This window comes from Pholis gunnellus, assembly GCF_910591455.1.
Source record: "Pholis gunnellus genome assembly, chromosome: 1".
NCBI classification, from domain to species: Eukaryota; Metazoa; Chordata; class Actinopteri; order Perciformes; family Pholidae; genus Pholis; species Pholis gunnellus.
Genome location: NC_136528.1, coordinates 22,795,190 through 22,860,062, shown reverse-complemented (window position 1 = coordinate 22,860,062; position 64,873 = coordinate 22,795,190). Strand labels below are relative to the sequence as shown.

General features: G+C 40.6%; 1 protein-coding gene across 1 annotated transcript; it reads left to right on the top strand.

Moving 5' to 3' along the window:
- Nucleotides 1-8,414: 8,414 nt before the first annotated feature.
- Nucleotides 8,415-61,096, top strand: igdcc3 (immunoglobulin superfamily, DCC subclass, member 3; the record flags this gene model as incomplete). Its single annotated transcript, XM_079165073.1, has 14 exons — nucleotides 8,415-8,484; nucleotides 13,171-13,476; nucleotides 40,557-40,701; nucleotides 40,822-40,952; nucleotides 41,163-41,300; nucleotides 43,855-44,013; nucleotides 47,780-47,945; nucleotides 56,305-56,552; nucleotides 57,642-57,806; nucleotides 58,032-58,220; nucleotides 58,454-58,558; nucleotides 59,252-59,387; nucleotides 59,542-59,749; nucleotides 60,971-61,096. The coding sequence occupies exons 1-14, from the start codon at nucleotides 8,418-8,420 to the stop codon at nucleotides 61,094-61,096; spliced, it is 2,289 nt and encodes a 762-aa protein (XP_079021199.1). The 5' UTR covers nucleotides 8,415-8,417.
- Nucleotides 61,097-64,873: the final 3,777 nt, after the last annotated feature.

Genomic DNA, 64,873 nt, shown 5'->3' with positions numbered 1-64,873 from the left:
CATATCCCTGACTCCCTGATAATAGACTAGTAGTGAAGACTATTGTACAAATGTCAACATGAAGATTCACTCTATTTTCTAATGCGTCACTGTCAGGCGTGGAAGAATTACTCAAATCCTTAACTAAACGAAACAGTACAAATATGTAAACAAATGGAATTACAAGTTAAGGTACTGATGTATTATGAGCAAAATATCATAAGTAGGCTAAATGTTCTCATCATATAGAAATTGGCTCCTCAGTGTTCAATTATTACATGACCCTATAGACACTTTTAGATTGAAGAAACTCCTGTGTAACCAGACTTTCACTGTTGTAGATGGTAAAGATGGAGCTTATTTGTACTTATTCATTTAAGTAGTGTAGTCCAGTAGGCAGCCAAACAAGGAACTTTCTTGTGTTTATTTTTGTAAAATATAGGTTCATTTTCTCAACTGCAAAGAGACAACTAGACACTACTTTTTTGGGAACAACTGGTTTTACACAGTGCATAGAAGCTCATACTATATGTTTTATGTAAACGCTGTAAAAGCTGTTGTAGAAAAGTAAATAAGTAGGCGTACAGTTTTAATCTGAAATGTAGTGGAGTAGGCCTCAGGTATGAAGTAGCATGGAAACACTGAAGTAAAGTGCCTTGGGCAGTACTTAAGTAGCCTAAATGCAGGGTACTTAAATACCATACACTTCGTCAGATAGCACTGATCTTTAGAAACAGTTAAGTGTGGTAAAACCTTTTAAAACTGCCCCTTTGCTCCACCCATCGCTGTGTGGGTCTGGTCCATTACTCTGACACAGAGAGAGACATCTCAACATGTCTCAGAGGATAAATCATGGTGATCCTCTGACTTCAGCAGCGCCACTAACAGTTTAAAACTACACTTTAACCGCTTTTATTAAAGGCAGGTTGTAGCAATGAAATTAAAATGTCGAAACACTGCAGTGTGAATGTGCTTCATTTTTAATATGGGAACCAGTTACGATACTTCTCAAAGTAATGGGGGTCCCGCTAGCTGTACAAACTAACACGTAGTTAACGGGTTTAGCGGTTAATGTTATACGACTTATACAATCTAGCTTCTTAGCCGATTTGTACATTTAAAATGACTGCGTTATCCGTAACTTATTTTAAAGAGGGAATGTTGTATTTTTCTTCATTCAAACAACATGACTCAACTCTAACTAAGCTAATGCTAGTGCACTGAAGATACTGCACATGTAACTAATAAGTAACTTGTCTTAAAAAGTAGAATGTGTGTTAAATTAACGAAATGTTACTTTGTTTACATTCTGGAGTCTCGCGAGTGATAAGATATCACGCAAAGTCCCATAACTCACTTTAATCTCTCTCTCTCTCTCTCTCTCTCTCTCTCTCTCTTAGTTATCTTTATCAATAGATGTAAATACAGATACGGATACTCCTACTGGTCCTTTGGTGCACATTATTTCATGATTCAGTGGTTATTTTGGTCGTCCAGTCAGTTGAAGTGTTTGTTTTCAATGTAACAGCAGTTTTCCATATTGCATGATATCATACATGTAATGTTAACGTTACGTATGGAACATGAAACGAGAGTCCCGTATTATGATAAGGTACCCATAGATAAACGCTAGTAAATTATCTTACATATTAGCAGAGATGGGCAGTATTTCTATTACTCGTAATTGAAATACGTATTTCAATTACTTTTGAGTATTTTGTAATTTGTATTTGATAGGGCCGATTAAAAATCTAACGTAATTTGTAACAAAATACTTTAGAGTGGAGTAATTTTGTATTCAAAATACTCAAAATACTTTCTCCACGAATCAAAAAACAGTTCACGAGTTCAGTCTTCAGATCTTCAAGTTCAACGGATTGTCTGTCAAGTAAAATATTGTATCTGAGTGTGACAGATGTCAACAAGCTTGATGTATAATTTATGTCTGGGTCTGGCTACATAGCCTATTGTATATACATGGTGATGGTTATAATATCAAGCTAGCGATCGATGCTAACATGCTAGCGATCGATGCTAATATGCTAATGACGCTAGCATGCTGTCTAGGCTAGTGCATAGCCAGTGTTTAGCAAGTTAACTTATCAGTCGAGTAGCTAGCTATTTAAGTAAAGCAACTTCACGTGGAGAATCTCCAGAAACTGAGCAGAGTGGATCTGCTTCTGTGTTGAAGGCATAATGATATGAAATGTTCTTATTGTAGAACATATGATGTGTCTTTTTCCTGCTCGCTCGCGAGTAGTTTTTCTTTTTGACAGTAAGTGGGCGGACCCAGTCTCCCTTGTATCTCTACATATAATTGGTTACAAACCTCGTCTTTGGATAAACCGGATATCACTCTGACTTTTCAGATTTTCAGATTGCACTACAGGTCAGGGGCAAATAATGTACATTTTACTGCACGGGTACTTTTACTTTCTGCACATAAAGTACATTTTGCTGATAATAACATACTTGACTAAGGTTTCGATTGCAGGTATTTTAATCATAGTGGATTATTGTTTCATCAGTATGTTATTAGTACGTTTACTGCAGTGAGGATCTGAATACTTTTTCATCCACTAATTACTTGTTAGTGATTTAAGTTGGGTAAACAGTTAATATACAAATAGTGGTCCCTAATCTCAGCTCCAGATCCTTGAGCGGGTCCAAATTGTTGCTCATATTATATCTCTTAACTTCTGTAAACACAACAGTATGATTAAATATGATCATCATGTTTTAATCAATTAAGATCAAAAAGTGTCTTTGAGCTGTTTGTCACAAGAGGTTTGACTATCAAACACACATTGTCTGTAATAGAATGATGGAGTGAATTTAAACCAATCTGAGCAACTTGACTTTAACACATTTTGTATTTAATAACGCTATTAAATTGAATTGAAAACCAGCTCTATCAGACCTAGCATCTGCGTCAGAGTGATATCCGGTTTATCCAAAGACGAGGATTTTAACCAATTATATGTAGATACAAGTGAGACTGGGTCCGCCCACTTACTGTCAAAAAGAAAAACTACTCGCGAGCGAGCAGGAAAAAGACTCACGAGCAAGCAGATTAAAGTTTCGCGAGCGAGCAGGTTTAAACTTCGCGAGCAGGTTTAAACTTCGCGAGCGGCTTTTGCTCGCGCGAGACGGACTTTTGCTCGCGGAGTGATATAAAAGTGCTCGTCAAAGTAAAATACGCTCGCGGCTGTTTGATTTTCGCGCGCGCATGGATCTCATTCGCACTCTCGGATTTTGACAGTGATTTGCCTTCATATGCGGCGTGTGGTGTTCAATGTATGGCTCGAGAAGGTCTTGTAAATAAATGATTCCGTGTCGGCAGAATCGATTGCACTCGTACAGGAAGTCATCATGATGTGATAACGGATCTTGGCGATCTCGAAGAACTCTCTCCCAAGTCAAAATGAAATAAATAAGTGAACAACAATGTGACTACATCCTGTATGGGTCACATTCTTCCCCATATATACATTTCCCCAGATATTAGTTTACATCAACGCAAATATGAATACAAAGCACATCACATGTATTTTACAGCATCCAAAATATGCTTTGCAGGTCAGATCAGAGTTGAATCACTGAATCTATGGAAATATTATAATGCATGTTTGATTCCTATATTTAAAAATGTTTGAAAATTATCATCCCACAAATATGAGTTGCTCTCAAGTGCACCTTTAACATTTTAAAGTGATATTCAGAGATTAATTTAGGGTTGTAATTGTTTTAGCCTGAACACATTGGTCAATTGTTATTGGGGTGGATATGTATAGATATGTTAATTTATTATAATCTTCTAATAAATGAAGTATATGTACGTATGTATATGTACGTATATGTATATGTACGTATGTATATGTATGTAATATATGGGTGAAGGGGTCAGTTTGTGTTTTCTTCAGGATTTAGTTTGGTTCATTTAAAATGATCAAGATTAAATAACATTTACAATGCACCACCAGTAAACAACATTTTCCTTTATAATGTATCAAATCTGGAGTCGGTTGTTTTAAAACAGTTATGCGAATAGCTCTGAAATGTAATAGTGTAGTTAGTTATGTTAGCAGGTTGTAATTAAGTTATTTTTAAACCTTTGTTCTAATTCTAACTGATGTAAAAAGAATGACTGAAAATACAGGTGGATGGACCATAATAAAACCAACAATAACAACTTAAAGTTAAAAGGAATTGTATTCACAATGTAATACAGTTCAACATAACATGTAACAATATGTTAGAAAATGAACAAGTATTCAGCATTGTACATTCAGCATTATAGATGAGCATTCTACACTTTACATGTGTTTTAAAATAGTTTACACGTGTATAGTAAAGTATGCTCATCTATTTTAATGTTGAAATGTTTACATTATTGTAAATTATGCTGTGAAATGCCGAGCCGACAAGCTCCGCTCCGCCGAGTCTCCAAGTTCAGATGCAAAGTGACAATCTGAGGTCCGCTGACCTTTTATAGCGTCGTGGTGTCGTTTCCATGACATTTACTGAGGCACTCATGTGTTAATTTAAGCACAGCAAATGTGTAAACCATTCGCCGTCAAGTCAAGGCTCCGCTCCGCCGTCAACTGCCGACAGGCTCGGCTCCGCTCGGCTCCGCTCCGCCCCGCCGTCAACTGCCGACAGGCTCCGCCCCGCTCCGCGCCGCGCCGCCCCGCTCCGCTCCGCCGTCAACTGCCGACAGGCTCCGCTCCGCCCCGCTCCGCCGTCAACTGCCGACAGGCTCCGCTCCGCCCCGCTCCGCCGTCAACTGCCGACAAGCTCCGCCCCGCCCCGTCCCGCTCCGCCCCGCCCTGCCCCGCTTCGGCCCGCCTTCAAGTGCAGACAGACTCGACGGGCTCCGCTCCGCCGTCTAGGGCCGACAGGCACGCGAAAAGCCGCCAAGCTCCGCCGAGCCACAAGCTCCGCCAGCACAGGCTGCACCGAGCAGACAACCTCCGCCAATGCCAACAAACTCCGCCGAATCCGACAAACTCCGCCGATGCCGACAGTCTCCTCCGATGCCGACAGGCTCCGCCAATGCCGACAAGCTCCACCGAGCCGACAGTTTCAGGAGACTGTGGGATCGGCGGTGCTGCTCCGCCGAGGCTAACGCTCGGCGGAACCTGTCGGATCGGCAGAGCCGCTCCGCCGAGCCTGTCGCTCGGCAGAGCCGCTCCGCCGAGCCTGTCGCTCGGCGGAGCCTGTCGGACGTTCGGCGGATACTGTCGGATCGGCGGTGCCGCTCCGCCGAGCCTGACTCGGCGGAACCTGTCGGAGTGGTGGAGCTGCTCCGCCGAGCGACAGGCTCGGCGGAGCCATGAAGGCAAGGCTCCGGCGTCGGGGCTCAAGGCTCCGCCGTCAAGGATCTGGCTTCGCCGTCTACACGCCATGAAGGCAAGGCTCCAGCGTCAAGGCACAAGGCTTCGCCGTCAAGGCTCAGGGCTCCGCTCCGCCGTCGAGTCAAGGCTCCGCTCCGCCGTCGAGTCAAGGCTCAAGGCTCCGCTCCGCTCGCTATACCGCCGTGGTGTTGACGTTTCCATGACATTTACTGACGTATGCGCGTCCGTTGTCATGCACCCGATAGCAACAGAGACTCTGTTTTTATTTAAAAATCTAGAATCATAGAAATGCTCATCAAAGCACTGAACTTCAAGCACTCTAATAAGAAAGAGTAAATTCTAGAATCATAGAAATGCTCATCAAAGCACTGAACTTCAAGCACTCTAATAAGAAAGAGTAACTTCTCCTCCTGGGGTAGAACATGATTTATCTGACCAAATAAGTGCTTCCCATGATACTGTGTTTTTAGTGGCAGCAGATGCAGTCCTGTATGTCTGTCCATTTACAGTCAGTGAATGTGTAACATAAATGATGCTAATTGTGAAATCTTTGTGCATGGATGACTTAAGTCCCTCGAGTATAAGATCAGCTTTCTTTAAAGAACCAATGTTCACAGGGTAGGCATTGCCGACATTGTATTTTGTATTACAGTATATATCTGTATAGGAAGAGGGAGATTGGGAGCTTGTATGTCATATGTGATGAATATTTTCTTGTTGATACAACGCCAAAGTTTATGGGCTGTTAAGTCCCATTAATAAAAATATATATATACATAATCAATCAAGTTGTTGTCTTGTAATAGCTTTGCTTAGTTACACTGACATTCCGTGACTGTTCTTCCTTTTTGTGGGGTTCACCAGAGCTTTGTGTACATTATAGCCCAAACCTGAATGCTCTGCTATACCAAATTGTGAGAAAACAGAAAATCCAGAAAAAATGTCCTATATTTTAAATTCAAAATACATGTATTTTGTTACATTTTCTGGCACCAGGATTTTGTATTTTGTATTTTGTTGTAATACATTTATTTGGGGGTATTTTGTATTTTGTATCAAAATACATTTTGATGTATTTTTGCCCATCTCTGCATATTAGACTGGATATAGTGTAAAATGGTGATAGACCTGAAGTACATGTTTAGTCCACTGGGGGGGTCTCGAGTGCAACTAAACAGGCACAGCTGAGTATAATCTTATTTATTTATTGTATCCTGATCATAACACATTATGCTCAACCATTGGCTTTACATTAAAGCACCACCATTATAATCCCGTATTGATGTTGTTATTGTTCTCCAAATAAAACAGTTACAGCAAATATTTAGGGTTTGGAGTGGACAAAACAAGACATTTGAGGACATCAGGAACTGGGATGGCCAGTCTTTCAGTATTTTCTGATGTTTTAGAAACTTAAACGGTGAATCAATAATTATCGAAATAATCATCGGATTATTCGATGATGAAAATAATCGTTAGTAGCAGACCTAATTGCAAGAGTTTATAAATAAGTGCGAATACAGAGAAGAAGTTAAACATTTAGTAGGTTATGGCAGTATATTGTATGTGGGATATCCAATACCACACAGGTGCACTAGAAAATCCGTTCGGATGTTGGATTAGTTTATCATACATTACATTATATATGTGACACTGGACAGCAATTGCCGAATATATATGCCAGATGCTTTCAGCACCCATGTGTAAGAAGCCAGCAATACTATTTGATTACCCAATGCGTCTATTTATAACCGGATGTATATGGCAGGGCAGAGACAAGCACCCAGGTGTCCCTAGTCAACAATGCTATGCACTGTAGGCTCTATATTTTTCTTAAACCTAACCAAGATTGTTGCTGAAACCTAACCTATTCTCACCCGGGTGCAAATAACACTCCAAATATGAATATAAAGCTTCTCGCCGAAGAGTAAAACCTCCTATCTGAAAAATGCACTTTTTTGAGGAAAAAAAAAATTGTTGTTTTATTGCAGAATGCTATTTGTTAAGGATACCCAATACATAATACACAGTTTTTGAACTATATTACTATATTATGTGTTAACAATACCGACTAGGTATTCGTGCCTCTCAAAGTGCAGATAGGAGGTTTTCTTCTTAGCAAATAGGCAGATAGGAAGTTTTGCGATTTGGCCATTATATATATTTTTTTATTTAGATACAAAGTGCACGTTTCGTCCACAAGGGGGAGATCGAGTACACCTAAACTACCGCTGCTTTGTTGCAACTGAGTGCTCGAGGTCCCCCTTGTTTATTTATCATATCAGATTCACGTGTCGAACCATACAAATAAAACACATCCAATTCACAGAATTAAATTACATTGTTTTAATTGTCATTATAAAAACTAAGCATGCTTCTCAAAAACAGCTGCCATGTGGTCAGGGTGGTCAAAATGGTTTAGTCATTTGTTTCATCATATATTTTGTGTACATAAGTGCAACCAATAACAGAAGAAAGATTGTTGCGCCCATAGTCCCATCATTTATCCGGTTTATTGTTAGAAACATTATCAGTACCCTAATATTACAGAACATTTCTGTTTTTATGGTCATCATGAATATCACATACTTATTTATTCGTATGATGTATTATTACTATTGTTAGTATACTGTAATTTCTACCTTTGTGTGTAGAAATAGTGGGCTACTAGTTGTACCTGTTTCATTGACGTGCAGAAATCATGCAGTTTGTGCAGGTTTCTCATGCGTTTTGGAGCGAAGCAGTCAGCAGTTGGCTCTTTTGTTCCGAGAGCAGATTCAGCGTGCGCGTGTGTGTGTGTGAGAGAGAGAGAGAGGGGGGGAGAGAGAGAGAGGCTGTCTTTAGGATACAGCAGAGTGGGTGAGGAGGAGAGAGAGAGCGGGATGCTGACATATTCCTGATAGATGGCTAAAATGGCGAAAGCGTGTTCGACCCCAGCGAGCCACCAAACTGTAGGACTGTAGGTCGGAACATGTAGTAGCTGAAGCTGGATATCTGTGTGTGTGTTTTTTTGTACCCTCCCGTCTTTTCACCTGCACGTTGTCTTCTGCAAGTGCTGGAATATTTTCTAGAAGTGTTCAAATGGCATCCACAAGGCGCCGCCGCCTTGTTCCGTGCTTTTGGGGAATACTCCTAAATGCTTTAATCGGTAAGTGGCATTATCTCATTACCAAAGTGGAGAGTTTCGCGCTGCAGGGTGTGATAGCGTTGTGCAGGATAACCGCAGTTAGGGTGCTGCTCTCCGGAGCCTGCTGTATATTACAAGAAGCGATACTCGCTGCTGACCAGTAACCCTGAACTTGGCCCCTCTCTGTAAATGCCAATGTGGACTGAAGACTGGTACCGGAGTCGTGTGCACTGCGGAATTTGTACCCGCAGGTTACTGAGTTACACGCGGACACTTGGTAGTGTATTCAAAGTTAAATTTGGTGTGCATCCTGCAGAACTTTAAATGTTGTAGCATAGGAGATGGTGTAGCATGTAGTTGGTGTTGTTTCGCCATCACTTCATATGCGCAATAAATCAAGTCTAGGTGGCTTATGCGCACCATAATAATGCATGGTAGCCACGTGCAACGCAGTCAGTAGAGTTTTTATCTTGTTAGCAATGTTGATGGGAGCACGTTTAGAAGAATGCAAAGAATCGTGTGCTGAAAGGTGTCCAGTTGGTGCATTGAGAAAGTCACATTTTTGCGATACAAGAGCTGCGAACTCTGCAGAAAGTGCTTCTTTTTCTGCTAGTTGTCCCCATGGCTGTCTTTTAATCAGGTGTCCCAGGTTGTAACGAGATGGCTGCAGAGTTAGAGCCACTTTCACTGTTATTGTTTATCACATGGTCTCAATATTACAAATGCAGCACTATTACATTAAGCACTTTTAAGCTCTATTACAAATGCTTTAATGAAACTTAAATAAACCAGATATTAAGACATTGTAGTTTTATGCTTATTGGCTTTTGAGTGGCAATTTACTATTTCCCCTTAAATTAAAAATAATTAACTCTTCAAAATAACTTTTAAAAGCGACATACTTTAAGAAGTATGGAGTTTTTTTTTCATATCAGGGGACTTTTAAAGTGATGACTCTGTTGATTGGTGCATCCTTACAGCACACCACCCTGTGGCTGGTTGAAATGACAGCTGTTATTTCTCAGAGGATAGATTCAAAGATTGGTTATTGCCTGCTGGGAGAATATTTGTACAGATTAAATGTCAAGACTGTCCCTCTCCTCCTTTTCAAATTTTCTTTTTTGGCCCCTTTGTTCACTATGATAGACAGTTTCTCTCTCTCTTTGTGAGGCCCCTTAATTCAAAGGCAGGATAGACTATTGAGTATTTGCAAAGCATACCACACAGCGATCCACAATGGCCTCAACTAAAATCATAAAGGCCAGTATACAGTGGTTCATAATATGTTCAGTCAGGGGACAGAAAACAAAAACTTCAGAAAACACAGATCTGTGATGGATGTGGTTCCAATCTAACCATCCCATTAAAGAAATGAAGCGCCTTTTGAGTCTGCCTCAGAGATTAGATTCAGTTAAGATGAAGGCACTTTTTATGACATTTTAAGCAGAGTTGATAATAAGTAATAAGAGGAATATTTGCATTAGATCTCTCATGGCACGAAGAGCTGAAACTCCTATGCAAAATGCAATCATTCAGAAGATCTCAGATATTACAATTTGAGTGTATCAAAAGGAAAGTGTCTTTGCTTCAAACGGACTGACTGAGATAGCTTGTGTCTTTCAAGCGTCAGGAAAAAAGACCATATCAATGTTAAATCAAGACATGTAAGAGATAAACACTCAGAACTTTCATAATCTGTTTACGTTCCTGCTCATTGAAGTATTTAGCCAACACCTGGACTATATCTCAATATGTTTACTACCTATATGACTGTGCAATCATCGCTGAGCTGCTGTTATTATAACAAGTGAATACCAGCCTTCTTGAAACTACATGCTCATGAGAATTAAGGAAGCTAGAAATCTAAGGAAGCTAGAAATGAAGGGTATCGATTAATAATGTATCAAGCAGAAGCCTATAGATGAGCATACAATCAATGCTGCATGCATGATCTATTCTCTGCTGTTTCATCCGTGCACATATACTTGATCTAAATGCAAATATATGACTTTTGCTGTGCATGGTTGAAGGCACCTTTTATAGTGATATTTAATAATTGGTATGTCTATTTCTGTGTAATACTCACCATTTGTGAAATATAGTTGACATGCATCATTTTTGTGGAAATGCAGCCTTAGCTCTCCATCTCCAGTTCAGTGAGATTAATGGAGGATAGATTGACAATTCTTTTACATTTTTCCACATTTCAAACAAACCTAACATGATGCAATCTACAGCAGTCTGTCATAGCAAATTAAATTGGTTATTTAGAAATATGTTGCATTTATTTTTATGGTGAATATTTAAGAGTGAGCTGCAACAGATGGATGCCGAGAGAGCGAGGGGAGAAAGCAAGTCACTTAGCAATACAAACTACCTACATTTATAACAAAGTGCTATTCCGATATGTTGTGTAGCATTTATAAGATACTTATACTAAATCTAATCAATTAAAAAAAGAAATTCCATAGGGGCATCATATGATATGGTGCCGCCAAGCCAAGAAGCCTGTGGTGTGTCCTAAGCTCTCTTAGCTTTATCAGTGGTACTTGTGTGTGCTAACTCCATCTATCTGTCAGTAGCTGGTGTGTGATCCTCACTTTACTGTTGCAGCAGTAAACCTTTGTGCCAGCCAGCCACACTTATCTGTCAATAGTAAGCCAGAGCATGAGCCACACTTAGCCAACACTTGTCTCTGGTCTCACCCAGTAATCCGACTTGCTAGTGTCTCTTTCCTCTGCATTACGATGTGCGCGCGTGTGTGTGTGTGTGTGTGTGTGTCTGTAAGTCTCCTTATCTAACCATGAAAATCCATGCCTGAAAAGACTCATGTCTGTGAACATGTGTTTCTGTGGATAGGCCGTGTTCTTGCCACCAGTTTCCACAGCTGTGCTCTCCTCTCGGCTCACCCTCTGGATGCTCAGCATTCACAGGTGGCTTTAACCTACACCACACAAAGCGCAAAATCCATCTATCCCTTGTTTCTTTTGGCCTCGTTTACCTCCTTTGTCTCATTGGGTCTGTCAGATGATTCAGCACTGTATCAAACTGATTTTCTGATTTTCTGATTTCCTTTTTCACAATGTTGTGTGTAACCTTCTACCCACCCGGAGCTCAGCATTACATTAGCCAGTCACTCTAGCAACATACTTTATTCATTAGGAAAGCCAGAGCCCAAGAACATTGTTCAAGCTAATGGAAAAAAATGATTAGTCTAATTGAAGTAACAAGGAAGTATATACAACATCAATAAAGTTGTTTAATCAACTCCAGATCAATTCCGTTGTAACACATTGAACGCTCAACTGTTATCATCCTGTTTGCTGCATGGCCGGATAACATTGACTAATGCCATTTGACAGCTTTGAAAGCTGTAAATACAAAGCTTGCAATATATCTGTCAATCTGATCTGATTTAAAACACTCATGTGTGTAACATCCTCACATTTGTCCAGAAGCATTTTGCTCAGTGTATAATACTTTATTTGTGAATTATCCATATTTTGATCATAACATGAAGTGTGACTGACTTGATGTGTGGCTGCAGGCTCTTTGAATGCTATTCTCTTCTCTGCTGGCGGCCTCTCATGTGGAAACATGTGATCTTTGTTGCACTAAAAGAGATGGAGCGCATGTGGCCAGCATCAGGTTTTGGAGAGCAGCAGCCCCGGCAGTGGGATCACTGCCTGCCAGCTAAGGGTTAAATATTTCTCCACCACTACCCCCTTGTTTTTCACAAGTGGTAGCACTGATGTCTCTCTGGTCCCATGGCCATTTACTTTCCGTGCGTGTTGAGTGAAAAAAAAAGGTCGAGGGGGGGAGGGGGGGGGGTCACATAAAGAGAGGAGAGGAAGAAGAGAGGAAGAGGAAAAGTTTCTTTGCATTATACTCTATATGTGATCTTCATGGAGGAGTGTGTGAATGAATTCCTTGTCTGCACCTAAGGGGAAGTATTTTTTTGGATGGAATTTGAGGGATGAAGCCAGAGGTTCTCTGTTTTGACCCTTGTGCCCCCCCCCCCCCCCCCCCCTCCTCTACTGCCCTCCCCTAGCCCCCCTCCCACCAGATTCCAGGGCCTGGGGCAGAGACTGGTAGTGCTTAGTCCATCAGCAGCTGAAACATGATACCAAGAGAGCCCGCTAAGCTTCTCTTTTATAGTACCAAGTTAGGTCAGGCTGTTTACATCCTTTATTTATTGTTCTCCCGCTCCCCCCTTTTTTACCCTCAAAAACTGCAAATACTGAAAGAAATCCGGTCCCCTCACATCACTATGAAGTGGGATGCATCACTACAAATAAGTTTGGTGACATATTTTGTGTTGAGTAGTAAAAAAAGAACACAGCTATCACGATGATAAAGTTGTTGCCATTCTTCTTGTTTGTTTGAGTGTGCGGGTTGATGTAAAAACAAATGTTGAAGCCACAACTCTTGCAGTCCCTCGTGACCCTGGCTAGTGAGTAGGAATGCTATGCAAGTTAGGGATGGAAAAGGATTGAATGGATGAGTAAATACAGCTTCAGTGTTGTGGTTCACGGTCTGCATCGCTAAATATTTACTCAGTGTCCACTAACTACCTTTTTCTCAAGAATTAATGGAGTTTTACCATGACAACTGAGAAAACCTATTAAATTAAATTGTTTACAAGGTCAAGAATGAACCTTCACGCTCAACTACATAGTTATCATATATGTGTGTGTCTCTCTTCAGGTGTGATGTGCGAAGCGGAGCTCTCCTTCACACTGGAGCCCAGTGACATCATTGCTGTACAGGAGCAGCCGCTCATGCTCCACTGCCAGGTGGACGGCATCCCCCCAATCACGACACAGTGGAGGCACAACGGTCTGCGTTTAACTCAGGATCAGCATCACGCCACCTTCATCAATGGCTCACTCCTGATCGCTCACTTCCAGAAGACCAAATCCCATGGCTCATCTGACGAGGGCGACTACGAGTGTATGGCCCAGAATTCTTTTGGGCTGGTGGTGAGCCGCAAGGCTCGTATTCAGGCAGCCAGTAAGTCTCTTCCTTTGTCTTTTAGTGATGTAAGATGTATGACAGTTGTAAGGACTGTATGTGCTTGGGGGGGGATTTCAAGTTCTTGACGTTTAGTTTGATTGCCTACATTCACACATGACAGTGGTATCCATCTTTCATCCAACTCTCCTTATAGGACATATCACAAATGGGTTTTCATTTTAATCCGTTTTTGAACCTGTTTGTGTTTGTTGTTATCTTTAAATTCCGATTTAACTTCATCTTAAATTATATTATTATCTTAAGATACCAACTCAATGGTTTGTCTGGGCTTAATTATGTTGTCGGTATGTAAAGTCCCAAGTGTCAGAAAAATAAACCATAATTGAGCAATGCAGACATGACACAAGCAAACTCTGCAACCACTTACATACGTTTGATGAAGTTGTGATCTGTGTTCCCTACAAATGTAAACAATGTAACTCAAACATTACATGATCACATTTCCGTCTTGTGCCAGTCATCAAGGTATTGCTGTGTTGTAAATTTACTTAATTTTCACAGGTGTGGAGTCGTTTGAATATTTGTATATCATTCCTTGAGTTTAATGAACTTTCCGATGCTCATCTACAGTGCTGCTTAGAAATTCAAGCTTTTGAGTTTAGCATTAACAAGGACTCATGCTGAGAGTCTCCAAGCTGCTTTGTAAGAGTGCAATAAGCTTGAAGCAACCCAGCAGCCCACTCACTGGTGCAGGCATCCAGATAAATCTTCTCTGGCTTGACCACTAAATCTCTTATTTGAAGTCACTCTAGTTCAACATTAAGTTCTCAGCATTGTTGCCATGGTTAATTTACATTTGCATCATATCATAGTCAATCTGACTGTCTGTACGCCTCTCTTCTCTTTGCTTTCACACATATACAGTGCATGTCTCAACTTACTTTAAATCAAAGGCATCAAGGATGTGCACATTCCTCTGTGGACACGCTGAGATGTTGCAGCAGCAGCTTTAGTGATACTGTAATGTTAGACACTGTGTTGAGTTAAGACTTTTTGAAGGCTCTGTTATATATACTCTGTAAAACAGAGATGGACAAAGGCTCGCAGAAGCCTGTTGATTCCCGGGCTGTGTGTAGACAGCACACTGCTGTGCTCTTGTGGCCAATACAGCTTTTCCACTCAGCAGGATAGGGAGGTTAGCATGCACGTCTCACTGGCCAAAGAGAAAAGTCACTTCAGCTCAGTGGCTGGCGCTGTCAAACACATGCAACCTTTTAAGGCCTCCCCTTCCTTTTCAAAGGTCAGATTTTAGCAGCTATTTAATTGCATTTTTTTTTATTGTGCTTCAGGAAAGCCTTCAGTATTGTCCCCCTAATGTTAATTTCACAGAATTGCTTTGAAATATTGGTAAGAAAGCATGAGGAAGATGAAAATCCATAGATTTATGAACACACAGGTGATGACCTGAACAGGGTGCAGAGAAAACAATCAACTTATCTTTTTGATTTGTACTGCAGCAATGTGCAGTTTATTATTTATGTCTTCAATATCTGATAGCATCACATGTTATTCATTTGTATTGGTATTTCCTTAAAATGTTCAATGAAAATGTTTTAATCAGAGGGAGAATCGCTTTGATTGACTCAAGTTCTTGTAAACAGTTTAAGTAGTATACACTAGCCTCGAAGTTATCTTATTAAAGCGTCTCTTCAATACTTACTTAAGGAAACAGGGGGGCATATTTCCGGGAGAATAGTGTGATTCGAGTATGTCATGCTCTGAATTTTGAAAACGTATTTGTTGATTGCATTGCTTAAAGTGTAAATTTGTAAAGTACAGAGTTGGGATGCCGTGGAGTCATCCAGCACTCCAGTGCTCTCTTCACTTAGCCAAGAATTATGCAAGCCTAGAGCAATCCTGCATCACTCATCTGTTTCTGAAAGGCTGTGATGTGAATACAGATTTAATCTTGGTGAATGAACCTGACCTGGAGCACACCTTGGACTTGGTGGTTCAAGTTTAAAATCATTCATGGTGGAAATATTCTGTTTTGCTCTTCTGCAGATCCTTGTCTGCTTTTCCTGTTGTCTTGTATTGATTGGGAAGGCACTGAAGCATTACTGAAAGTCACATTCTGACCACTGACCTTTTGGGTTGAGTTGAGCAGTCTTTGAGAGGGAGGCTCTGCTGTAATGATAGTCTTTCCCTCCTTAATGGAGTCACACTTCTATCAAGGAAGCAAGAAGCCGTCACTGTGAAAATAATCCTCCAGGGACCCTTCAAAGGGACTCGCAAGATACAAACTTCTGTTACCCGTCATTACTCACTAATACCTTTTGTACTTTGGAAGATTTGCCAGAAAACAATAATGTTGTTTTTTCTCTGAGAATTTCTCTTTTTGTTTTCATTGCCTTGCATTGTATGAAAAATGTCCCACTTCTTTTTTAAGTCATATTGATGAGGCTTTCTTTGCACCATTAGTTGTGGTCGTTGACTGCCAGTCTAACCTAGTGATCTTGTATTTTCCCTGTTGTGTCACAGTAAAGTAACATATTTCCACCATTCATTATTATGCATAACAGATGTGCTACCTGCAGTCTTTATAGATGATTTTTGTACTGTACATTCAGCAAAAAAATGGTAATCGTTCTTCATTACCCAGCTTCTTTCACACCTCAGCCTCTAGGTTCCTGCAGGCGATGGTTCAGTACAGAAGTGTTCCCCTGTTGATCAAGCCTCAATTTGTTGACTATTATGTTTTTGGTCTTCAATATAAGGTCTGAAAGGAGCTTAATCTTTGTTGCAAAGTATATTCTACAGGGATTTTGGCAATCGCCGGTCTGTGTCATTTTGTTTCTGAAGAGAAATGGCCCAAAACTAGTTAATGCTCTCCTTACAAAGATCACTGACTAGTGTTTGTTTCTTTTTCTGTTCCAAGTGTTTGTTAATGGTGATGCTGTCTTTGTGTTTGTGAGGTAATTTGCTGTGTTATAGTCCCTCTTACAACAGCTCTGACTTGTACCACTGTGATGCAATGGGTGGTGTGATTACTGAAGACTCTTTATAGCCCTCCCAGTGGATACAGCTTCCATCTTACCCTCCACACTACCTCCCTCCATAAATTTCACTTTTTATTTGCTTGACAACCATTTGTGCGAGCTCACTGTCGGGGGCTGGTATAGGACGGACTCCCCGTTGCCCCTCTAAATCGTCGGTCGGTCCAGGAAACCCTTTTTTCCTCCTAAATGTTATCTCTTTGATGGTCGGTTTCTCTCTCGCTCTCTCTCTCTTTCCTGAGTTTCTCTAGGACCTCCTCATTAGCTTACGTTCAGGAAGCTTTTCATCATTTGGATGAATGACAAGCCTGGTACAGTGGGCCTGGACGGGGCTACTGCCCCTCCCCCACATCAAACCCGCGTCACCAGGCAACACATCACAAAAGCCCCCCTGTTACAAAATAGCTTTTAGGATCAATTGAAATGACTTTCTTTTGTCTGTTTGTCTGGAATTAATTGGAAAGAGTTGAAGCTTTGTTTGGAATTTTTTTCTTCCCAGTCCTATCCATATGTGGAGACTGCAATTGACCTCAGGGACCAATCGAAAATATGTGAAGTGGGCCTAGAAAAGGCAAATTCAAGGCAAACATGAAGAGAGTGTAAACAGAAATAGTAAAAAAAAAAGAAGATGAATTCCAGTTCCATAACTTTGCATTTTCCGTATTATTTATTTTATTGATTACTTTGGTAATATATATAAAGCCCTTGGCTGCTGGATGATCATTGTTTAATGTTGTTTACCTTGTTTAATTCTGAAATGGTCATGGTGAATTCAACTGCCTTTATAATGGTAGGCTCTTGAATGAGACTTTAATAAAAAAAGAAGGACCCAGATGGCTGTAAAGAATGAAATAGGAGAAGACACAGGATGCCTGTAAAAGTGTCTCAGTTTATACCCATGCCTCGCACTTACGTAAATTTAACTCCTTTCAGCGGCATAAATGTAAATTTATACTTATATATAAAGTGTGATGTCGACCGGGCAGAGTGCGATAGAAACTACACGTGTAGCTGTGGCAGAAGATGAGAAGTTGCAATATGCTACATTTAAAATCTACGTGGATGTATTGCCAATAGCAGCTGCTCTGATTCAGACACCATTTATTGAGAGTGATTTATGGGGAGCTCCTGTTAGTGTATGTCAGAGTGTTTGTTCGTGTGCATGTGTTTGGAGGGTCGACGGTGGCTCTCCATCACCCTCCGACCTTCCTGTCCCTACCCCTTTCATGGCCTCCTGCCTGGGTGAATGCTGAAGCGCTATCCCCAGATCTCCTTGTAGCTCCCTTTGTCTGCCAAACCCCGCCCTCGATCTGCCCCCCCCCAACCTTGCTCTTCTCTGCTCGCTTGCCACGAAGCGAGTCATCTCTCTGTCATACAGATTAGCCAACTAAATGCCATATACGCTTTGACATTTAAACATGAAGCCTCGTAGTGTTTTCTTTTCATCCTTGCAAAATCAAGATTAGTTCATGCAGCAGACCTACTGCATTATTGACATTGCAGCATTAGTAACTTCAATTATCGCGGTATTGGAGGAAAAGGCATATGGCATTGCCACAAAGCAGATATAGAATAGTCATCGTTGTATTCCTCTCGCTGATATCATTCCTCTCAATGATTATCCTGGCTTGAAAACATCACATGTTATAGTAGTAGTGCATACAGACATGGCCTATGACTGCCCTGTTCCTTCCTTTAGGCAGGTATGTGGCTGATGTTAAACCAGAATGTTCCCTCCTGCTGTGTGGTCAGCGCCCCTCCATCTGTACGCCAATGTGTCAGAAGGATTGAGGAAGAAAGGGATCTTCTCTTCTTTTTTTACTGCACCGATTAGGTGGGCAGAAGAGATGAGAGCTCTGACCTCTGCTGTGTAGTTACACCCAAAATCGGTTAATTAAGGTACACCTGCAGACTAAATACACAGATCTCATTGCCTGCTTTATTTGAGTTGATTGAGAATTGGCTACAGTGTGTAAGAGATTGTATTACTTGTTATAGAGTAGCAACCCGCCTTTTAGAAGTGGTTCTTCTAAGCAGGTCCTTTTCCTATACTCTGGTAGGGTAAACAACTCCCGGTGTCATTGTCTCCCTCTGTCCTTCTCTCTCCCTGTCTTTCTCTCCCATGCCTATGAAGATGCTGTTTGTCCTCTATGGGTTGCCTTTTTTCTCAGGGAGCTGCATAAACACAACAATACTGAACATCCCTGATGCTAACTCTGAATATTTACATTGACAAATGCTTAAGCTGTACAACCCTCCTGTGGAGAAGGGGCAGGACGAATCCCTATTATATCTGAAGATGACACATCATTGACCTTGAAGCAGTGGAAAATCTCCAAGGGATCCCATCCTGCTCATAGCATTATTGTCTTAGTTTACTCGTCTTGTTACGGTGGGGAACAGTGAGATGCAATATGAAATTCTTATTAGGTTTCCAAACCATTCCAGACTGTTGTAGTAACTTTTCTAATTTATTACCAAACAATGTGTTATACAATGCATTAACTACTATTTCAATTTTATAACAGTGTTGATCATTTTTTAATCCTCCTCCATCTCTAAAAGTCAGGAATGAACAACTAATACAACAAAATCAAGAGTAAAATGGTTGCTCGTGTGCTTACATTTTGAGCTACGCTGACAGGACTCCAGCAATGCACAGAGCACAGACATGCATGGAGAGCTATAACCATCTTCTGTTAGAGGGAGCTGCCTCATGATATGAGGGATGAGCTGTGGGAAGAGGGCACCCTTTAAGCACTAAAAATATCTACCTTTGAAAACAACATCACTTGGCAAATAAAGACATTAAAGAGTGGAAGGAACACTGAAGAGTGGTGAAACAACTGGGTGATGAAAATATTGAACCGCTCAAAATAGCATTATGCTTATTCCTCTAGGCACACTGTCTTCATGTTTGACATGGCTTTAATCCTGCTCATGTCTTTCTCAGAGTGATATAATAGCAACTGTAATCATGTTATATGTTTGTTTATATAGCGCTTTAAAAAAAAACAACAGATTGTTAGCAACATGCTTTTTACACAGTCAAAGTGAAAACACACATCTGTGTACCAGATGCCTGCACATGCTCAAAAACACATACAAGTTAGGGCATGCAAAATAAGTTGATTAGCTACATTTAGGTGCAAACCAACTACAATTTAATTTTAGATGCATTAAACCCACAGAATCATAAAGATTAGACCAGGACAACCAATTGAAACACTTCTTACATGTTATGTGAGAAAAAGAGGGACATTGAGTTAGGAAACGTGAGTATTGTCCTTCAGTCATCCAACATCGGGAATTGCAGTAATTTTTTAATTGGTTTAATTCATTTAAAAAATGTTCCAACATTTGCTTCGTAGATATTTAGAAGACACATTTATCTCTTATCCAAAACAACTTAAAATGCATTTGATGTCGTTAGGCTGCTCCCTCCAGCAGCTGCTCTCATCAGCTGTGTACACTGTAGCTGATCATCCAGATAATGCCTTTTTATGTATTCCATTGTCATACTAAGCAGTGTTAACTTTGAGAACGATTCTTTCAATGCTAACAAGTCATCGTATTGATGTTGAGTGGCAAGTGTTTTTTGTCAGTGTGATAAAATCTTTACCGTTTCACTACACAAGGATCAGCTTCAACTAAGATCAGGTCTCAGTTGAAATTCAAGTTCAGTTTTGGGATTTCACCCTCGTTTAAAGTTTGTGTAGCATGTGTGTGTTTGTCTTTGTGTCTGTCAATGGATGTGGGGATCTGACTGAGTCTGTGCTTGTGTGTTGGGCAAAGTAATGCGGTCTGTGTTGGTCTCCGGATGTCTCTGGACCACCCTAGTTATACTCAAACAAACAAATCAAAAGGGGGCCTAAAGTTCCTTCTGCCTGCTTTTAAGGATCATGGGAGGAATTCCTTAGTAATAGAGGGGAAAGGTGAAAGAGAGAGCTGAGGCTGGGTCAAAGGTTGGAGGGTCGGGCCAGTCTCTGGATGCTGGAGTCTGGCTTTACAATCTGTACACAGCGATCTTACATTGACTTGTTTTGAGTTGGATAAATCCAGTATGATGTTTTGTCTTTACCAAGTATGTGTTAGTGATGTTTTCTGTGTTTTCATGCCAGCATGTGTGAGTTTCGTTGTCTTTAGGTCACCTGGAACCTTGGAAGAGTGTGTCTGAATATCTGTCCTCCAGAGTGAAGGCAACAGTGGTGTTTTGTTTGGTCCCAACTTATTTAAGGTCCTATTTGATTGTAATATAGTGTTGATAAAAAATGAGGATGTGGTTTAGGTGAGGTACATTTTGTCAACAGAGGGTTCTCCTAAGGAGGGAAGCACAAGGATATGTTGATGTGTACTGAGTGTGTCTGTTGCTGTTCCTATGATTCCAGGCTTCACCAGGGGCCTGGCTAGCTCTCGCCACTGCCCCATCACCGCGCTCCACTACACTTAACAGCGCCTTTATGGCCAGATTAGGCAGTTAAAAGCCTTTACAGGGTCTGCACAATCCACCAATAAAAACACCAAAACTCCCTCTTCCTGTCTTCTCCTTTGGCAGACATTTTCTCTGGCATGTGTGATGTGTAATAAGGACAAAGACACACAGGAGGTGGAGGTATTAGTCGTAGAGATAATAGTAAACAAAATAGTGTTATATTATAGCATTATTTCCTCCTCAGTTGTTCACACACACACACACACACACACACACACACACACATAGGGCCCCTCAGTCCAGTTTTCCACTTTGTCAAAGCAGGGATCAGGAAATCTTTCTGTGGTGGCAAATAAGCAGAAGAGCTGGAGACAAAGGCCAGTCAGTGATGGGCAGGCAGCGGCTCTCTGCCACCTCTCCCCTCTCTAGCCTGTGTGTTTGTGTGTGTTGGGGTACCTCTCTGAGCGTATTGTTAGTTGTGAACTGCAGGGCAGTGGAGTGGCTGGGAACAGGCAGAGGCTGTGGAGATGTTCAGCCTCTGGTGGCTCTGCTTTGTGTTGGTGGCCTGGGCGTTTGTTCTCCTGACCGACTCAGCTAGCTGTGGCTGAGGCCCCCTTTTGTCACTGCTGACTCTGGGTGGGTGTGTTTCCCCTTGCACCCTCCCTCCTCCTTCTTCTCCCTCTGTTTCAGCATTGAGTCAGAAATAGAGGGGTCAGAGGTCATGAGGGGCTGGACAACAGGGAGGGGGGTTTATCTGGGAAACGGTGACCTTTTTGTGTGCACTAGGGCAGAATACCCTTCCCCTTTTTTTGTATTCTCCTCGGAGTACGTTTCCCCTCCTCCACAGCTCAGCCTCCTGCTCATTCCCCAATGGGGACCCATCCCCCTGTCTGCTGGCCCCGGGGCAGTGGCAGTGACCTTGGCTTTGGCAGTGAAGTAAGGTAGCCCAAACCTGCCACAGCGTAACAGCTCTAACTCTGCCCTTTCCCCAATAAGCAACGCAGCAGCTTGGAAGAACAAGAGCAAAATAAGCACATTTTCACTCACTCAGAAAGGACATTTATTTGTCTCTGTCATGTGTTTTCTGTTTTTCCGCAAAGGCTTATCAGTTAGTCGTTTGAATAAAAGTTTCAGCTCCATAAAACAATTACATACTTTACCTCTATTACTGTTTTTTTCAAATGTTTCATTCAAAAAATCACAAAGTGACTGATTGAAGTTGCACTTGGCTTGAGGAAACGTGTGGCAATATTTCAATTGTTTCCTCACACAATTCTAATGCTATAGTTCTGTAATGAAGCTATTATTTTAGCAGCATCGTGTTGGAAGACTTGTTTTCACTTTCACTGCAGGCTAACTGATATCTGCAAAGGGAATAATGAGGAAGGGCGAGTATGATTACTGTGAGAGATTGTGGGAGAAGTGATTGAATGGATTTAGGATCTATATGTTTGTCTGCATGCTTTGTAATCATCTTTACAAACAAATTCTAAAATAAGGGATTTTTTTGTAAAAACATAAACTCATTTGGATCGACAAAGAAAGTAAAAAACAATACTTAATCTTGTTTCTTCATAGTTGTCACATAGGAACGAAGCACCTGAAGTGTTTGGGGTTAAGAAGCCTGTCAGGCTCCAGTGTGTGTGGAGTCAGTCAACGGGGATGAAATGAATTCCACAGGAACCAATTAGAAGAGGTTGCTGCTGGCGTAGGATGAAATAGTTCTTGGATGGTCAAATGGCTGCAGTTTTGTTGTTAGCATGTATCGCTTTTTGGAATCTAATGATCAAGAGGCTTATATTTCCATCTATTATTACAAATGATTAGAACATTCAGTGCTGTAAATGTATGATTTTTGTGAAATAAGAATGATGCAAAGAGTGGTTCCTCATTAGCATATAACGGACAAAAGCAATGCTTTAAAATAGTAAAGTAGCAACCACATGTTGCCCAGCAACCCATGTTTATGAAGAAAGCCTGCAATCAATTATTTTAATAGTCGATCTGAGGAACATGTCTAAACAATCTCTTATTTCAGCTTCTCGTCATCTTGGGCTCTAGCAAATTGTAATCCGTGTTTTATAAAGCAAAAGGGTAATTTATCATTCAAGAAAATAATCCCCAGATTAATTGATAATAGATAAATATAATTGCAGCATGAAGTAGTGCATTGTTTCAAAGGTACTGTGTGATACAACATGATACAACATACAGTTTATTTACACCTCTAATCGCTTTATTGGAGTTTTTCTATAATAGTGGAGTTCACTCAATCACGATGTAGTGGAGGTGACTTAGTCGCATTCATTTGAGTGATTGGAGCGGCAGAGCAAGTAGGCCACAGCAAAATAAGCATCCATCAGTAAACCATGTAGGGGTAGATGAAAGTGGAGTAAGATGGGGAGAAAAATAGATGGAGCATGTGTCGGTGGTCTCAAATGATCTCTGGGCCCCTCTGGCTCTGGAGGCTGGACCTTGAACTAGGAAGGAACATTCCATTCTGATGCTGTGCTGTGACCTCTTGACCCCGGCAGCTTTGTTTCTAGGGCAGCTTTCGACAGGCAGCAAGATGCAAAGTAACAGCGGCGGGCTCGCTTCGCTTGAAGAAGCACGCCTCTGCCGTTAGAACATGCCGGAAAGCTGCTCCCCTGACCCCACACTCATAATTCTTCACTGTAACGTGCACATTACCTACGCTTAACATCAAATAAATGCACTGACATGTGCACACTCTTGCATGGGCTCATGGTCAGTGGCTGTACATACCTGCTGCTAGTAAAAAACAGTAACTAATGTGAAGTGTGTATTCCCTCAACGCATAGACATGTTACTGAGGCCCATTCTTCTCCCTGAATGCACCGTGAAACATTTTATTTAATTCCCACCTCAAGTGATGTAGTAGCAATTTAAGGTTCCATCGTAACAGATATTTCAACTCTCTCAGTACCCGAGGATGAGATGTGTTTATTTTATCATCACATAAAAAATTTGTATCATCCGTCCAACTGCAGTCTTTAATCATCTTTATGAATGTATCTCAGTTTTTTTTCCCTTTAAAGAAGTGGTTTCATGTCATGTGTTAGTAAGTCGTAAGGCGGACCATTTCATTGCCTCAGCGTGAAAAGATGAAACATGATGCTAGTAGTGTAATAGCCCTCTCCATTTGCCAGTAGAGGCATTATTTGTGAGTGGGAAGACAGTTTTAGAGGGTTAGCTGGCTGATGGCAGGTTGGAAGAGGCCAGTGATATGTGACAGCTCATGCTAGTGCTCCTCCCATCCACTGCAGGGAACAGACCAGAGGAGAGCATGACAGTCAGAGAGCCACCTCTGCAAGATGCTTGTGTGTTCTTTGTCAACCTCTGTGTTTTCAGGACATTATTTTACATCATATCTGAGTACAGACACTTTGATATGTGAGTGAGGGGTAGCCTTGAAATATCCTGTGTGTTTATTTCAGTTAGGGAAACACTTATTTGAAAGAAAAAACAATAATCATTTAGTTTCAGTAGAAAAAATATCATTAACTGATGTGTTGTCTGATGATCTGAAGTAAAATGAAAAGCCAAAATGCCAAACATTTCCTGGTTCCATCTGAGGATTTGCTACTTTTCTTTGTCTTATACAAATCATACATGCCTGAGACAAAAATATTCATCAAGAAAATAATTGGCAATGAGACCAATTATTATGCAAACTATCACACCTAATACAAAATATATATAAAGAAGTAACCCCAAATGCATGTTTCGAGCTGCTTGGAACCACAATTAGTCTGTTTAATCACGCACAAATTCGGATTAATTGACAGGACTTTTATTTTATAGTAAAAGTACAAATACTACAAAGACAAAGCCTGTATTTTATTCCATTGTTTATAAGCCCTAGCCTTAGAATTTATTTTTCTGTAGAAAAAAAATCATTTTTCTCAATTTATGTAAATCCGTATAGCAGCTCTTTGTTTACACAAGTCCTGAAAATGGTATTTCATTATCTGATAGAACAGATATGCCCTCGTTACAAATACAGTTTCTGCACAGTCTTTGTTTGCACACCCACTGTAGGTAGAGGCAGAGGCAGAGACAAAGGGCTTTCATTTCTCACCCACTGTCTTGTAACGCTAAGTGGTTATGACAGGGCCTGCACTTGCCTTTCCTCTTTCTCCTCATCTGCTCCTCTTCCTGTGTGGTTATTTTTCCTGCTGAATTGATGTGAACTAGGTTCTGTGCAGTGGGCGTGGCAGCGGAGTCGCACATGTGCCTACAAAACCAACTAGGGCTTACTGACTGCATATTAGCATGAATTCATTGGGATTAGCCAGTTTGGAGTGGGGGGCTGGGTTCCTCGGTTCGACGAGGAGCAGTAATATCCCTGGTGACCACAGTCAGCTGGCAGTCTGAATGGAGAGAAAGAGGGAGGGAATAGAAAGTGAAAAGACAATAATAGGGGGCAGACTTTGAGGTTCCAGCTGTCTCAACTAGAGGATGTAGTGGTGACAATATCTTTACGTCACAAAGCGAGGCAATGCCAATTCTCCATTACATTAACGGCTGCCGCTCTCTTTGTCATCATTCTAAATCCTACATGCTCTTAAAAGGCTGATGTCACTGTAGCCGCCCTGGTTCAGGTTTTATTCCACAGCCTCTCTCTTTGTGCCATGTTACGCATTTGAGTCTTCAGCATGCACAACATCTCTTTCTCGTGTACATGAGAATGTGTGTCTGTGATGCTACAAGTTCAAGGCATGCAGTGGTTGGCAGAAGGATGTCCCACCTATCTTGTTTATCATGATTGATGTCACAGCATCTCTCCTCCCAATTGAGCTCATATTAACAGAATAGAGCATCTGGGCTTTTCATAATTCCTGTCTTTATCCCCCATTTAGCCCAGGATGAGCCAAGGCACAGACGATTTACCAAACCAAACAAATCTATTAGGAATATTATATAAAAAATATATTTAGGAAGCACTATTTATGGTCTTTCTCATTCCTTCGTCATCAGTCCACCCTTGTCTTTGTCACAGCTACAAGCTCCTCCTTTGCTATGTTTTTGTCCCATTGCCCCCCACGCATATCTGTTTTCCACACACGTGATGGCACTGTGTTGCCCGGGATTGTGATTAATGGCCGCAATTCAGCCTGAAAAATTCCCTTGAGTGGGTGCCAGTTGGCTTACGCAGAGAAGAAACTCATTACTGCTGTCAGTTGAGCTGATGGAGCAGGGAGGGATGTGAGTGATTGTATGTGTGTCTGTGTGTGTGTGTGTGTGTGTGTGTGTGTGTGTGTGTGTGTGTGTGTGTGTGTGTGTGTGTGTGTGTGTGTGTGTGTTTGTGTCTGCATAAGAGTGAGAGAGAGAAAGACATTTTTGTTGATGTCTGTAAGTGCATGCATGTCTTTCCACCTTTGCCATGTATAAGCCATCATGCGTGAATAGATCTATCCACGTGTTTGAAGCTGAGCGTAAAGGTGACAGTGTGTCCCAGGGCTGGTATCCAAGTAACACGGGTTCACTTCTTCGAAATTAGCCTGATATCGTCAGCACACAAACACACAAACACTCCAACTTGAGGTTTTAAATGGGTAACCAGTGTGAACCATGCTGGTTTATGACCGCAGTCATTCCCCTCTACAGCATATACATGTGTTTGGAACATTTGGATTTTTTGTTTATTTCTACACATTCCCATCCTCCACTCACAGAAAAGCTTTTATCTGTGGTAAGGTAAATATGGTAGATGGTCAGATTCTTACTCCTACTTGTAAGTCCTTTGTTAAAGCTAATTATTATTTAATAATTGGAAAGGTTTCGTTTTAAACTCCATAATTACCTCTCCACTCTGATTAAAGATTGGGTTTCAGTGAGAAAGTAAACAAAAATAGAAGAGGCAGAAGAGAACGCAATCTAAAATAAGGGAAGGCCTGCTTAATATGGATAAGCAGAGAAGTGCAGCTCAAAGAGAGATGACTATTTTTATTCACTGACACCTGAAACACTGCCAAAGAAGATTTGAGGATATACATATATACATTGCACATATTGACCCATCAAACACAGACCAACCAATCATACTAAACAACTATCTGGCTGTGAAATCATTTCAGATTTTTCTTCGTTATCGGGCTGGTTTTGTAAATGTCGAGCTAGTCATGGTTAAACGTTGTGTAATAGTGATACTCGTTATCTTGAGAGGTGTGGAAGGATATATCAGGGCAACTGTGGCTCAATTGTAGATCGTGTCGTTCTTCTATCAGAGAATCAGTGGTTAGATCCCCGGCTTAATGCCGATGTGCTCCCATGTGAATGTTAGATAGTTCTGATGAGCAGGTGGCACCTTGCATGGTAGCCCCTGCCATCAGTGTATGAATGGGTGTGAATGGGTGAATGATATGTAGTGTTAAAGCTCTTTGAGTGGTTGTAGGACTAGAAATGCGTGATAGAAGTACAAGTCCATTTACCATCTCCCATATCTGTCTAAAAAGTTACATTTATACCTAGAAGAGCTAACATTAGCAGAGTACATGTGCACATCATTAATGTCCTAAATCTATGCAACGCCAGCTAATGAAGGTATACTGAATGCAGAAACATGCTGCTTTTGCTTTTTAATGATTGCAACAGTGAATAAAGAGCTACCTGGCTTTACAGGAGCATTGTCTTTCTTGATGGTGTGGTGGTTCTCTTTTACACTGTGATCTATAAACTATCTTTATTAATCTAAACTGTGTTCGCTGCTGAATCAGTTTAATATCCTGGATTGATCCTACAAACGCATATTGTTGACCATTCTGTCTATCTCTCTCTGACATGGCTTTTCTGTTTTATTGTATTTATTCAGGGAGTGCAGTTATGCCTAGTTCACACAACACAACTTTAGGCTTGCTTTTCAGCTCCCAAACTGTTTTTGGTGCCGTTCGCACACCAGCACTTTAGCGCCATGTGTGAATTGTCCAAAGAATCCATTCGCGAGTCTCGCTGGTGCCTCCCAGACCCATTCCAGATATCTAGCATGCTAAATATCTGGCCAGGGAGCTACAGCCAAATGATAGTGCGAGACGCAGTTTGAAGGGATAGGAACTTTACTGTATGTGTTGCAGTCAAAACTTGGACCAGAGTATTTATTGCACCTAGACAAATGAAATAAATAGTAAAGACACGTTTGAACACGTGAGTCAACGGCAACATTTACAAGCATGACTACAGGGAAAGTACCGCGGATTGCTTGGACCCAAGCCCACAAATAATTTGGAGCGTTTGTTTCTGGTGGACGTCCATTTTGGAATGAAAATATCCCGTCTCACACATGGTGATGTGTCATGTAATGTGAAGACTCCCAATTACAAGACGGCAGGTTGTGTTGTGTGAACAGAACAGCGATATGACAACTTTGAAAGTTGTGTAGTGTGAACTTGGCTTTAGTCACAGTTTAGCCTCTATAGCAGCTCTGACAGCTTGTCGGAGCAGCAGCAGGGGCAGAGCCTAGCGAAGGGACAATTAGCGCCATATTTGGCTCAGGCTTTTGCGATGCTCCTTAGTTTGAAGAGAATGGACCAGGGCTGAGAGATAAATGTATGTATATTGGTTAATTCAACATTTTTGTATAATGGCTGTTGTCCATTTAACTTTAGATAGCCCAATATCGCAAATGTACTTCAGGATGTTTTACAATCTGTACAGCAAACTTTAACAGGAAAATATATGGAAGAAACCTCAGGAAGAGCAACAGAGGAGGGAACACTCTTCCAGGACAGACAGACATGCAGTAGATGTCATATGTACAGAATAGACCAACATTGTAATATTAAAGTATGGACAAATAAGAGTTCTACGGCCTCAACAGATTCAGATTGTCTGATGTCAACAAGGAGGTTATTCCAGAGGAAAGGGGAGAAATGTCGTGTAGCTGGCTGACTTCTGTTTAACTCTGGGTGAAGACAGGAGCCCGGTATTTTGAGAGCTGAGACTACCGGATGAAATATAAGGTGTAAAAAGATCAGGCTGGAACAAAGGCGCATGCATATTTACAATTTTGTAAGTAATCAGAGGCACGTTGAAGTTTGAACCGACATGGATGAGGAGCCAAAGGAAGGAAGTTTAAATAACAGCCTGACAACAAAACGTGACAATAATCAAGTCTGGATAAACCATAGATGTAAATATGGTCTCTGCATTAGCCATGGACAGAAAATACCTAAATTTAGCAATGTTGCCCTTATCAGGCAAATACAGCTGAGTATTATCAGCGTAGCAGTGAAAATTATGGAAGTGCCATATTGATTTTCTAGTTGGTCTAGGAGTATACAATGCTCTACGGTGTCAAAAGCCACATTGAGATCCAGTAATATAAGCACGTAGGTGGAATTTGAATTAATAAGAAGCAGAAGATCATTTACCACTTTATTTAGCGCAGTTTCAGTGGAGTGAATGACAAGCCCTGAAAGATTACAAATATTACTGTTTAATATGTGAGCCAAAAGTTGCTGAGACACAATTGAGACCCTGGATCAAGGTGTGGTGTCTTAAGGTTGAGGTTTAACACACCAGTCTTAAAGCTAGGGACAGCGCCAGTCGTTAGTGATAAGTTAACAGTATTTAGCTTTGTAGGTCGAGGAGGCAGGTTGTTGGTTGTTGTTGATACAATACAGCCATTGTTATCTCAGCATAGCATTTACTTTGCTAACATTTTACAGAAACCCAACCATTCTTGCTGTCAGTTCATACCAGAATTCAATATAATGTGTATATTCTCTATCTCATTCTGTTCTTCTTGAGTGATGTAGCACAACTTTACCTGAGGCAGTTTGTCCTGAACATCTTGTCCTGGGAAGTGGAAGTGGAAACTTGCAATTGTAAGACAGTGTAGTGTTGGGTAGTTAGCTATGGGTAGCCTTAGGTCTTATCATATCAACTATCAGCTATATAATAAGTGGAAGGACATTTGTGGGTCAAATCTCAGCAAAGAATATACAAAAGAACATACAAACATTGGGAGTAGATGAGGATGCCTTGTGTTTGCTTGCAATGACTTTGGAAAAAAAGAGAATTGGGCCATATTGCTCAGCCCCAGACGGGATATTTATATTAAATGGACTGGAGATTTTGGACATGCAATTGTCACTATGTTGATGGATTTGTTTGTGTGAATTTTGACAGGATTGTATTTTTGGAAACTGTCAAACTGATTTGAGCGTTTGGAAACCAACAGGGACACTGAGACCCAGATTCGGATCATACAACAGCCAGAGGCTTCTCTTGAGCTGTGTGTGTGTGTGTGTGTGTGTGTGTGTGGGGGGGGGGGGGGAGATTTACAAAGCCGTTTTCAGCCATTTGGGGAGCACCGTTTGTTTTCAGGGTGCTGTGAGATGCAGTGGAGCGCATGGGCCGGTCCCGCCCTGCGTCTTTCAGATGTCCCGTGGGAGTGCCAGATGTGGGGTCATCCATCTACCCCTGGTTCAGGCCAGCCCCCCTGAAATCACTGTCAGATGCATAGTTAATACTGCATGCTACACTCTCAGAAAGCAACACACACACACACACACTGCGGTAAATTAATCTTAGACATTTCTCTAGATTTATGTTCTTTCCACCAGCAATATATGATCAAGGAACAGCACAAAGGAAGACTTTTCGGGAGAGATTCATCTTGGCCTCCCCAGACTGGCCTCACTACCCAACAGTTGTCCTCTAATGAGGGGGAAGTAATGAGTGTTGGACTGAGGAGAATTGTGATGCCAAATGTCTATCCAGGTTGTTATTCAGAGCCACTGCTGTCTGCGGGCCTAACTTATTTCTTGCTTCACAAAACAGGAGGCGGAGACGAGGCAAAGAAGAATTAAATGGCATTTCCATTTGAATATAAATGCTACCTTACCCCAGATGTCTCTAAAACGTTTACAAATATTTCAAACTCATGAACACCAAGAAGCGACAAGACAGGACAGGGATAAAACAGTTGCAGGGTTTTGCTTTTGTGCAGAAGGCATACAGTAAATAATAATTAATATGGATATGAGCTCATATACATATACTGGTTGGATGATGGGAGAGGCATCTCATTTGAATTCAAAAGCAGGCAGTTACATGCTGAGGTATTGGCGATATTAATTAGATATGTGGCCTCTGGGCAAGTAGAGAATGGCACTGTGAAGGCATAGCCTCTTTCCTGCAACAATCAGGTGTGAAAAAGAGGAGTGACAGAATATCTTTTTGAGAAGCATTGCTCTTTGTAATATGCGCTTGGAAAGTGATGCTTTTTGTTAAAGCCTGATTTCAAAATTGACAAAAAGTAGGTTGTTTTGCTAAGAATAGTATGAGTGAGTGAAAGTAGGTGAATTTCTTCTTCTACTACCAATTGATTTTGAGCTCAGACCCTTATGGAGAGCTTAATTCTCCCTGAAATGCTAAAGAGAAAATGATTTAGAGTTGTTCTCCACTACCTAGCAAGTTGAAGAGTAGAGAAAAGTTAAGAAATCAACTATATAGAGCCCAATTCCTGACCCACTTGGAGATTGGCTTCTGGTATACTTAGCTTTCAGTTCTTGTTGTATTTTCTAAAAATATGTTTTCTGTCCAGATGAGTCCAGTGTACACAGTGTACTAGCTAAATTCATTACAGGAAGACCGGGCTCAGATTTTACAGGCCAGAACAGAACTCCAGTATCATTATGCAGCTTTTCAAACTGTTGAAGACAAAAATATTGTCTGGCTGATGGGACTTCAATGAGGTGGTAATTTGACAGAGGGACTAAAAAGAGGGCAAGTTAAGAGGAGATTGAATTAATTTGAGTAGAGGATTCCAGGCTTCAGTAATAGGAGAGTACGGTAATTCACTGAGCTGTCTGTCCTCAGACCCCCTTTATCTCTCTGCTCTACTAAAGCAGAAGTGGAATTGTGCTTCCAGTGTACAATTAGGAAACAGAAATGGAAAACTATTAGGCTACATGTTATTTTAAGAGAGGTATTTCTGAAAAGTGCAAGATCCGAGATTGGGAGCATTTCGATTGCCTCTCAATGGCTCTGGCGAGCCGGCGGCTCACAGCTAACGGTGTTAACAGCGCTTACAGTGCGGGCAAAAGTGCTCCCCATGAGACACTAGATGGTGAAGTGACTGGACGGCCTGGTCCCACCTGCACGTGAGAAGGGAGGATCGTGATAGACGGTGTGGAACATATGCCATTAGAGTAGTGAAGTCTTCTGAAAGTAGAAAAGATGCGATTTTGAGCCATGTCTCTGATTATCATGAGTTAATGTTTGAAGTTGTTTGATGAGTATGCAGTTTTACACCCAGTTAGACCTTAAATGTTACAAAAGGACTGCTCTTTGTGTTCTCATGCGGCAAATCCCTTCTTCGTTGCTTGTGGATCTCTGCATGAACAAACACTTATTATAATATTTATTTATTTTAAAAGGAGACAATACCAACCAGGTTGACACTAACAAGGAGCAGTTTCAAATCAAACTGGTCAATCAACTGGTTAGTCTGTTATGTTAACCCTCCTTTTTCTGATGTCCCAGCCTTCTCACTCTCTCACTTGTTTCTAATCTTACCCAAGCTGCAACTGGGAATCATTTAAATAATCCCTTAATTTTCAGCATCTGCTGTGCTTTAATGGGTCTCTTTAATTAGGGCCTGCATGCTGAAGTGACTGAAGAAGGCTTAGTGCTGTGATTTGGGGCCACAGGGGCAGAGCAGGAGTGCAGGGGCTGTGGGTGCTGGAGTGTGAGGAGCAGAGGCCTGAGGGTCGACGGGTTGTTGAGGGCGGAAGAGGCTTGAGGTGGCGCAGGAGTATGAAGTGTGATGGAGGCACAGGCACAGAGCAGGCCAACGGGGGAGGCCCAAGCTTTGTCCCTGGAGTGGAGAGGTTAGGAGGGACGGGGGGGACAACTAGACGGAGAGAAATGGGCCTTCCCATCATACTCTCTTTGTTTGACAACAAAAGCTGATATCTTCTTACCTTAATTACTTTGTCAAACGTAGCTTATGATGGTATAACGGCAAGTGATAGCTAACTTTGTATTTAACATTTTAAACTGTTTAATTATGCTCTTTCAGTTTTTGTTCAACATTGGCCATCTTGGCAGGCAGTAAAATAATGTTTGCTTTGGCTCCTATGCATATAGACGATCCTATAATGTTATTGAGCAGCCAAAGGGTTTACTAAAGCAATATTATATAACACTGCTAATTTCTCAAAAGTCCAATTTAACATAATCAAACTTTTTTTGTCCAACCAACAACTCAAAACCCAAAGAGATTTAGTTTAATATCCTAGAAGACTGATGAGAAACCAGCCTTGAGAAGCTGTGATGAGTGCCATTAGTTTAGTTCTCCAAAAAATCAGGTGATTATCAAAATAGTTGCTATATGATTAATGAATGAATGAATATTCAATTGACTAATTAATTCAGCTTCTATTCAGTACAACCTAATTATTACAAATCCAAAAATGTGTTTACGGATTCAATTATACAAATAAAGTTGGCGAAACAGTTTGAACTTACTCGTTCTGGAGCTTTCAACTGCATTGCACCGTCATCATCAGCAGATTGACTTAACTTCACTCAACGATCATGGAACTGTAAATGTTCATGATTTCTAATACAAAGGTAGCATTAAATACAGAACTGTTATGTTGGATTGCATTACAATGAACAGGGGTTTCTATTTTGTACATATCATTACCTCTTATTAACTTCCTTAGTTAAACAGAGAAAAAAATGTTAAGTATTATTGTAGTGGCAGCTTATTTTACCGTCCTTCTTGGCCACTTCTTGCAGGATGTAAAGGGTTCTGACTCGCGTAGACCACCATGAGCTATTGCAGGCTAAACTTGTCTTGTTAGCTGTCCAAGGATGAGGCACGTCGCTCGTAGTTAAAGGTAGTTTTATTCTTCAATGTTAACAAAAGAAACAAACAAAGTCCTTGTGCAATAACTGTGGCTAAAACATTGACCTTCTGCTGGCTCTAATTTAAAAGTCTTTAATCTGCGGTCTTCTGCGGTCAGAAAAATTGTTGCTCCACATCCTGCTTCATCAAAACCTAACTAGCACTGAAAACCTACTTAAAGGAGTCAACCAAATATTGGCCAATAGCAGGATAGAGTAGAGGAGCTTTTATCTTTATAGGGCAAAAACACACATTTGAAGCCCATTCTACTACATGACCAATTACCTTTACTAATTACCTATATTATATGGTAAACATTCTAAAGGGCATAACACATACTATTGCAATAAACATAAAATACAAAAAACTGTTAAGAATACAAACTGGCTCTTACAATTATTGTGAATGCTCCCTCAACCTTCTACAGGGAGCCATAATAGCAGCCATCAATCTTACTATATTTAACTTATTGCACACAAGTATTGATCAACACAACAGACTAAGGACAATCACGTCATAATGCAAACAAGCTTACAACACGAGCAGAAAGGGCAATTCAATTCCAGTCAAAATGATTTTGTAATGTGAGAGGGTCAAGTAAGGGAGTCTGTCATGTTCAGCTGTGAGTTTAGGAAATCAAATAGGTGGAAATAACCAAAGACAAGGGAAAGAAAGGCAAAATAATGAAAATAAAAACTAGGTTGGTGTTTGAAGTGGACAAGATATATGTGTTCTTTGGTTGACATTTAGCTGACCTGTGTGTTCTGATATGTGTTTGATTACATTGTATGACTTTGATTCATGCTGTGCTGTCAGATTCTATCAACATCATCTCTCTACGTGTGGATCAAGGGCACACCATCAATATTGATATGTGTAAAACCATATGATGATGCAGGTAGTCTTTAGTCACACTAGTGCTGTGACTCTGGGAACAGCAATGTGGGTCTGTTGGTCCCTTGGTCATTTGTTCCACCACTCTGGTCCAGAATAAATAATGACTTTGGCAATCCTACGTAGTAGGATCGTAGTAGTATCTCAACAGCTATTGGATGGTTGGCAATGAATTTTAGTATACAGGTTCCTGGCCTCATCAGAATGTTGTAATAATAATAATTTAATGATCACATTTCATCAAGCACATTTCATCTAGCGCCTTAAAACTTAGGCATAGACAATCAATCCATGTCTACAACATGTAAAGGCATAGTTTGCACTGGACTGCCACATGTGCCTGTTGAGTAAAGACTGATCAAATGCCAGGTATATAACATAAGGTATGACAGCTGAACTGCTAGAAAGAAATAGCAATAAAGCATGCTTTTAACCTCCTGCTGTATAAGATACAGTATATTATCTGTATATTGTCTGGAGAGTTTTTAACATAAATGATCAATAGGTCTGGTTCCTGAGTTTTCCTGTCCTCGTGTACATCCTTACATCTCCCAGCTGAATGCGCATGGCAGATATGCAGCTTAACTGATGCTTTGGCTCATGCAGGTACTGACACAGGAAGTTGTTGATGTGCCAAAGCATTAAAAGAAGGGGAATTAATGTGTGCCATGGGAAGACAGAGTGCAACCCATGCACGTGCAGCCCTTCCTTTCGTAGGTGATAAGCTTCACGCACCACAAACCAACAGATTGATAACACGAGAGCCCAGGCTTGGGCGCAGTATGGGGGTGGAGGGGGGCCTAGTGGGGCAGGGAGCCAATAAAATATCACATCTGCATTAAAATGCCATCTTTAGGGTCCCAGCACAGGGACCTGCTATTTCAGGGATGCCTATTTAAAGGCTGTTGAAGTGTGGGCTCTCCACGCTGGAATAGCGCCGTACACTATCTCCATTATTTATGGGCGTCATCTCTATTTTACTGGTTTACCGAGTTGGGGGTGGGGTGGGTACGACAGTCATCACCGCTGCTTGAACAACATGTGCTTAATGATGTCACAGGCCTGAGAGGGCTCTTGGGGTTGGGGCGAGGGGTGCGATGAAGAGCAGAGCAAATGGTTGAAATGAACGTTAGAGTGGGGGGGTGGCCTGGAGGCAAGGGGAGATGTGAGGGATGGAGATGACATTGTAACATCGCTGAAGCTTTACACCATAGCTGCAGGTTTGAATGGTGCTGTAGGATGCATGTCCCTAGCATCATTACCTCTGTCATATCAATGAATCATCCACAGCACAGGAAAGAAACTTCACATGTGACCACATGTCTGTAATGGAAATGTCTCATCAGATTTGGTCACTGCAGCAGGAGTCGTAACAGAAAACAGCAGTTTGGGCTTTTAATCACCTTGTTCATTATTCTCTGTTGCCTAATTGTGTGTGTGCATTTGTGTGTGTGTGTGTGTGTGTGTTTGTGTGTGTGTGTGTGTGTGTGTGTGTGTGTGTGTGTGTGTTTAACTGAGCAATAAAGAAATGGATCATTGCTTTGGGGCTATTAGGCAAAAAAATAAGGCAGCTAGGGGTCATTCAAGTAATCACCATTTAATCTTCATTTCTTCATTAGATACTTCTGAGTTGATCACGGAAAACCACAGAAAATTCACAACCTTAAATATCTGTTGTATTAGTAATAGTTTAGTTTATTGCGGGCATTTTCAAAATAAATACCCATAAACAATAATAAACCAAAATTAAGTCATTATTTTTTAAATAATGACAAACTAAAGCAAATTTATACAGACCGAAAAGGTGTAGGCTGAAGCCCTAATTTATTAAACCTACCATTTTCACTGAAATTATTTTGTACGATTCTCATTAAGTTTATACTCATATATATATATATATATACATATACTTATAACAAAATAAAATATAGGTATTTTATACTCCCAAACAAAGTCCAAAACAAAAGATCCTTTACACACTGTTCATACACCATTTTTTTAATTGTTAATCATCTTATTTTTGAATATGTTATTTCTAAATGTGTTTGTATTTCCTTTCCAAAACTATTCCACAAATGAACTCAATATTTGTATACATCTTTTCTGTTTTGCATTTGTTCTGATCTTTGATTTTGTAAACAAGCATATTCTTTTTAGGTCTTACTGACTCAGACTAATTTGGAGCAACTTCTGGATACAGCCTGACAGCATCTTATTTTTTTATTGTATACATTAATTGTACATGACCACTAGTGTGGAATTGAAGGATGGAAAACTCATCAATATCGACTGATCCTTCAGCTCGTCATTGGCCCTTGAACCCAATAATTAGTACCAGTAGATGAGCACTTGTAGTGCATCCTTTGTGTGTCTTGGTGATTTTCAGTAATTGGAATTTTGACTTTTAAAACAAATTGTCATCTTCATTTCTGCCTGTTTATGACGCCTTATGGAACTATTTGGTCTTAAATTGTGAAAGAAACATTCAGGCAGTGCGACTCACTTGTTGGCTATCATTAGATGACCAGAGTTTTGACAAGACCTGATTTACTGCACAGCTACCCTTCTAAATCACCACGCTTCACATTTCCTGTCGGTGACCTTCCCTCATATTACTCCTTCACTCATTCTTCTTCTATGGTTGTCACAGTGGAACCGTCAGACATATGTTCAAGGAGCAATGTCCTCCATGTGCACTTGTGTATGGATTTCTTTTTAGTATGCACCCCAACCATTGTCTGCCTTATTGCAGTTATTAGACCTGCTCCATTTAAGCCAACAGCGCCATGCTGGTAGTGGACAGTCTTTAATCACGTGTGAGCGACTGTCAACACTTAGCAAAGGAAGAGTGAAAAACAATATAGGAACATGTCTGTTAGGGCTGGGTGTGTGAGAGTGCCACAAGTGTGTCTGTTTTTACCTGCAGCATCGCGGGGAGATTGATTTAGTTGCTTGTTTCTGTTGAAGTAGCCTTTTGCATTTGTTTATGTGCTGTAGCTGAGCTACATCACTTTAGATTGATTCTGCAACCTAGCACACAATAAAAGGCAAATGCACAATGCAGATTACGAACAGCTGTTTTCCTTTACATCTACCACAGACGGTTAACAAGTTTCACTGCTTCTGTATGTGTTTATCTGCGTATCTAACCCTATTATGATGTCTCCGATTGTGTCTGATCCTACGAGTGTGTTGATGGTCGCAGGGGTGTGGGCCTCTTAGAGAACCCATGTTTTATGCATGATGGCCGAGGGTGGGGCCCGTTATTGGGGGTTGAGTAGGCGGACAGAACCGCCAGATCAGCGGACACCATGACTACTTGGCAAAGATGCCCAAGAAAGCTCTTATAGGCTCTGGTCCTCCTATTAAACTTCTTTGTTCCTCTCCATTCAAGTGCAATTTTGTTTCCCTCTTCATGTCCCCTGTGTTCCCAGTACACATGGACAGTACAAACGGCAGGGTTTCTGCATGCGTGTGTCTTAATTTGAGACTGTATTCCAAGCCAGAAAGTGTCTTTTGGTCACACCAGTCACTGAGCTGCTTGTTTTCTGTGTATTAAGTTCTGAGGGATTCCTAGCTGTTTTTCCACTCCTCACCTTTCTCAGTGACGGTGCTTTAAGACTTTAATTCATTCGGCGCTACACTCTGCCAGTCTCTGCCCCAGGCTCCGTATTACAGCGCGCCAAGACAGAAAGTATTGCTGATTGAGAATCGGTGAAAATGTTCTTATGGGCCAATATTCTGTCATGTGAATCGTGAAATATACAATAACAGATGTAAAAGTTGTTATTTAAAGAACATGCAAAAAGCTGTATTCGTGGTCTGATGTTCTCTGTGACATTTATGCCATCTATGCTTTTTGCCGAAAATGTTTTTATGGCTTGAAGGTTGTGGGTCCCAGGTGGAAAAACAGCAGTCGGGCCCCTGACTTAGGCCAAATTACATCAGTGAGATATACAACTGTGGCCACATAGTAGACAAAGAAAAACAGTCAGATTTCTTTAGTGTTATTTATCTTGAGACAAAACAATGGAAACAGTGGCCGTGCTATCTCTTCTCACAGAGAACTCATAGCGTAGGAAGAGTGAGCTGTTACTACTGGAAGAATACTAAATTAGCATGTTTAAATTTTCATCAGAGCTCTATATATCCGTTCATAGATCGAAGGTCAAGTCGTGTTGGAGAATGCCTTGCTTCTCATTAAACTCTGAAATTGGAATAATCTGGACCACTGACGCAGCCACATTGGTCTAAAGTGCCGCCACATATGAAGTGTCGCCCACTCTCTCTCTCTCAGTCTCTTGACCATTAACATACCTTTTGGTTTTATTTCAATTCTGACCTTTTAAACTGTACTATCAACCCTTTCCAAATATGAATGGCATTTAGAAAAGGATTAAATGCAGAAACAGTAGATACGCCTGCAAACAGACTGAAATCACTATCTGCATTGCAAAATTAAGACAAGGGGACACAAAAAGGTGATACTAAAGAAATTAGTGGAGAGACAAGCAGACAACAACCAAGCATGTCTCAGTCATGAATAAGCCTCTAGAGTAGTTTCCGCTTGCTTTCCGCTCATCCTGTCAGTAATAAATTAATGCAGGCTACAGGTTGGGAAGAGCAGGAGGTTATGAAATAATAAGGGGTCTGTCCCTCTTGTTATTCTAACAGTGTTCAGATAAGTCCTCCTGTGTCCAACTTAATTATGGCTGACATTTAAATGAGTACACTTGTGTTAAAGAAGGTGGGAGAACTGTGGAAGTAGAGGGCCTCTCTCTAATTGAGTTTGTCGCTGGCTTCGATGCTGCTTCTGTGTGCTGGCACCGGCAGTAAATATGTGAATGCAGCTGAGTGAGGCTCTCTGCAGGGTTATTGATACTGGTTTTGCTTTATGGTGATGTGTGTGTTGCTTTCTCTGTGTTAGCATGCATTCTTAAAAACACGCCTGACCTACATACTAAATGGCAACATATAGCAGAAAATCCATATTTGCATGCATATTCTGTACTTTATATATTTAGAGATCCCCTTCAGTAAAGGATGACTCAGATACAGTTTTGTATCTATATGTACAGTACATATGTCATGTCTTCTCTTGAGCAGAAATGGCAGACATGCTCCTGTAACGTGACCGTGTTTCTTCACGATGACATTCGTAGGGAAGGTTTTAAGAAGATGTTCTAAGAAATATAGGATTTCGGAAAACTGTTGGATCAAAACAACATTAATCAAATAATCCAAATAATAAATATACTGTACATCTCTTCCAGTTGCCTTCCATCACCAAGTAACTTTCTTGAATAAAAAATGAAATGTCTTGCAATGTTATGGCTTTCAAATCTCAGCTCCTGTAGTTCCAGGGTAGATTACTACATCAGGGACTAGTAGTTGAACACCATTGGCATTGGTGTCTTTAGTTGTTTAGAAATGATTTCTCTCCAGAGAAGTAGACAGGAGGACTTTACAGCTGACCGTATTTATTTATTTATTTATATTACTTGTGTCCTCAATACAGCAATTCTACATTGATCTTAGTCTTTTTCAGCAAGTCAGTATTCACTCCATATGAATCATCATCTCTAATCTTGAGGCGACTTTGGCACTTTACACATCTAATGAATCTATTTAACTTTTACCCTTGCAGACATAATGAGTGGATGGTAAAGGAGAACATGAATATGTCAGAGGAATTCTCCATTCTCAGTAGTTTATTTTTATGAAATCAAAGAGTGAAGATATATGGATCTTACATAGATAGTTATTTTCTGTAAGCAGCCAGGCCTGTTTTTCTGGAGCTGTGTTGTGCTGATATGACCTAATATCCCCCTCTCCCTCTCTCCCTCTACAGCTATGGCAGACTTCCATGTCCAACCAGAGTCAGTGCATGCTGAGGAGTCCGGTGTTGCTAGATTCCAGTGCCAGATCCATGGTCTGCCAGAGCCTGTCATCAGCTGGGAAAAAGACAGCCGCCCGGTGTCCACCCAGGACGAGAGGTTGGACCAAACCAAATCGCGGTATGACACTTATTAGAGATGGCAGCACTTTATATATCATTTACCAGGTCTCATCGTATTTGTCTCCTTCTGTCTTGTGTCTTTTTTACTCTCTCGCAGGTACACTCTTCTGCCTACAGGTGTTCTACAGATCACAGGAGTGCATGAGGAGGACGGTGGAAAGTTCTGCTGTGTGGCCCATAACAGTGCAGGAGTGAAACACAGCACTGAAGCACTCCTCACTGTTTCAGGTTGTTATATTTAATCCATTTTACATCCAAATACCACGAGCAGGCTATCTACCCACCATATTTCCAAGATTTTCTAAACCTATTGTTCCTCTGCCTGATTCAAGAGATATCAGCATATTGAGCTAATGCACTCTGGAGAAATCCAATTAAAGGATGCCATCCGTCATGCTCTTCCCATCTTATTCTCCCCTCTCCCCTGCTTTTCTCTAGGCTCTCAGTCATCTGTTTACAAAGAGCCTATGATAGTGGTCGGTCCAGAAAACCTTACCCTCACTGTTCACCAAACCGCCATCTTGGAGTGTGTTGCCACCGGATACCCTCGGCCCATTGTGTCTTGGAGCAGACTAGGTGAGAACAATTCATTTTCATATCAAAGAAAAGGCCCCAGAAGGTGCATATATGTAGATGGAATATTTCCTTCTGCTCATATGTGTTTGCATTTGAGGAATTAGGTGTCACTGAGCCGAAGTAAAATCCATGCAAGTGTGCATCCATGCATGTGAAATCTGAGTATTTTGTGGGGGTCATATGTGCTTTTTGGCCTTGTGTGCTTAAATGTTTTTTGGAGCGCAGCTTTGATCTGTCCTGCATGCATTGTGTAATGTAATGTGTGCACAGAATACATTTGATACAGTGGAGCATCTATTGTGTATACTACATGAGGCAGTGGGATTTCATCACTTGGCCTTGAGGCTAAACATGATGTTCAACTCTGTGTTGATAAATGCATGCTTCATCTCCTCATGAAGTTGAATCTCCATCGAAGCATCAGCGAGCCTCTGAGTAATTGCTATGAGGTGCTGAAACAGATACGATTAGTTTCTCCATTTCCCGCCGTGCTTGTGTATTTATTCTTGACTATCACTCAAAGTCTGTCGTAACCATTTTTTCAATCTGGTATCTGTTTTCTTTACCTATTATCCAATCCAATTTGCTGTTCCAAATGTAAATTGCTGCCCCTCCCGAGCACTTGGGCATAATCTGATTGAGGGTATTGCTTTACACAATGTCGCTAGAATGAAATGCTAACACAATGGGATTTGTGTGTATTAGATTACAGCAGGGAGGCTAAAATGCATAATTAATCTTATAGTTTCACATCAGCCAGTTTGTTTCCTGCTATTCATTCAACAGTACCACAGCCTGCTAGCCGCTGTGCTCTTTCTTTTCTGACACTAAGTTAATTAGTGCCTGATGGAGAGAAACTGATTGGGGGGGGGGGGGGGGGGGGGGCAAAAGAGAGAGAACAAAATATAGTAGAAAAAGCCAAAAAAAGAACACGACTGCCTTTTGTTAAGACAAAAGCTTGCAGGACTGAGAAGTTAGTTAATGATAATTGAAAAATGCAGAAAAGCAATGAAATCACATCACAATGACAGACACAGAGCAAATTCACTTGGCAGGCAAGTTGGAGTGATTTATTTTATGTTAATAATTTGTCTTGATTAATTACAAATATGTTCGACTCCTCTTCATAATCCATCACCATGAGATCCCATCTTACATCTGATTACTTAATTTAATGTCTGAATTGAATTGTTGACTTCACTCAGAAAGCTGGGAGAGAGGTTAAATCTTCAGAATAAGGCTTGTTTAATCATCTTGTTGGAAAAATCTAGAAGGAAGTGTGTGTTTGCTGTGATGATTGCCTTTTGAAGCGTAGGACAAGTAAACAGAGTCTCTGAACAAAGACCATCTCAAAACACTGATTTTATAGCAATATTATATTCTCTTTGTGGTTAATTTGTTAGCTTTAATTGTGTGTTTCATTATTAGACCCTTTATATTTTTGTTTTATATTGCATATTTTTGCCTAATGTTTTATATTGTTTGTATTATTTTGACACATGCAGTAATACAAGCTGTTTAAAGAAAGTTTAGACTTGCCTTAATTATTTGCATTAAAGATATGAAAGTACACCTAAGAAAACACTGCTGAATAGTGACTATATGGTTTGTATCTCTCGCTGGAGCTCCTGCCTGTGCATGCAGATGCCCATCTCTCTGCCTCCCGACAGGCTTTTTATTTTTGAAACTTCAAATCCGGACCAAACAGGTTTACAGGCTACAGATGGAAGTCATAGATGGGATTAAAATGCCCCCTTGGCCCCATAGCTAATATCAGAGGCAGACTGGAGTCATTGTTGGGGTAGAGACTACAGATAGGGAGCACAGGAAAGTGTGTGCTTATCATGTAAGTACAGCGAGAGCAGAGACTAGGCAGCTATGGATTGTGTAAAGAGATAGGAGATTAGAAGTTGCAGTTAACATGTTTTGGTCCCCCAGTGGCAGCTGGAACATATCCTGTGTAATGCTTTAAAAGCAAATGTACTTCAAGGCTTTGACGGAGAAAAGCATGAAGAAAAGAGCTGCTAAAGTGTGAAAGCTTTAATTAACTGAACATCCATTAGAGAAGCTGTACTTACAATAAAAAACATTAATAGAAAAAACTGATGATGAAGGTATTCTTTAGGATGCCACTCTAACAGCAAGATCCCAGTTAAGACAGCTAATTTCAGCATGAGCACCGCACACGCAGCAGTCACAAACTCAATTAAATTCTTCTCATTATTACCCTTGTGTCTGTTGTACGGGCAGCTTCGTCATAAGACATCACACACTTCACTGTTAAAGCTGCATCCTTGAGCTATGGCAGGTTTAGAAACAGCACTTGCTCAGTCAAATTGTGTCTGTAAATGTGCAGTACATTTAATTAGTCTTTTAAGCCTGCTCTGACCTTAACTCTAGAACATTCACCACATTCACCCCCACTTAACATAAACACATAATGTACAGGTGCACACCTGGTCCTTTTGTGTGCTGCCCTACATGAATTATTTGCCATCCTTCTGAACTGCTCTCTCTCTCTCTCTCTCGCTCTCTCTCTCTTTTCTCCGAGTAGACGGCCGTCCCATCGGTGTGGAGGGAATCCAGGTTCTCGGCACAGGGAACCTGATGATCTCAGATGTGGGTGTGCAGCACTCAGGGGTCTATGTGTGTGCCGCTAACAAACCAGGGACCCGTGTTCGTAGGACTGCTCAGGGACGTCTGGTGGTCCAAGGTGAGTTCTGGATAAAAGAAATGGGCTATTTTCAAAACGAAACTCAAAGCGTACAAATACAGCTGTGGTCAGGTGGTAAGGTAAAGCTTGTGAATTCTGTGGGTGGACATCTGTGCAGGCACCCTGACTATTATATGATAACTTAACCGCCTTCCCACTAAGCATTCAAAAACACTACTAGCACAGGAGAAAGAGTGAGTGATCCCTTCCTAGTGAGGACAAACAGCTCATATAACTAACCAATCACAGCATCATCACTCAAATCCGCAACTATGGTAGCCAGGTGGAGATGAAAATATAAATTATAAATGTACTTATTAACACAGTGCTGTGTGCCATCAATATTGGTTAAAAATAGAATATAACTCAAAAAATCTACAACATCACATTAAGAAGTATAATTTCTGTAAAATAAATACTATTTAAAAGAGTTTTTACCAATGTTGGCCCATCCACATGGACACGACATTATGTACAGTATAGTATATTTGCGGAGGCACAAGTGATTAGATCTTTTATGGCAAATTGCTTTTTAGAGATAAGGCAACAAAGAATGTGTTTAGTTTGGAGACACTGAGCACAGCGTCCACAGGGACACTTCTCTTCTATTACCATAACTTTTTAAAATCCAATTCTGCCACAGCATGGCAAATTCTACAACAGGAGCGGATTTGTATTGGCTTCTTTAGTGTAGTGGTGTTTTCCCGTATCTAAAGACAGGCACATACAATAAAATAAATCAAAAGCTGGTTTGCCCTTAAAACTTAACATTAAATGGCAGGTTTTGATCTCAATAGCACTTTTGAGTTAATTAATGAAAAACATACAAACAATATCATCAATAACATGCAACAGGCAGACAAATATAGTTGAAATTTTTGCTACTCTTTATTTTTTCAAGCCAAATAGTTGTTCTTGGGAACAAACCTGATAAACTCTATAAGGTGTTGATGGCTTTGTGGCTATCAATGTCACAACAAGGCAAAGCTGCAGGCCAGTGAATCTTTAATGTAAGAATGTAGGATATTTTAATACTGGAACATAACTATAGAAAATGTCAGTAAATGTAGTAATGTTTAGTCATTTATATAAATTACATATACAGTATAGTTAAAGTCAATGGGCTGTAACATGCACAACTGGTATTGTTCTTTAAAGTTGCTCTCTGAAAGTGTTTTTTGTTCTTTATTGCTGTTATATTATTCTCTTTGTCCATTCTTCATCACACGAGTGTAACCAGTAAAATGTTTGCATTTTGATCAATGGGATGCAGCCAAGTGTGGGTGGCCCACAGTGCATTTATTGTCGCAGGAAACATCCAGCATCTGCCTCACTCACATATTGATCAGATAGACCACACTTTTCTTCAGCCTATAGCAGTATTGATCCGGATCAATATTTCATTTTATCTGCCTGTCAAGTCTGCAACAAGCCCCTATCCTAGCAGAAACAAAGAGGAAAAGCCATGGATGTTAATTATGTGTCAATATCTTTGGGTTTTGTCATTGATTTGTGGAAACAAAGGTGTACACTTTACTCCGAATACATGAAGTTCAGTTAGAAAAAACAAAAACTTTTGTATGTCCTTATGAGAGGATGTCAGTGACTATTGATTCAGAAAAGGAGTAGAGCGGTCAAGAATTCCACCTGTTAATGAATGCAGACCTGAGGTTTTATGAAACCATCACACGTCAAACAAATGCACTGATACAGCAAATCAATTAGCTTCAGAGACAAAGACCGGAGGAGGAGTCAAAGTGTGACAGCCCAAAGGGGAAAACAAGAGCAAGATGGATGGATGGTGCTGATGATCTAACTCACACCCTTACAGGTGTAAATCGATATCTTCGGGAGCTCCTTCTGACCTTCACCTTTAAGAAAGCCCTTAAAGAACACATTGAATGCGAGTGAAAGAGGGAGATATAAATGAAAGGACAATCACATGCTGGCAGCAGCCGCCATTCAAGTGCCTATGGGTCCCTTAGCTTTTCCAATGGGAGAATGGAAATGCTTACATTGAAATATTGTCTGACAAAAGATATTAAACTGGAAAACGTATCACAAAAGCAATAAACAAAGGCATTTGAAGTATACGTGGCCATTTCATTAAAGGATAAGGATGGTGTGAATCAATCGTTTTCTCATTGTTTATAAATCCCTTGAAAAGATCATCAGTATATCAATCTTAGTAACAAGTATTGTCTATGTCTATAGACCTCCATTGTTGTCCAAAAACTATTGACACTGCTGTTTGTTTTCAGTCAATCGCATATACAGTGAATACTCACTAATGCACCAAATACGCAGCTGAAAATAGTCCCCAACAAATGCACTATTTTGTCCTGATTGAATAACTTTTGCTAACAACTACAATTGTAGGATGATCAATAATGCCCTTGAACTACAGTATATATTAGATTTAAGTCTTTGTAGGAATGAACGGACTTGAAACTGAGAAACGCTCAAGCATTGTTTTAGGTTCTTTGTGAACAACAGTTTCTCACTGATACAGGTTTCTCTCTGTTAAAACTCACTCGACAGAATTCAATGTTGTTTTAATCCAACCAACATCTGTGTTAAAGGCGTAATTTTACAATTTGACTCCAGTTGCTCAGTCCCACCAGGTAATGATCTTGTCTACTAGAGTCTCTGTACTGTCTATCTTAGACCATCGAACAAATACTCATTACGAAACAAATATAATGATGTCACATACCACGTGAAACTTCAGAACCTTGGTTAAAATAATATGAATACCATTTGTACATACTCCAAACACAACTCACTCACCAACTATTAGAATTACTACAATACCATATTCATATTTCACCAGGAGTGTGCACACTCGGCACATTTCAGGACCTAGCAATCGAAGCTAGATGCTAACAAAGAAACCGAGATTGCACAAAGCACGGCAACTACACACTGATTACAGACATATCCGTAACATCTCTCTCTTATAATTACTATAAAAATGTTCTTCGTTAATATAGGCATAAATAATTCAGGTTATCAAATCACTGATAACCACGGGGACAATAATGAGTGCAGAGGAGATGGTGCAATACCTCTCTGTCTGTCAGCTCAAATAAAAACACAGAGCCAGAAATTAACCTCCAGCAGAGTAATAACTCTGTGATTTAAAGAAAGCACCTTCTCTGCTGAAAGAATCATTTCATATGAATAAGTTATTACCACTAATTGACCATAGCTGGAAGCTTGGGATGAGACGACATTTTATGAAACTATAAACTGCATCACTTTATTTTCATGTAAATGTCTTGTTTGTTTTAAAGCACATTAGTCCCAAAGTAATGCTGTTGTTGATTGTCTTGCTCTCTTCCTTCCACTTTTCGGCTCCTCTCTCTCTTTATTTCCCTTTATATTCATTGATCTGGTGTCTCTTTTAAACGTAATTTATAGATTTACAACAGTATTTATACAATACACCTATAATGAGGTACACTACTTCTTTTTAATAAATGGCAGCTGCCTGTATATCCCGTGGGCTCTTCTATTTTCATTTTCTCATTCTTTCTCACTCTATCTTGCTTTTCTCTCTTGTGTTTTTGTCCACCTCAATTTTGTTAATGTTTTCTTACAGTTTTTTTTTTTGTACCTTCTGCAATTTCTTTTTGCGTTTTGCACCTCTGGATTCTGCTCGAATCTTACAGTTTGTTTCTCTGGCACTTATTTATCTGGCACCGTCCTTTTGTTTGCAAACCGTGGCCATCTTATCTGACTCGCTGTCTCCCTCCTCTTTCAGCTCCAGCAAAGTTCGTTCAAGCTCCGCAGTCCATCGCTCGGCCCATCGGCACCAACGCGGTCTTCACCTGCCAGGCTCAGGGCGAGCCGAAGCCCCAGCTCACCTGGCTGAAGAACGGACAGATCCTGGAGCCCTGGGGACACGTCAAACTCAGGAACAACAACAGGTGAAAAAATGACTTCTCCTTGTAATCTTACGGAAATTAATTCATATATACAAGAATACCCACTGATTTGTCAGGTTGTGGGGAAAATAACGAAGCAAAATAAAACAATAGCCCTGCGCTAAATATACGTATAGTGAAGGTTTTTTTAAGTATTGTTTCTCTAAGCAACCCCCCCTTTTTGACGCCATAATCTGTAGTGTTGTTTAGTTAAGGAGAGATCTGCTTTTTTGCTTACCAATGTTCTTAGCATCGTGTTTTTTTTAGATTGATGCAGTGCTTACGTTTGATGCACTAATCTATTGTCCATGTATATATTCTACATGTACACACGCAACAGGATGATGACTGGTACCACTTTCTAATGAGCCACACTTTAGATAAAAGCTTTGTAAGTCTTTATTAGTAATAATATAAGTAGCTATTAAATAATTTATACTTGATAGCTTATAAGCCATCAATAAGAGTAGCTATTGGGCTGCCAGGGTGGGAAAATGTCTTGTGGCTGGTGTTTATCCTCCAACAAGACACTCATCTTTTTAGCTCTTAAATTCATCAGCAAGACCCTCTAATGGACCAATTTATCTGGATCAAAATCTGTTTTAGATGCTTATTAACATGTGTAACTATACACTTGATGGCTCACTATAAAGTGTGAAACTCACAAGTGTTAATAAATGGATTGTTACCAAATAAAGAGGTTTAAAACACAGCCTGGCAACAAGTGTATCTTATTCATAGTTTTATAACTGATCTATAAAGCATTTGTAAACCTGCTGTTATAGCCTTATACACCCTTTTATAAAGTGTGACGTATCAGAAAGAGGTTCAGTGATTTTGTTATTACGAAAATAATCTGAAAAAGAGCCATTGTGGAGGCCGTCACATAATGCAAACTGTGACACAGCCCAGATTCCCCTCCCAACCCTGACTCCCAGGCACTCACTGTGTCCTCACAAAGTTGGACCCGGCTCACAGAAGAAATATGGATTTCAGTATTAATCTGATCATTGGCATCATCAAATGTTCAATTTTGCTGCATTTCTGTTGCTTCTAACTCGGCAGCTGCTGGAATTCACGCCTGCCAAGACATGAGCCTCAATTTATTTGTGCCTTTGTATGTGAGCAGCGTATTGACTGGATGTTGGAGGCTTTCCCATGGCAGTCTCCAGGAATGTCATGAGGAGGAGGACCCAGCAACCAGCTCTGCTAGTTACCATCCTCGCAGTTTGAAGATTGCATGTTACAGTACCTGTTTTCTGTGTTACAGTACTGTTTGTGTCAGTGGAGGGCTATCTTAGAGATAATATAGAGGAGTAAATGCATGTTGGACCTACTTTTCAGCTGCATGAGTTTTAAGTTTTACAGACATACGAATAACAGTTTTCCAGCACAAGGTTTCAAGGCATTACTTAAAAAGGATCAATAATACTTGTCCAGCCTGTTGCTAGTACTGCGTGGTGTCCATCCAGCAAAGAAAGTTTAATTTTTCCAGTTGACCCTGGCAACCAACCATGCGTGCATGTTGTAATTTTTCATAAAAGAGAAATATGAAGTGAAAATATTGAATTTGCACCCCAAAAAAATCCATACTTGCACTCCGTAGCAGTGAGTGAAGGGAGCAGACCCCTCCATCGTTCACACACACTGCTCCACTCCCGCTTGCCTCCACCAGTTTATGTTTCTAAGAATGATGGAGCGAGGGACTAACAAAGGAGGGAAGAGAAGAGGGAAGGAATAAGTGAGAGGCAGCACTTGGTCAAAAAAAGAAATATGAACAGGTGGTCAAAAGACAAATGATGAGTCGGCAGGAAGAGCAAACGAGGAGAGAGAGGGTGAAAGATAGAGCGGGTAGTTAGAGAATCACAGCATTTTTCACTTACCACCATTAGTGTATGCTATAGACGTGCTATATTGTGGATCTCATGCACCACAAAGCCTGCTCTGTGACTGGTTAAGGAGGCAGGCCTCAGCTTGAGATCTACCATTAGCTAATTATCTCATAAACTCAGCTAGTTGACCAGGAAATGCAGTCAGACATTTAGAGAACAGAGCAGCTTGATGTGCTTCTTTTTAAACTGTGTAGATGAACTGTGAGGTGAGTAAGAACACATTACAGTATAATTCATTATCCCAGTCTCTTATTTAATATTACTTTATTATTATCCAACACTGTGTCCTACGAAATATTTATATACACAGATTAGTTTTTCCAGATACAGCCCTCTGGATTGTGCTCGCTTGTAGCAAGTGCTAACAATTATTTTATCATTAATCTGTAGATTTCTTTTTTTTATTAATAGATTAATATTTATAAATATATAAAATATGTATATCACAATATCCCAAAGCCTGAGTTGACATGTTTTGTCCAACTGACAGTCCAAAACCTAAATCTATGTAGTTTACTGTAATAGAAGTAGAGTGAAAACCAACAAATATTCACATTTACAAAGCCATGACCAGCCAGTCAATTTTAGCAATTTTTTGCAATTCATTGTCTTTTTGCATGTTTTTTTTTTCCAATCTTAAAAATGTGATGAGGAGGTCGTGAGGTCAGGTGGAGATAACACAGGACCTGAAAACCACAGGTCGAGATTGGTGACCTGTCCTTGTGATGTTCGGTTAAGACTGCTCAAACAATTAATTTAGGTTTTGAAAAAAATGTGGTATTGATAATGACAAGGTCAATTTAAAGAAAAAAAACACAAGTGCTGTGTTTTCTAGTAGTGAAGGTCCCGAAAAAGAGGGGAAATGATTTACCTCCTGAACCAAGCCAAAACAAAATAATAATTTGCAAATGACATTCAACAGCTCTGGGCACCACAACAATTGTATTCTTATATATATATATATACACATACATACTCTGTCGGATTAGGGGAGCTTTTATATACAGTGCAGCATAGCAGAGAGATTTTAATTTGTGTTTGTATGTTTGCATAAAAATATACACGCTGAGGTTTCTCCGCTCAGCCATCCCTCATGACGCTGACCTTCAGAAGCAAATCGGACAAGGGAAGGAAGGGGAATCGATTGTACATTTCGTTCACACAGACGCTTGCACACACATTAATCAAAAAGCAAGTGAGCCCAATATGTGCACAAGTAGCCCTGCGGTGCATGCCATCATTCATTTTGTGCACATGCATAATCAAACGTGAAAATTCACAAACGGGTTGCGCCCTTTACACCTCATCTGCACTCACATGTTACACACAAACACACACGAGGAAGACACAGCGTCGTGAAATCCCGCATGAGATGCGATGACGTTAGAGCAGAGCTGATTAGCCGCTTCTGTAAACAGCCATTGATGCTCGGGGTGAAGCTGTGTCTCAACAGCCCTTCGTACACACACCTGCACACATGCGGGAACAAAAACACATTATTGCTACCGCATTCATTTTTGGCCCTTGCTGACAAGGCTCCTGTAAAACATGCTACTGTGGCTATTTGAAGCCTCAATAAGTCTTAAATAAGTTGAAATACCACCTGTGTTATTTTAAAAGTGATACTGTAACTGATGATGATGGAAAATGTAATTATCTCTTGTGGCGAATGAAGATAGGAGAGAAAGATTCCATGAGAATTCTTTTGTAATTTACTCTCTTTATCTAAATCATTTAGACGAGGATCCTTTTTACATTGGGTTAGAGATAATTTAAGTTGTATAGTAAAGAAACGAACATTCTTCAAGTGTGTGTGTGTGTGTGTGTGTGTGTGTGTGTGTGTGTGTGTCTGTGTGAGTACCGTGGTGTGTTTTATAATTAATGACTAACATCTGAAGGAACAGGCAACCACACAAACCTGGACATTTCGTTGCGGAATCCTTTCAAAGGGTTTTCTTTTTTTCTCTTTTTTCTTCTCTTTCTTTCACCCAGACCTGCCTTTCTTGTGTGCAGCCCCTCTCTGTGCCCCACATCCCCCTTCTGCCCCCATTACAGAGAGCTGGGGCCTGGGCATTGGCCTTGAACTCTGACCCCGCCTGTAATCAGTCATATCCCTTGGCCCTTCCCTCCTCTCAGGCCACAGACAGCTCATTGCTCCTCCCCTCCCCCTTCCCCACCTCTTCCTCCTGTTCACTCTTTGTCCCCATATTGTTTTCCCCCTCTCCCTCTTGCTGGATCTGGAATGGCCACGCTGGCTTTTAAAGGGGGGCTGCTCAGAGACAACGGAGAGTAAACACAGTTGAACAACAGACCCAAAGCCCCACTGTCAACCACTCCCCTGGCCCACGACCTTATCCATCAATCTGTGAAATGAACTTAAACTGATGAGTAAATGATGGTGTCAACCTGTCAGGACAAGACAGCTTGGCTTTGGAGCTCATGTAAGACAAGCAAACTGCCCAAATTCAGGCCAAATGCCTCAAAATTCTTCTTCACTCTCACTCAGACTTTCCATCCTTTTTTTTTCCTCACACATTGTATGGGTCTTTAATGGCCTTGCTCTGCTGTTGCATGGTAATGTATTCTAAAAGTAAATGTTCAAACTATTCAATCCAAAAAGTCTTTAAAGTAAGGTTAAAAGAGACGTCCGTTGAACTGCGTGTCATTTTGTGACCTCCTCTCTAGAAATGCAATGCTTGTTCAGACAAATAACTTCATAACTACAATATTTTACTTTGCAAAATACATTTTTTTTCATTTGATAAAGTATTGACAATCCAAAGGATTTTCCTGAACAAGTGCTTTGTTTCGCTCCGTCTTTCATTAATTCAACATAATTGTGATGCAACCTAAAACTAATTATTCTAAACATTCAATATCCATCAGGTCTTCCCTGAGAAATATCCTGGTACAGGAGGAAATGTGGTTTACATTTACAGCTTCTGCAGCAGAGTGGAAAAAAGTAACACACTACTTCAAACAGAGACACTCTGCTCCCTGTTTGGCCAATTATTTCTAGAAAGTGTCCAAAAACACCAAACTATCTGCTCACCAAATGAGACCAAAGTAAAACCAAAACACAGAATTTTGTGGAGTACAATTTTAAGTCATAGCCAAAAATAAAACACTATCAATCTCAAAATGTTTCATATATTCAGATACTCTAAAATGTTCAAACCACTAAAGCTTTTAACCTGGAATTTGGAAAGGAAGTCAGTAGGTGTAGAATTTCATAAGTTCAGCAAGATCAGTCTAGGCATGGATACGTGTGTGTGCTCATGCATGTGTATGTGGGTAAGCATACATGCGGTTGGATGCTACTGTGCCTTCTGAAACAAGCAACGTCTTGTGAAATTTCCCTACATTCCCCTCACACACTCAGGAGGCCCATCCAGGTCCGGTGGCATCGGGGTAGTGCGTCCCTGGGGGGCTCTTTGCTGCGTCTGGTCAGGGCTGCCTGTCTGCAAACACTCCATCCATCGCTGATATAAAAGGCTGTCAGAAATGTGATGGTTGAGTAGCGAGCTGAGGGCTGGCGACTGCTGCCACCTCCGGGGTCAGAGGCAAGATTGGCTCGGAGAAGGTAAAATACAGAGGGCCTCTTTGACCTGGTTATTATCCAGATTGAAGCCACCTGGTAGACCAGAGAGAATAATAACTCTTCAACCTCCCAGCCTATTCTGACCCAGATTAGAGAAGTACAGTGATTGTATCCCAGTACATCAATTTTGAAAAGGAAATGGAATGATTCACTTCTCCATCCTGCCCGCTGACCCAAAAGAGCACCCCCCTATTCTTACAAATCCATCCTCACAACCCACGCCGAGGCTGGTATGACTTCAGCGCTGTCTGTCCAGAGCTGAAAGGCCACTTTCCTCATGTCCCATTTCACAGGTCCAGAAGGTCGCCAGTGACAGACCACACCCCACACGGCTGACATGTTGTTCTTTCTATGAATGGCATTTCCTTACGGGATGGTCCTGACATTTCGCAATACATTTTGATTTAGACACAGAGGATCCAACCTGTCAATCAAATAAAGATGACAATCAGATCGACAGGTTTCTACAAACTGCGAGTGACAGATTAGGTGGGATGCTGCAGGATATGTTGAACTCCTGTGGTATTCAATTCTTGTTTCAACTTACAGTAAAGCATGAGAACCAGAGGCCAGACGTTTTTTTTTCCCTTTAGTAGAAAGATGCCTCTGATCTGTTAAAATGCCATGACCTAGGGCTGGAAGTAAAGAAAGGGGACAACGCTACGATTTAAGCCCTTCTATATTCCTAAGGTATTCATTAAATGCATGTTTTCACTTTTCTCCCACACATATTATACCTTAAATACAGAAAAAATGGCCTTGGTAGGAAAATGGCATTGAGAAACGTTTTGTACCACAGGGTGTCATTTCCACTGCATGTTAAACGTTTTATTTTACCTTCGGATAAGTAAGAGTGGATTAAGCATTCTCGTCTAATAACACCTACTCAACATGCACACACACACACACACACACACACACACACAATGCTTATATTTATTCTATAACAGAAGAGAGGTCAGGAGGAAGGGAAGAAGAAGCAGAGATGCAGTAGATAGATAAAGAGCAGAGTGGTGGAGGTATGATAGGGAGGAGCGATGGTTGAAATGAAGACTATAGAGTGAAGGCATTGAGTGTGGGAGGTTGTGTGTGTGTGTGTGTGTGTGTGTGTGTGTGTGTGTGTGTATTTCTATAGGTATAGGGATGAGGTAAGTACATATGGATGGACAGTGAAGGACAGATGAAAGGTTTCATTGATGCAGGCAAATTCATTTTTTTAAAATAATGAAATAGATGTATCCTCCAACAAGAGCTCCAGCAAAAGACAATTCAATTTGAAAGTGAGCACTTTGCATGAGTGAGGATCTTTTGTACATATTGCTGCTGTCTGTAGTGTGTGATGTGTGGCTCTATCCTTTACTGACTCAAACACACACATCTGAACTCAGAACCTTATTCAAGTACAGGTAATTCACTTCTGGGTGAAGAGAACAAACCTAAACAATACAATTTGAAGCTCCGGTAGCAGTGGATAGAATAGTTATTTTCATCAAAGAGGAAACATTGTTGGTGTCTGTCAGCAGAATATTTCCAAAATTAGTAAAACGAATTTTGACAAATTTCTGATGAGAATAGTGTCACTATATGATCATTTATAAAGCACGCAAACCTTGTATTTCCTGAAACTTGAGACATATAGTTTTATTTATCCTGAATTTTAGAGAAATCTAATGGTATATAGGGTATTTCTACCTACACATTTCCACAGTTTTGCATTTTTCCACTTAGCATATAACCATTTTTCGAAAATTTAGCTTCACATTTAAACTTAAATACACCAAAGTAAGTACATAACACATTTGAATTAGTCTGAAAACAGTTACTCATTTTCATTAGGTTTTTTTTCTATAGCTGGTTATGGGGAGTGGCCAATTTGACATGAACAACCATAACTTGAACACATATTAACCTTGAGTGATTCCAGATGGCATTTCCTTCCATCCATCCATAACTTGGTAAATTAAATTACAATTTTAATCTTCTTTGTTTATTTTGGAGAAGATATAAATCCAGATTACAAATTGTTCTGCTCTGTAACATGTTGTTGTTGTTGTTGTTATTGTTATTGTACAACCTTGGTGCTCAGTTCAGTCACTTTGCAGTCAGATGCACAAGATAAAAAAACACAAGTACGAAACAAAAACAGCAACAACAGTACAAAACAAAACAAAAGTAACACAAATTATTTTATTAATGATTTCTGTCATTTGCATTGAATGTGTCGTAACTCTGTTATGTTGTTCATTCTGTACACATGACATCTATTGCACATCTGTCCACCCTGATAGAGGGATCCCTCCTCTGTTGCTCTCCCTAAGGTTTCTTTTTTTTCCCTTTCTTTTTCCTGTACCGATGTGAGGGTTCTAAGAAGAGGATGCCGTATGTGTACAGATTTTAAAGCCTTCTGAGGCAAATTTGTGATTTGTGATTTTGGGCAAAACAAAATAAATTTGAATTGAAATGTTTACTGTAATATACAGAATACAATACTATAAGACGTACACTTCTAAGTTATACTTTGGTGCTGGTAAGCACTAAGTGCTTTATAGTTGAAATAGAATCTGAAACATTTATCATTATTTAACTGTGCAACGATAATGTAAGACTGTGACACAATGAGTACTTCTTACTACTACTTTGGGAAGTGAAACATTTAATGACGAGTACTTTCAATAAAGAACTATTCAACAGCAGAATTGACCTTTTAGATTTGCACTTTAGATTTCACATAGAGTCGTATACCGTCAAATCTTATGTTTCATATATACTGTATATATTTATATGTCCGAGAAACTAAACTTCACAATTTCCTTTCTTTCTTTCTTTCCTTCCTTCCTGTTGCACCTCTCCTCTCCTGCTCCTGTCACAGCACACTGACGATATATGGTATTAGCCAGGATGACGAGGCTATCTACCAGTGTATCGCTGAGAACAGCGCTGGCTCCACACAGGCCAGTGCTCGCCTCACCGTGCTCTGGGCTGATGGACTGCCCGGTGAGCCCACCCATGTGCAGGCCGAGGCCCTCTCGCCCACCAACATCCAGGTGTCCTGGAAGGAGCCCGGTCAAAACACCCAGGACATCATCGGTTATGTGCTCCACATTCGCAGGACTTCAGGTGGGTTGCACTCAAGATCTACCTAGTTATATGCACTAGATTACATCAAAATAAGTCACCATCAAATTTGACTATGTCAAAAAGGTGTTATACTCAAGTGATGAAGATAGATGGCAGTGACATTGACAGCGAGGGCCGCAATTCACAGAAACAATTTGCGAGCACTGCTTACATGCAGATCACAAATGGTGCCAGCATCCCTTTTCACAGATGATTGTCACGGTCCTCTTTCATGTTTAGTGTGGTGTTTCTTGTGATCAATTGAATTGGTCGAAATTACCCCCAAGGAAATGATCTCGTTTTGCAAGTTGCAGTCTGCATCTTGCAAATTTGGTGAAACGGGCCACAGACAAATATACACCTATTGACAGTCTCTGTTGCAGATTATAGAAACTATGATAAATGCACAGTTGTTAGTGTTTCCCATCACGTTAGCATGACTTTCATTTGGCAGATGCTTTTGTCCAGATCCATGTGTGTATACTATTGGTACAATGCTCCCTGTGTGTGTCCATACATGTGCATACTTGTTTAGGCTCATGCAGTGTGTTTGTTTACGGCTTTGGGCAAGTGTATGGGTGTCGGTGTGAGTGTGTTTTTGTGTGTGGTGAGGGTCTCGTAGCGCCAGCTGCTGTTCTCCTCAGTAGTTCTATCAGTTGGATAATTAAGGGCCCCGGGGGCCAACCAATAGGGTCTGCTGTAATTACCCCTCCAAGATGGTATGGCCCAACGGGTTGAGGGCTGGAGGTGGATATTGGTTATGGTTGGTTGTCTCCGGATTGAGAGTGATAAAAATGCTTTAACACGTCCTTTGCAACTCCCCCTTTTTACTACCTCCATCTCCTCACTCCACCCCTGCAATTCAGCCAACCATCACCATTTAGTTCAAACTAGATTAGCTCTTCCCTAACAGCGCTGCTCTGATAAAACCAGTGAAATGGGCAATAATCATAAAATAGTGACACAAACAGATTGTATTTATTGTTTCCTCCCTTGATCCCATAGTCCATCACTTTAATGCTCCTGTTTTTCTTTTCCTGTTCATTTCATTCTATATCCTCCTTACCTCCTCCATGTTTCCTCCTTCAGACCCAGCGGAGATGGAGTATGAGGAGGCCGTCAGTAAGGTGACGCTGCAGCAAGTCATCAGGGAACTGGAGGCCTCCACCAGTTACACCTTTTACGTCAAGGCCTACACATCCCACGGGGCCAGCAAACCATCGGACAGTGTCACAGAGAGCACTCATGGGGAGGGTGAGCTGGAAGCAAACTCACCCACAAAGCATATTTTTCACCAATAATAGACATAGATTGAAAGATTTGCAGTGAAGCTTTGCAGCGCTCGCTGAGAGTGAAACCATATAAGATTTTTACTGCACATGAGGTGTCATAACTCAAGCGGCAAAATAAAAGCTGTAAGTGCTGCTACTATCATATTGTTATACAACTTTGGTTGACAGTCTGTATTTTATGTTGCAGTGCCAGCACCTCCTTCCCTCTACACCAAGGTGGTGAACGGCAGTGTTATACAAGTAAGGTGGGAACCTTCCTCCAAGATGGGCCAACATCAAGGCTTCAGACTGTATTACAGAAGAGCCCACTCACCCCTGTCCACTGGTCCCATCACATTCCCTCGCAACGTCACCCAGTACAACATCACTCAGCTGGGTGAGACGTGTAGTTTTTTAGGACTACAACTTATTGTGTCATAGCAAACATGATTAGCTTTTTTTAACGGACTGAGCTGTTTCTATAATCTTAATTGTCATTGTAAACATGCATCTCACAATTTCTCTGCGGAACTGTGCTGAAGATTGAACAAGGACTAAAAACACACTCCGACCTCAAGAGGGGTGTGCTTCATTCATTATCTTACCATCTTTTTCTGTCTTTTTGTCCAGATCCTACACTAATCTATGAGATAAAGCTTCTCGCATTCAACAAACACGGAGATGGCAACGCCACCCTACGATTGGTTTCACTTCAGGAGGCGGTGGAGAAATCTGGTGATTGTCTGACAAAACCAAATAGAGCTACACGCAGCTACACACTGTCCCACACCACCACCAGTGCATCTACGTTTAATGTGCCTCACTGGGTCACATGTGTCATCCTTTCCAGCTGGCCATCTTAGTCACACACATGCACAGCTCCCTGACATAGTGTTGGAGTTTGATTTATCACAAAAAGCCCACACTATCAAATATATTACATGTTTTAAGCACACATCTATGAAATCCACTTATTAGAACTAGTGTTAATGTAGTATGATTTGAGTGATTTAACATATAACCTGTTTGACTCAATTTATAATTAAAGTTTTTTTAAACTCTTTGAAAACCCCCAAAAATATTGGTATCAGGGAAACATGCTGGGACATGTCTGAACATCCCTGCGTGGGAATGTTTGGGACTTCCTGAGACACCATTAGAAAGATGAAACATGGGTGTGACTAAAATAAAAAATATACTATTGTGTCCAAGGCAAAAGAGGAAGAGTTGCTTAACTCTGACCGTTTCCAGGGCTTTCTTCAAAGAGCTTTGGGACACCAATAGTTACTAATTAGAGGATAGACAAAGTGTTGGAGCAGTAGTTTAACCTCCATCAACTGGCCCAGCCTGAGCTTCTGCTCTCCAACAGTAGTCTTGTTTGAACAAATGTTTGTGGTGGTTTGACTGTGAGGTTTTCTGTCTTCTCAGTGTTGGACGTCCCATGCGACTGTGTGAAAGATGAACAGAGCAAAACATCCACTACAGGCATCATAATCGGCATTCACATCGGAGTCACCTGCATCATCTTCTGTGTGCTCTTCCTCGTCTTCAGCTACCGCGGCAGGTCAGTACCAACATGATGTGTAAACGCCCAACAGCAACAAAAGGCCCCAATGGAATAACTTGCCAATCATTTTTGTTGAAGGTAATTGTCATGTGGTTATCATGTGTGTGCAGCTGACAAGAGTTTTATGTTTGTGTGTTCATGTAATCCCCAGGTTAATGATGTGTAAGACGGTTCAGGCCACCCCCCAGGCGGGGCACAGCGCAGTGTTGGAATCCTCTTCCTCTTCCCAGGGGGCCTCTGGGCTGAACGAGGCTGCCAGGAGAAAGATGGAGGTCAATGGCAGTGCAGCGGGGAAGAAAGTGGCCGACAGCAACGAGCTGGAGAGACTTTTCACTCAACCTACACAATATACATGCATGGTGAGTCCTGATTATGAGAAATGAAGTGAACTGGAAGCCATTATGTGTTATTAACTGTGACATGTTTTAACACAAATTGTTATAGATAAAGATATTTTAAAGGGAAAAAAAGGTTTATTTCAGCTTGGGTTATATTTATTAATTAATATATAATATATTTTTGTGTCTTCAGCTGTGTCCGGGAAAATTACAACCCAAACTTTCTGTTGTAAATATCCACCACAGCTTACAGCATAATTTGCTTCTTTTTTCTTTTGCCCTACCATACATACATTCATGGTTTTCTTGTTTAGAGTGTATTAACAACATCATAGATGAGCCCACTTAGAATTTTTACTCCAAATAAAGTGCTATCTAGTCTGAGTTTTTGAAAATGTCTGATCGTCTGATCACTCACTTGTTTCTTGCCCTGCTGGACCTCTTCTTAGCAATGGTGCTACGTTCTGACATCTCAGAAGTTACTTTTGTGAATGCAGTGTTATCATAACTGATAGAATTGAGGTGTGGACCTGCAAAAATACACCCCATGCTATAATATAAGTGTAGTTTATAAAAGTGTTATACTTTAATTATCACTCCTACCCAATTTAATATTCCATCAGAAAAACGAACAGTGCGAATGAGAAGATGAAAACTGCGTTTTGCAGCAGTGAAAATATCAGACTTTATATATTTAAATAAAATAAATAACTGTATTCACTTTTTCAGCAATAGTTGATTTATTGGTTTTTCCTGCCTTGCTTTCTTTGAATGCAGCTTCTAAATGTCTCTCTTTCTTTTAGCCATTATAACCCAAACAATTGGGCAAAAAAGGAAAAAGTAAATTCTTCACAACATAACAGTACAGTAGAAAACAAGAATACAATAACCAGGATGAAATATGTTCTGCATAATGTGAAGGTCTGAGCTGCAGCTAAAGTTTATAATGCCTACATAATAGTCTGATAAAAGCACTAAAAAAACTACATTGATGAAAAGCAGTAACTCAGAGAATAAACAAAAGCCCTAAGTGCACTTACATTGTTGTTCACACAACAGCATTCCTGCTGGCTGGGAATCCTGCCATGTACAACGGCAGATTTCTGGCCAGAGACCTTTGTTGTATGTTATATGTTTCCTATCTATCTCTTCTATCTGCCTCTATCCATAGGCCAAAATGTCCAATGAATGATTTAAATGTGCTCTCTATGTAACCCTATTTAATTATGCATGTGCTTTCAGTCTGACTCCTACGTGCTGAACGACACCCAGCTGTCTACGATACCGCTGGACAAGTTTTCGGTGGAGCGAGAGACGCAGTTCCAGGAGCCTCCTACAGCTGGAGCGGCTCGGCAGGACCAAGGCTAGTCGTGGATGAAGGCCAATTCACTCGACACTGTCCACAGTGTCCACTTAGACTCTTCTCTCACTCAGGTTGAAATTAATGTAGTTTTTCATTTTGAGCAAAGATTTTTTTATTGGCAAGTTAAGAAGTTCTAGAGAATCTAGGACTGTATATCGGAGTGTTTTGGGCTTGAGGTCTGGGAGAGCTCTCTTCTGACGGCCAGGCAGGCCAGCTTTTTTTTTTTTTTTACAATTTGGTCTTTTGTTAATGTTCTGATGTTGGGCAGCACACAGAATAGATTCCCCAGAATCTCCTTCCTATACAATGATGAATTTATTTTTAAGTTTATATATATATATATACATATATATATATATACTTATCTTTATCACTTATATGTCAAAGTGGTTATAAGTTATTGGTCTTATCTCTACTTTTCTGTGGATGTCAAAGGCTCCTGCTGCCTGCTCTCACCTACCAATGATTCCACCTTCTCGCTCACAGAAGACCTCAGCCTTCGTCCAGGGATTCGATGTGTTCTGTCTCAGGACTTTGTTTCAGTGATATCGATATTTTTTATGAGTTCTCAACCTTCATACAGGCACTAGAGTTGGCTGTTTGAACCTTACGATTCAACAAAAACCTACCTCAGCCGGAATGAATGTCTTGCGGGAAGCTTTTAGGGACTTTAACTTCCCCTGTGCTCACAATTACTTTACATGCGGAGGAACTGATTGGTTTGAAAATTACAAGATCAGGTGCCGCACTACCTCAGATGTCAGGAATCGTCTCTCTTCTTCGTCTTCTTGTCGAAGCAAAACAAACAAAAAACGAGTATCCAACATAAAGCACTTGCAAATGCTGATGTTAATGTTCTACCTCAAAATAACAATGTTATTGTTGTCGCTGTTGTTGTTGTTGTTTGTCTGTTTATTGCATAATGAAAAACCCTCTTTTCTCCCCTCTGTGAAATCCTGGCTTTTCTCTGTTGATGAATATGGTGTTTGTAGATACAATGTCAGTACCTCATGCAACTTGACAGACTGATAACACGTTTCATGAATTACAGTATGTTAGGACGATGAATTATGCTGTTCCATTGTAAGCCTTTTTTTTTTACATAAAAAAGATCATTATCTTATTCTTTCCTTCAGTTAAATGAATAGAGCGTTAGAGATACACTGCATTTCTAATATTTTGAGGACTATTTATCGCTCAACGAGACGTGATACATTATGTTCAATTGGACAAGAGGAAATCAAAATGAACTATGATTGAATTTTATGTCTATTAATGTGTGCAGATATGTTTTATTGAATGGATTTTTTCATACATATGTGATGTTTGTAAAAAACTGAAGAAAATTAAGCACAATTCTTATCAAAGATAAGATCTTATCTGAAGTGTAATAACTTAAAGGAATAGGTTGAAATTTTGGGACATACGCTTTTTGACTATTTAGCTGACAGAGGATACCAATCTTGTGTCTATGTGTTATCTATACAACTACATTATAGCTGGTAGGCAGTAAGCCTAGCTTAGCATGTTCAGTACAGCACATAACTTCCGCTAAAATCACAAATTGTTCTATTTCACATTACCGTTAAAGCACAAATTCAACAAATGAGTTGTTACATACATAATTAGTGAGCTATAGAGGTGCTGGTATTGTGAACTCTGGCAAGCTGTTTCTCCACGCTTTTTGATGCCACAGTCAGCAGACAGTTAGCCTAGCTTAGCATAAAAACTGGGAACAGTAGTGTTGTGTTTCTCAAAATGTTCAACTATTCCTTCGATTCAAATTGGCTGCAGTGTATTTCTAACCTCACTCTGGATATTTTTTGCTACAGTGCTCTTAGTGATTTTGATTTCACGTCACATTATCTGCCTCTTTTTTAAAACAAAGTAGTAGCCTTTCAGACTTACGGTGCCGAGGAGACATTACAGTTGCTGATCATGCTTGACTATTGTCAGTCTCTTCTCAAAACCACAACTGCTGCTCTGCCTTCTCACTCCTGTCAACACTGACTAGTTAAAGTGCTTCAGGAACACCGTGTTTATAATGTCGCTGGATGTTGACGACCACAGACAGAGAGCTGGCTGAGGGAGATAGACGTCGTTGGGTGGCTCTACTATCACAGGGCTTCTCTCTCCGGCTCTCTGCTCTATGTTGTCACAGACTGTACAGGACTTGCTCTGATGCATTATGGTTACCTACCTCAACCCTGTTTTCGGCCTTGATCTCAGGTTTTAATGAAGGAAACATACAGAGTACGAACAATGGAGTAGAGTGATTCACCCACATATATAAATGTATATATTCCAATTGCCGCTACATGCTGGACACACAGAAAGGGACAGTTCACAAACGATGGAGGGAGAACTTTTTAGGATCTTTATCTCGTGCACTAACTATTAAAACGGTTCAAGTTCATACTTAGTTTTTAGTGGATGTGAATGTGTAGCTTCGGTTATCAGATGGGTTTTTTTCATATCACAAGCTCTTAACTTTATTTTTTTCTCACTGGTGTTTGACTTTATATCCTCTGTTGAAAGTGTATCCATGAATAAGTAAACTGAGAAACGGAAAGTGGGTGGCAGTAACAACTCTAATATGCAAACAATTTATTGATTAGCCTTTCTGGCTCCCCAACCTGAGCGTGAGTCGTGGTTACCTGAACTATGCTGCATTCACGTGATGTCATTCAAAGTGTGTTTATGAGCAGAGTGGGGAAAAACCCCTTGTTGAAATATTAAGTTAAAATTTCTGACAGGTCCGACATCTTCCACTTAGCAAAAACAAGACGGAAGAATCAAACTAGAGCTGTTACTTTTTCAAAAACTCAATTTCAAATAAATTTGAACTAGGTTTTATAGTTTACTTTCTTTCATCCCTTCGCCATACCAACTTTTAAACTTTTCATCTTGGGCTAACACGTGAACACTGCGGAAGTCGGAATAACTGCAGGTATTCCAGTTTTCCCCATTGTGCTGACATTGCATGAATGCAGCATAAAGACTAGTGAAAATGTAGGAAATTGGAAAATAGTTTTTTTAAAATGCATATTTCAATATATCAATTTCTGATTGTCCACGACATTCCATGTGAGAGTTGTTTCTGTCCCCACAGCAGAGAATCAACTTCCATCTGTGTTAGTTCTGCAAACCTGCATTATAAACAGTTTCCTCTGTAATCTTATGCCTTTGAAATGTATTTGTTCATGCTTATTTGCGTGCAGATTTTCTCCTTGCATCCATTTCTTGTATTTAATTGTACACTTTGGTGTTAATATCATTTTACAATATTGGTACTAATGTGGTGCAGTGACGATCATGTTTACGTGATTAGCCTTTGATAGGTCAGGTTGTCGTTTTGCTGTATAATATAAGAATCTGTGTGATTTAACAGTGCCCTCAAAGCTCTTCTCGCTGACTGACGGGTGCTGTAACTCCCATCAGCAAAGGGGAGATGATCCCTTCGCTAACACAGTTAGTAAAAAAAGGGGGCCTTTGTCTGATATGTTTTGCAGCTTTGGGAAGTGCTATATCACCAAACTCTGCTCCTGTCAGTTAGCCAGCCTCCCTGTTTCTTTCTCCAAGAATCCTGACCGTCAGACAGGGAGAGTGTGTGCTCAGGGACTCTCTGATCCTCTTAAATGTGCATCAGCGGGCCGTACTTGTTCTATCTTTGAATTCTGCTTTGTGCCCAGTTCAGACACATTTGCTGTCAGGGATGCCTTCTTTGTTGGCCATTTATGTAAATAAGAGAAAGTGTTGGCAGGATGATGAATATTTAACAT